Source organism: Cebidichthys violaceus, unplaced genomic scaffold (assembly GCF_023349555.1).
Source record: "Cebidichthys violaceus isolate CVI_PGR_0920_01 unplaced genomic scaffold, fCebVio1.0.p SCAF_55, whole genome shotgun sequence".
Lineage (NCBI taxonomy): Eukaryota > Metazoa > Chordata > Actinopteri > Perciformes > Stichaeidae > Cebidichthys > Cebidichthys violaceus.
The window spans coordinates 695,736-760,758 of record NW_027176761.1 but is presented as its reverse complement, the minus strand read 5'-3'; the positions used below and the strand labels follow the sequence as shown (position 1 = coordinate 760,758).

Below are 65,023 nucleotides of genomic sequence, written 5' to 3'. Positions count from 1 at the left end.
ATTCTATTTTGCCAGGTTATTATTCTAGTATTATCTAACCGTTCATGGAGTCCTGCTATGACATCACAAATGAAGTTTACAAAACGCTGCTGGTTATACTATATGTAATTGATCCAATTGACACCCATCAGAAGAAAGCAGATTCAAAACCTGCTGATATTTAGTTTCTGGATTTTAACTCATTAGGCACCCCCCTTGGTACCTCTATGGCATCTATGTAAACATGGTCGTCCAATGACCCTCTAGTCTGGACATCCTCTTGTATCTTTTATTGACTGTATGCATGGAGAAATGAGATTCTGATCTAGCATAAAAGGTCAAATGTTCTAAAACATGTATACTATACTAATAGTATTTGAATTCTGTTCTTCTATTTGGTGATACATCAATATTTTATTAACCTGTTGAAAAAATTAATTATAACCTGAATGGTACAGTTACCAAAATGAAAGTATGAGATTTAATCTTAAAAGTTATAGGACTAGGATTTTGAAAACTGTTGTGGTCTTTTATGACTTTCCTAAATACTAATACATAATGTGGATAACATATATACTAAAAGTGGATCTATCTCTACAACCAAATTACACATTACCTATCCCCCCTTTATCACACTCTCTCCTCTGTGAGCTAAGTTAACATAACTGGAAAAGATCATATGGCAATTATCTAAGTTCATTCATACTTAATTTCTTTAAACCGTACCAGATGTGGTACAACACTTTCTCTCTGCAGGGATAGTCACTGTCTGCAATAATCGAACACTTTATGTGAGGAATGTTTCTGTAGGCACACCTAATAATTTTAGTGAGCTGAAAAGAGTAATCTAAAAATCGCCTGCTTAGTTGCCGCCTCAGCTGCAGCGTTTCCTATAGAAACGGGATCAAAAGCGTCAGTATGAGCATCACATTTCATACCATATCACATACAGTTTCAGGGAGGAGTCTGGCTTCCAGCAAGTCAGCCACGAGACGGTGGTCAGAAATGGGTTTGTCGGATGATGTCAGAAAGGCTCTGTGTTTTCACAGGGCATCAAAGTCGTGCTATACGTCTAAGTATAGCAAGAAACTGTGTACATGTTAACTGTTTTATTGGCAGCGAGCTTACAAACTTAGGTAAGAGCCACAAATTCTGCAGCTTTGAGCAGAAAATGTGAATGGCTACTTATCGCTGCCCAAAACCCAACCAACCTTTCTCTCATGTCTGGCGAGCCGGATGCCCACCTCTCCACAAACAGTCGAAAATCAGCATTCAATAGGAGTGTCTGTGAGGTCCGATCTCAGTGTGACCTGTTCAAAAGAAACGACACATTACGCAGCTTCATCTGCAGGAGATGGAAAAAGAGAATGTTAGAGTTATAGTGATACATTGTTTCATTAGTAATGTTAGTACATATAGTAGAGGAAACAGGTCTCTGTTTCCCCCATGTTTCTGAGTCATAGCTTATGTCATTCAACCATCTCTTAGGTCATGGTGTTGTGGACGGTGTGTCAAGTTCAGGTAGTCAAAGTGTCAAAGTCGACAGTAGAGTAGTCAGTTCCAGTCAGTCCGGGTCAGATTGTCCTGAGCGTAAAGATATTTACCATGATCATGGAAGAGAGGAATACCTCTCTTTCTGAGTAATTTGGATCCATTGTCTATGATGTGACGTCATTGCTATAGAGCTCATAAATTGTTTCCTAATTGTGGTTTAGGCACATTTTAAATGTCTATATTATTTTGGGAGGGAGGGTTTTACCCTCTGCTGTGATCACATGTCCCAGATGTGAAACTTTATCGAGAGCACATTACAATTTGGACGGATAGTTTTATTACCGTTTTCAGCCAAAAACTAAACAGTATAACTATAGCTCTAAATTATTCTAATTTTCCTAATTGAAATTCTTCTGAATCTCTTCAGTACTGACTTTGTTGGCCAGCATCGTCCCATAGTCCTAGTGACAGAATGAGCATCTATTGATTTTGAGGGGAGATGCAGATGGTCCTAATGGACCTGCCTCTGGGTACTGCTGATATTTGGGTGGGGATGGAACGCAACACAATGGCGCACTGGACTGCATTCATTCACTGCTACGTGGGCAGTTTCTTGCCCAATGTCCTCTCTGCCTGCAATTGTAGCAGTCATCTTCACCTCTGGGTCTTCCATACCCCCCTTTCTGGCATCCTCTTTATGTGTTCTCTCATCCTTCACTTCCGAATGCTTTCTGTCTCCGTGTCTCTCTCGTCTTTCTTTGTCGTTCCTCTTGTCTTCATACTCATCTTTGTGTCTCTCTCTCTCTCTCTCTCTCTCTCTCTCTCTCTCTCTCTACCTACGTCTCTCTCTCTCTCTACATGCTTTTCCATCCGATCTCGTTCTCCACTTTCCTCGTTTCTCCTTCTCTCTCTCTCTTTCCTTGTCCTTCTCCCTTACATGCTTGTCCTCTCTATCTCGCCTCTTGTAATCGTCAACATACCTCTTCCCATCTACCAACTTGTCTCTTTCCCTTCTCTTCAAATCTTTCTTCATTCTTTTCCATTCCTTTCCACATGGACTGTTCCATGTCTATTCTTTCTCTTTAGCTTTCTACTTCTCTGTACTTTTTGCTCTGACTGTATAAAAAATCTAAATAATGAAAATTTATAAAACAATGGAAATTTCGAAATGTCTAATGAAAATCAATCTATAGTGAATATTAACAATTCTGTAACTAAAATTCCCCTCTTTTTTCTTTTTAATCAAAAATCAAAACCAAACGAAATCGAAATCCAAATGTAAAACCAAAAATCTAAATTAAAATCAAAACTAAATCCAAGATTAGAATCCGAAAATTTCAAACACTGAATCAAATCACAATAATCTATGTCAATCAAAATCTAAATTAAAATGCTGGATTCATTTTAATGTAACAATTAAAGAAGCTAAATCAAAACTATCTATGGAAGTTAAATATTGAATTACAATTAAACTTAACACCTGCTGAATTAAGATTGAATTACAATTAAATGTATCAATGGTAGTTAAGATGTCAAATCAGAACTCATTTTAGCAACTAAGCCAAAGTGTCAAATTTAAGTTTATAGGATTAAAATAATAAAGTTGCAAGATAATTGAAATTCAAAAATAAGAAATCACTCTAGAATCACTCTATTGTAATTTACTGGATGACGTACTTCCTTCCAACTATTTTGCAACTTCAATGCAATTACTATTCCGGGGCTATAGGGGGCAAACTTTTGTAGTTCTATATTCTATTTTTTTAGTTTTATTTCAATTCTGCTTCCGGGACAGCAGGGGGCGAACTTTTGTAGTTCTACCTGCATTTTTGTAGTTTTTTTTTTTTTTTTTTTTCAAAGACCCTGTGCTCACAGCACGTGTCTCGTGGCTAAAACAAAAGGCTAAGCTAATTACTAGCCTGAGCCAGTAGTTAACACACAACTAAAAGCCAAACTAGCCGGGAACATGTGCTGCAAGCTATCTCGATGCTAACACAAAGACCTTACCGGCCACAAACATGTGCCTGAAGCCCACTCACAGAACAAAGGGCTCAGCCACCTTTTTCTCAGTACTCCACACACACTCTTTATTTCACTAGACCGGGACTTGGCTTTTCACCAAGGTACCGGTTATTTCTCATAATCTCCTCTTTTATCTAAATATATAAGGTTAGACACCAGAGCCTACAGCCTCCAGTACAACCAATTCATCCACGCCTTACTCAATCACCATGTATTCTACTCTATATTATCTAAGCTACTCAGTAGCCTTATTTATAATACTATACTCTCTCTTACCACGTGATGTAAACAACACAGCGACACTCTCAGAGAATACAACACCAGCAAACCACACTTCAGCAATCAGTATTCTCTCCCATCACGGGTGGAGAATAGCCTGACTCGTTAGCGTGACTTCGCTCTGAAAAGAAAACACGATACTAAACTACAAATCCCCAATGTACTTTCCCCTGTTCCACCCCGGAATTCAGTCCCCTTAGACTCAAGTCAAAACCAGCGAACTACCACCCGAGAATCACCCCCCCTTTTTTGCGGGCAGAGTTACGGCGAATCCTCGTTGGCTTAGCTTCGCTAGTCTCAGCCAATATTTCGTCTGTTACTAATTCGTTCCCACCCAGTACATAAGCCCCCGCATTGTTAAACACAGAACGCCAGTATAGGACTACTCAGAGATCGTCACCTGTTGAGCGTAATCTATCCGCAATTCACTGTTAATCGTTTAATCAATCGGTGCTTTTAAGCCCCAGGCTTTTTCCTCGGCGATCGCTCCGTTCTCTTGACGGACGTCCCGGTATATTTTCTCTCGTCCAGCTCGGTGTCTGGACGGTATTTACAAACATGCATCACACTGAAATTTGTAATCAGTTTGTAAGTGTGTTTCCGCACTCAATACAGTCTCATCACTTTAGATTTCAAGTTATTATACTTCACCGGCCTCCTGCAGCTTCTCCTCTTATCCGGCCGTCAGAAGCGCCGACCCCCGATACCTTCGCTAAGTCTCTCTATCTAACTTAACAAATTCATTAAAAAAATTCTGCCTTCCTCTTTGTCCATTGGGCCCTGAAGGCATCGCCGGTCAACGCCTCGTCCAGCCCGTGTCCTGAGGTCCACTGAGAGATGCCCACCCAGGGACGCCAAATTGTAATGGAGTGAGACCTCTGCTCGCAGGAGGCCGCGGACCTCTTGCTCTTTCGTTGTTGTTTGAGCAACGAAGTCACGCTAAGAAAAATCAGCTGGATCCGGCTTACAATGAAAAAGTATTTATAATTCACAAATGCTAAAAAGACAATTACAAACTGAATTACACTGTCGACAGTAAGGAATCGCGAAACCGAGTTCAAAGACTCTCCCCCCCTACCGGCCTACAAACGCCAGTTTACAGTAAAGAGGATCGCCAAGAACTGAACAACATCTCTCCTAACAATGTTTTTATACCCAAAAGTCAGTAGTTTACTTTCAAAAGTCCATTATCAGCTTTATGATTGGCTGGAGTCTGATTGTCTCCTCCTGTCCTCGGACAATGCTCTCCATTGGTCTAAGTGATCCACATAATGTCTGAACAGTGTCCTCTGGTCCGACCTGTCCTCCTCATAAAACTGCGTTTACCCGACCCCCGTGTTTTCTTAGAACTGTCTTCATCTACATCTCTGTTTGATCAATACATCTCCTTCCCCCACTGTTAACACCCCACATTCCTGAAGTCAGCTCACCAAACTCATCACATTATCATACAGTTGTTTTCAGATCTGAAAAGCCTGTCTCAAAGGTCTCTCTCTTTCCCTCAAAACATTCAGTAACTGTATTTTATAGTTTGATACATAGAATGATTATACTTTTATGATTTAACACTTTTCCAAACAAACATGTTATAACATTATATCCACCACTAGGAGTGATTATTAAACACATTAACATTGCTTTTTAACTTTAAATTCTTCACAATTGTGAGGGTGTTTCTGGGATGCCAAAGGTTATTGAACTGTCTCATTCAAAAGTATTGCCCTCCAAAGATGATTTCTAAGGGAAAATGTATATTGAATTAAGCCAACTATTATTTCATGTTCATACAAAATGTTCATGTTGGGATTACAGTGACTTGGAGGATACAATTAGATCAAAACAACACAGACACAAGTCAAGATCAAAAACTATTTTATTGTGGTGTATTTCACATCATATTTTATGATTAGAAAAAGACCTTCAGCCGAAGCGCTTTACTCAGCTGCCTCTTTTCCCTGTGAAAACAGAAAACAATTATTATTTAAAGTGCATATGCGCCTACATACACATCATACTCTGTAATGGTTTTGTCTGTCGTTCATTTTCTGAAGTTTAAGGCTATATCGTAACTTTTTTTCAGTCATGACTTAAGTGTTACGTGATTTATATTAAAATATAGAATTTAATTCGATTTAATTTTCATCAAGCTGAATGTTAGTTACCTTGCCAGAGTCACGGCTCTTTGCTCTCAGCTTGTTGACCTGGGACTCTGCAATGTCAGCACGCTCCTCAGCCTCCTCCAGCTCATGCTGGACCTTCCTGCACTTGGACAGATGAGTATTGGCCTGCTCCTCCTGGAATATCACAGACATAGTTTAAAGGTATGGAACACTTTTTAAATTTTAATGTATGACGGAAACATTTTTCATGATTGTGTACAATATGAATATGACATAACTGTTTACATTGCCAAAATCAAAAAATTGTCTTTATAATTATATAGCTACGGTGCTTGATAGCTGATTGTTTTTTATTCTCTTCAACATAATTAAATATAATGTTACAGTGTATAATATGTTTTTGCTTAATTCAATGTCAGTTTTGCTTATTATTGCTTTTGAGTATCAGTTTGAGTTATTCTAAATTATATGTAATTGTAACAACAAATAATACAACCACATAAAATTGATTCTCCAACCTCTCCAGCACTTTTTTTAGTATCAGATGACTTACATTTGGTAGATGATATTATAGGAAAGAATGATAATGAATATGAAAATGAATGCTTTTCCTGTACTTTTACTTTCATGTGCTTTATTTTTTCTTTAAGAAATTGTCAGTATTGCAAAGTAATATGTTGGCCTTACCGCTTCCTCAGCCTGCCTCTTGTAGGCCTTCACCTTGAGTTGCAACTTGTCAACCAGATCCTGCAGCCTGGAGCCATTTTTCTTGTCCTCTTCAGTCTGTAATAAACAATGTAGATGTGCAAGTTAAAATGTTTTTAATGGTAAGTATATTGGATAATTTTGTCCTGTACATTTTAACTATCAAAGTGACTGTACCTGATAGGTGAGCTCCTTTACTCTCCTCTCATATTTGCGGACACCCTTAACAGCATCTGCTCCACGTCTCTGCTCACCCTCAACCTCTGACTCCAGCTCACGCACCTTCAAAACACAATAAGAAAATAAGTAAGTTTCCATATTGTTTTAATGTCTTGCTTCAGCTTTGCAAATTTTAACATGATTTTCTTACCCTAGACTCAAGTTTCTGGAGCTGCTTCTTGCCACCCTTCATGGCCAGGTTCTCAGCCTCATCCAGGCGGTGCTGCAGGTCCTTGACAGCGACCTCCAGGTTCTTCTTCATCCTCTCCAGGTGAGCACTAGTGTCCTGCTCCTTCTTCAGCTCTTCAGCCATCATAGCAGCCTAGAGGAGACAGCATAACATGTTATTTAGTAATATCTTTAAAAAACACATTGGAGTTAAAGTAAGAAGTTTAAACCTACATCAGTGATGGCCTTCTTGGCCTTCTCCTCTGCATTCCTTGCTTCCTGAACAGTGTCATCCACTTCACCCTGGACCTGGACCAGGTCAGATTCAAGCTTCTTCTTGGTGTTCGTGAGGCTTGTGTTCTAAAAGATAAAATTATTTTCTCACTTAATAAGTGCCTGATTTTAGGTTATTGTAAATCTCATTAGACATTTGATTTATTAAAGAAATTAAAAGAGTTTGTTCACCTGAGAGTGCAGAAGTCCAACACGCTCACTGGCGTCCACCAGCTCCTGCTCTGCGATTTTGCGGCTTCTCTCTGTCTGCTCCAGAGCAGCTCTAAGTTCCTCAATTTCAGCTACCATGAGACCATTCCTGCGATCCACCATGGCAGCTTGTTCCTTGAAGTCTTCCTGGGCTCTAACAGCATCATCAAGATGCAGTTGTGCATCCTAGCGAAAAAAATATCAGGAAAATATTCCCATGAATGCCAAAATGTCTCTGTTGTGGAACAACTCTGTGTCTTACAATACCTTAAGCTGTGCCTGCACATTCCTCAGCTGCTTCTGGGACTCAGCAGCCTGGCGATTGGCGTGGCTCAACTGAACCTCCATCTCATTCAGGTCTCCCTCCATCTTCTTTTTGATCCTCAGGGCATCGTTCCTGCTCCTGACCTCAGCGTCCAGAGTGCTCTGCATTGAGTCAATCACTCTCTGGCTGTTCCTCTTGATCTGCTCCATCTCCTCATCTTTCTCTGCCAACTTCCTGTCCACCTCACCCTTGATCTGATTGAGCTCCAGCTGGACACGCAGGATCTTAGACTCTTCGTGTTCCAGAGTTCCCTGACGATATCAAAGAATGAAATATTCATCTCTGCCTTCAATCCATTAATGCTATTTTTTACTATTTGCAATTTGTTTCAGAAGATCTCTCCAGGAAAAAAAATCTGTACCTCAGCTTCTTCAAGAGCTGTCTGGATCTCAGATTTCTCTGTCTCCACCTGCTTCTTGGACTTCTCCAGCTCATGGATGCTCTTGCCAGTCTCACCAATCTGTTCAGTCAGATCTGAGATCTCCTCTGCAGATTTATACATTTGTTTAATATTGTTAAACCTTGAAGTGTAAAATATAAATCCTGTATTCTAACACATGCACATGTGTTGAATACGAGTTAGAACTTAGTTGTGTTAGAACTCACGTTGCAGGTTCTTGTTTTCACGCTTCATGGTTTCCAGGTGATCCAGAGCTTCCTCATAAGAGTTCTTCATCTTGAACAGCTCAGTGCTGAGAGAACGAGCCTCCTTCTGTGCTCCCTCAAGCTCTGCCTGACCCTCCTCATACTTCTGTTTCCACTCTGCCAACACCTGAATAGCACAATTACTACACTTCAGTTGGTTATGTAGCACTATAGAGACAAAATATATATATATACATATATATATATATATATATATGTCAGTGTTTGTATGGCTTTGCCACACAAAGTAAACAATGCTACCTTGTCAAAGTTCCTCTGCTTTTTGTCAAGGTTGGCTGCCAGACTGTTGGCCCTCTCCACATCAATCATGAGGTCCTCCACCTCACTCTGGAGCCTCTGTTTGGTTTTCTCAAGAGAAGCACACTTGGAATTCACTGCCTCAATCTGCTCCTCAGCCTCCTGAAGGCGCTGGGCCAGCTTTTTCCTGTTTGAAAAAAAATGTTGAATGGACTTGGAGCCTTAGTATCAAGAATGTGCACCCTGAGTTCTTAGCTGAATAATTTTACATTAACAAACACTGTATCGCCCCAATCCTGAGACAACAATTTTTTCGGGAAATTGAATTTACAAAGTTGGAGCTCGTATTATATTTGAGGATTAGATGTTCATGTCTTCACAAAGGCGGATCTTCTTTTTCAATGGAGCCTATCGCTGTAACGCTGGTGTTATGCTCATACAGAGAGTGTTGCTTTTTGGTGAGCATTTTTCAAAGAACAGGTGTTAGATAAGGTGCGGGGGTCAAGTTATTAAGCAAGTTCTTACATTATGGGCCATTATGTTAACATGTTTTTATGATCTAGATGAACATATGAATGCGGAGCTGCATTTGACCATTTAATTGTTTGAATGTTACTCACTTGGATTCCTCAAGCTCCTCAGTGCGCTGAATAGCGTCAGTCTCATACTTGGATCTCCACTGAGCCACCTCACTGTTGGCCTTTGACATTCCTCGCTGCAGCTCAGCCTTGGCCTCCTGCTCCTCCTCAAACTGCTCCCTCAGCAGATCACAGTCATGGCGAGCTGATTGCAGTCCATGGGCAAGAGCATTCTTGGCCTGTTTATAAAAATGATTCATGAATTTACCAAATTTCTAAATTCCAAATCGAAGAATACCAATGAACACTTGTTTGATGGTTTCTTACCTTAACCTCCTCTTCAATCTGTCTCTTCAGCTCCTCAATTTGCTGTGTGAAGGCCTGTTTACCTCTGGTCAGCTGGGAGACAAGGGCTTCTTTCTCTTCAATTTGACGGCTGAACTCACCTTGTGTGAAAGATGTCATGATACATCAGTTCATCTTACGTTTCTCAATAACATGCACAACAGATCATTCAATGATAACTTGTAGATACCATTTTCTGTCAGGAGACGTGCTTTCTGTGCGCTTGTGTCATTGATCTGACGAACATTTTCATCATTCTTAGTCTTCAGTTCACTATATTGGTCCTCAAGAGTACGGCACATCTTTTCAAGATTTCCCTAATGAGTAAAAGAGAGATGAGATCATTGATCAGATTTCATTCATAATATTACATGCTATATTATCAACATTAATTTGGGTAGTAAAGTAGCATGTAATGCATCGTGTACCTTTGCTTTAGCAACATTCTCCATGTTGCTGGAGAGGTCATCGATCTCCATCTTGTATTCACTCTTTTCCTTCTCAAGCTTCTGCTTAACACGCTGGAGGTTGTCAATCTGCTCTCCCAGCTCAGCAACACTGTCAGCCTGCTTCTTACGAAGAGCAGCAGCAGTGGATTCATGCTGCAGAGTGGACTCCTCAAGGTCTCGGCGGAGCTTCTGGAACTCAGCCTCACGCTTCTTGTTCATCTCAATCTGAGCAGAGGTGGCACCACCAGCCTCCTCCAGCCTCTCACTGATCTCCTCAAGTTCCCTGGAGAGGTCAGCTCTCTGCTTCTCCACCTTGGCACGAGCAGCACGCTCAGCCTCAATCTCTTCCTCCAGTTCCTCAATGCGGGCCTGTTGAATATAGGTGTAATTTCTTTCAGTGAACTTTCACTTTTTATGCACACATTAGGAAATGGGTGCAGTAATGTTTTCTGTAACAAAATATGTCACCTGAAGCTCCTTGATCTTCTTCTGAAGCTGAGCACCCATTGACTGCTCATCTTCAATCTTGCTAAGGAGCTGACTGGTTTCAAAGTCCTTCCTATGAGAATTATCGATACAATACATATAGTTCATGCAGTTGACATTCATTTTCAAAAGAATGGCTGTTGTGCAAATTCAAAAAAATGTACTTTTTAATTTTCTCATCAGACTGCTGCTTGTCATTCTCAAGATCCATAATGGATTCCTGGGCCAGTTTCAGATCACCCTCGAGCTTCCTCTTGGCTCTCTCAAGGTCCATACGCAGCTTCTTCTCTTGCTCCAGAGAACCCTCAAGCTGAACAAATAATATTTGTTCACATTTTTAATCATAATTTTTAAGAACAATCTTGCATCTTCAATCCAAGAGTATTTGTAAACTTACATCATCCACTTGCTGCTCAAGCTTGGTCTTGGCCTTGGTCAGAGTGTTGACTTTGTCTTCCTCAGCCTGCAGGTCATCAAGAGTCTGCTGATGAGACTCCTGAAGGGCTTTCTTTTCCTTGGTCAACTTAGCAATGCTCTCATCCTGAGAGGCCATCTCCTCGGTCAGGTTCTTGACCTAAGTGCAAGAAAGATATTGTCAATAAGCGCTAATCATCATTTTACTTGATATGATGGCCAGATTATTATTTACAAACCTTGTTCTCAGTGGCATGTTTCTCCTTCTCCACTTTGGCCAAGGTAAGCTCCAGGTCATCAATATCCTTCTTGAGCTCAGAGCATTCATCCTCCAGCTTTCTCTTTTTGGCAGTGAGCTCAGCATTGATTTCCTCCTCATCCTCCAGTCTCTCAGTTGTCTCTTTGAGTTTGGCCTCCATCTGAATCTTGCTCTTGATAAGACCTTCACATCTCTCCTCAGCATCTGAGAGATTCTCTCCTTCCTAATCCATTTAATGCAAATATACGTCAACACACCAACAATGAACAACATTAAAAAGCACAACTGTCTGTTGATGTGTACTCACAGATGCTATTTGCAGCTGTAGATCATTTTTCTCCTGCAGAATGGAAACCATCTTCTCCTCCAGCTCCTTCTTCTTGGCCAGGGCAGTAGCCAAGTCAGTTTTCATCTTATCATAGTTCTCCTTCATGTTTGCCAGTTCCTTCTCAGTTTCCGCACTCTTCAGCATGGGCTTGATCTTGTAGTACACCTTCATCCATGGCCAGTGCTTCACATTCATGAATGAGCGGATATTGTACTGGATGGAATAGATGGCTTCCCTGCAGACAAGAAGTAGCTGTTATGGACAATGTTGTTTGTGATTTTTCATACCATCATTCAGAATGAGTTATTTTCAACATGCCTCCTCTCAGTCATCTTCACAAACTCCTTTCTCATGACGTAACCACGGCACAAAGCTTGAGTCATGGTGACCAGTGATGACAGTTTTTCATCTCTCATCTCCTCAAGCAGACCCAGCAGACCGGCCTTGAAGAACACCTGAACAAACAAAAAATATATTAAAGGTAGGATGAACTGAGGAAGTGAATACTTCACATCATCTAAAACTCAGCATGGTCTGTCTGCAACGATCACTTCTGTAATGGTTGATTGAATAAATACAACAAATGCTTCCTTTCTAGACCCAACCTGTATCGGAAGCATTTTTCACTCACACATTCATATGCTGTCATTTTATCGATGCAGCTGTCCCAGAATTGCGGCTAAAAATGTTTTAGCTGCTGTCATCTAACAGCGAACAACTAACGAAATGTCCTCCTGCTGACATGAGAAGACACGCTCTGCCTGATTCCATGCTCAATTAAGTTCTTCATTTGCGAAGATGAACTGCAGTGAACACATTATTGTTCCCAGGACAACAGGACGCCTTTAGTCTCTAGCTCTGTTTGTATATGATCGTTGCTGTAATGTTTGATTGAAGAGTCCAAACTGAAGCAATTGTTGATCACTTGTGGCCACTACCGGCAGGTTAACAGTAGTGAGGAGTAACCACTGAAATCATGACAGGTCCTTGAGCATACAGTCATAAATTAGCATTAAAACCCATTAGGCTGATGGGTCCAGCAGAATGCGAGATTAGCCGTTGACAGACAGTCAAAAAGATGCAAAAAACAATCATACTCCATACTGGACTAAACAACTTAACCTCCTTGGTAATTATTCTTCGGTTAAATAAGGAAAGGAAAGTGCTTACCTTAGTGTGTCCAAATTTGTACTCGTCTTGTGGGACTTCAATTGACCCAAGCAGCTTCTCTGAAGCCTTCTTGTTGTCAATGAACTGGCCCTCAGGGATGACACTGGCATTCAGCACCTTGTACCTTTTAGAAGAGAGTTAATGGTCATTTTGTGACCTTTTTATTTCAATAGTCCACATTAACATTCTTTGAAAATATCCATTGATACCTCTGCTTGAAGTCAGCATAGAGAATTCTGCTGGGGAAACCTTTCCTGCAGATTCTGATACCCTCCAGCACACCGTTACACCTGAGCTGGTGGATGACCAGGAAGTTCTCCATCAAACCTGTAAAAAAGACATTTAGTCTTTAGAATTATGTGAACCATACCAAAAAAAGCAAACCACTCCTCAAAGACCCTTGAGATTATGTTCTCTATGTACCTGGAGTCTTTGACTCATTGGGAATCAGGCAGCGCACAAAGTGAGGATGGGTACTCCTCAAGTTAGTCATCAGCTTGCCCAAGTTCTCCTGTAGATCCAAAGTGGTGACTTATCATGGCATGTTACAATTGTGATTTTGAATATAAGCTAAGATACATAAGATACGTTGGCAATGTCAAACCTTACCCTAAACTGTGAAGACACAGTCTGCATAGAACCACCCTTCTTCTTGCCTCCCTTCTTGCTGCCACCAACCTCTGTTGATCATTTTAAGTAGACATGCTTTTTTAGAACGACATTAAATGTACTTGAACACATGCTAAAGTTCAAAATATACAGTATCTATAACATTAAAATGTGTTTTAGTTTACTGTAGCTACTATCATACCCTCAACGGCAGGTGGATACAGAACAGGCAGCAGTTTCACAGAGGATTTCTGGTACAGCTGAATGACAGACTCATTCAGTGGATCCTTGTTCTTGTCCAGCCAGCCACCGATGTTGTAGTCCACGGTACCAGCATAGTGCACCAGGGAGAAGTGGGCCTCAGCCTTGCCTTTGGCGGGCTTTGGCTTCTCAAATGCTTTGTTTTTGCCAAGATGCTGGTCATACAGCTTGTTCTTGAAGGATGTGTCTGTTGCCTTGGGGAACATGCACTCCTCTTCAAGGATGGAGAATATGCCCATTGGCTTGAAAAATGTGGGAAGAAATATGTCATTAAGTGATGCATTAAGTCAAATTAAGGAAAATGAAGCATAGCGTTAGTTCATGCAGGACACGGAAGTCATACGCCCCCAGCTGTAACCAGCCAATTGAATCATAGCTTCCAATCGGCCACACACCAATCACAACCCACTCTCAATTCAAGGAGGTTTATTTATATATGACTCCCTCCTCACTTATTCATTCTACACCTACGCTGTTACAGACCGTACTGCTCGCAAAGCTTTGCCTCCTCCACCCCAGCCTCCACTCTTTTTTAATTCAGAGTTCATCTTTCATGGCAAATGGTTGAAATGTATTTAAAAAATGTAGTTCTGGCTCATTTCTGTAAACCCTTAGGGGTTGTTGCTCGTTGCTCCCTGTTTTGGCTTAGTAGCTGCTGGCTAATCCGGGGAGCATTCAAAGAGCGGAGCCATCATTGCCAAGTTTAACTGAATTTCCATTTGTTGCAATAAATGGTTAAAATCTTTGACGAGAGTGTTCCTGACTTGAATTATATAGAATCACAAAATGAAATGATTACCTTTTCAATCAGCTCGATGCAGGCAGCCAAGTCCATACCAAAGTCAATGAACTCCCAGATAATACCCTCCTTCTTGTACTCCTCTTGCTCCAGGACAAACATGGTGTGGTTGAAGAACTGTTGCAGTTTTTCATTGGTGAAGTTGATGCACAGCTGCTCCAATGTGTTGAACTGCAAGGACACATATAATCATCATGACCTCTTTCTGTTAATACGAATGATTATGTCATTAAAAGTATTGGCTACTGAATTATTGGAATATAAGCTTACGTCAAAGATTTCAAACCCAGCGATATCCAGGACACCAATGTAGAACTGCCTTGGCTGTTTAGTGTCCAACATCTGGTTGATACGGATGACCATCCACAAGAACATCCTCTCATAGATAGACTTGGCCAGGGCAGGCACTGAGTTACCCACCTGAATGAAAATAACGATGTGATTTGACAAGTAAACCGTTTTGTAAAATAATAGATTATTGGTGTTTTTAAAGTCATTCTAATGACACAAAAATGAAATATATTCATCTAAGATTCAATTCAATTCATTTTTTATAGCCTACAATCACAAATTTGCCTCAGAGGGCTTTACAATTTGTACACAAATGACATCCTCTGTAGGGACCCTCACATCGATACAAGACCCCCCCCCCACCCCGATTCAGCATTCAATAGATAGAACTTTAAGTCGTAACATTGAACACTTACATGGCTTTTATTGTATCAAGTGAACCCTGTAATACATTATTTTAGTAGAACTAATATAACTTATGTGTTTTCAAATAGTAGGATATTTGATATTGATAATTCAGTTTACCTGAGGTACAGTCTGACCCTTGGTGACATACTCATTTCCGACCTTCACTCTGGGATAGCACAGAGCTTTCAGCATGTCAGCGGAGTTCAGACCCAGCAAGTAAGCAACCTTGTCAGCCTCTGAAAATAATTCAGTAATTTCCATCATGATATGAACAGAAACCAGTGTGATTAAGAACTCTATTTTATCTTAATACAGTTTTTCCCAAGCTACTCACCCTCTGTGCCATCAGGCTCAGCCTGCTCCTCACGCTGTTTCTGCTTGAACTTCATGTTACCATGGTGGAGCACAGCACCAGTCATCTTGTAGATGCTCATCTTCTCTTCATTTGTGAAGCCCAGGATATCAATAGCATTCTGAATTCAAAACATGTGTCCACACAAAACACAATCACTTTAGAAAATGCACTTTAATGAGCAGTTTTGGATGTATTGCACAAAATATATTTCAATAGTTTGAAGTGAAAATCACTCACATCAGTGGCTTCCAGCTCAACTTTGTCATCAATGCTGGCCACAGTGATCTGACCCATGCTGCACATGGGGAAGTCGTAGGGGTTGGTTGTGATGAGTGCCAAATCTGGTGATCAAAAAAGGTTGAAAATGTCAATACTTTAGTTTCATATGAAAACAGTAGGTGAAATGTTGCAACATCTCAATCTGTTTACCAAGCAGCTCAGGTTTGTGGGCGGTCATCATCTGGTAGAAGATGTGGTAGCCTCTTTCATCAGGAAGCTGGAATGTCACTCTAGACTTCTCCAGCAGATCTACAAATATTGTTTATAAGTCACAGCTAGGCCAATTTTCAATTTGAGTCATTTGTATGTACAAGGAGTATTATTACTTACATGTCTCAATATCAGCACTAGCCAGTTTGCCAGTTGTGCCGAAATGGATTCTGATGAATTTACCCTGTTAGGAACAAAGGGATTCTTAATGTTCCTCTGTATGAACAATCAGTAACAAGGCCTCTCACATGTATAGAAATTGTTTCATACTTACAAAACGAGAAGAGTTGTCATTCCTCACAGTTTTGGCATTACCGTAGGCCTCCAGCAGGGGATTGGCTGCAATAATCTGATCCTCCAGTGACCCCTATAATCCAGTATTAGAAGCGATATCAGAAAATGACTTTGGAAAATGTTCCATTGGTAAAGAACCCTGAATTGTAATCATCAGGAACATACCTTTGATGTGTCCCTCTTCGCTCCACCAACTGAGATTGTTGCAAAGTACTGGATGACACGCTTGGTGTTCACAGTCTTTCCAGCACCAGATTCTCCACTAGGCATACACACAGATTCATAAGAATTTGATCAAGATATTTGACTATCTCAAAAAAGTCAACAAATGATTCAAACTTACGTGATCAAGACAGACTGGTTCTCCCTATCTGTTAAATAAGAAACAAAAGAATGAACTATGTTTTACTGCAACAGAAACCTCATATAATGATATATTCTACATTGTTATGATAATGACTCACCAGTTGACATGAACTGATAAGCGTTATCAGAGACAGAGAAGATGTGGGGTGGAGCCTCCATACGCTTCTTGCCTCTATAGGCAGCTACACATTCAGCATCGTACACTGGAAGCCACTTGTAGGGATTCACAGTGGCACAGAACAATCCAGAGTAGGTCTGAAAGTTATCATAGAGATTCAACAGTTAACATTATGTTTCCTAAAAATAAAGTAATTTTCAATAGTTCTTGTTCTCCTTAGATAGATTGTCTTACGTAGATCATCCATGCTGCATAACGCTCTTTGAGGTTATACAGCACAGCAGCTTCATTGAGATGGGTCATCATGGCCATGTCCTCAATCTTGTCATACTTGGGAGGATTCATTGGAGTGACGTCAGCTTCTTTAACTACCTTCTCCTGAAACATGACATTTGTCACAATGAGAACTGATCATATTGAATTCCCAGTTTGCTCTGACTTCATGATATCTACCTCCTGAGTGAGCAGGAGTTTGACGGTGACTTTGTCACCGTCTTTCTTGACGATTGTTCCCTTCAAGTACAGCTCCTTGGCATCGGCCACGTAGCAGGCACTCTTGGCATCAAATGGTGCGCTTTGAGCCTCAATTCTCTCCCTCTCTGGCTTACGTAGGTAAATGGCAGCTTTGCCATACGTGGCCATCTCCGCGTCTGTACTCATGGTGGCGGCTTATGTCTGTTAGATAATTACAAAGGAACTGCAATCTTAGACTAATATTTTAATTCCATGTAATTTACATCACTTGAACTTTAAATACATAAACAAATCCACGTTGAAACCATGTATGTTTATGGTTACAAGGTGGGCTTCAACTTTACAACTTTACTTCCAACTTAATTTCCAACTTAAGTCTTATTCAGACTTCTTTGTTACAGAGAATCGATTGAACATGTTGAGTTTTGTCAAAATGTTTGGATGAAAAACTGATTCTGAATCAGAAACATTTTGCATATGTATTAAATGCTTAAAGACAAATTAATCATTTAATAGTCATCCTTACCTGACCCCCTCTCTCTCAATAGTATTCACCAATCCTGTTCAAAACAGTTTTTGTTGTTAGAGTAGGTGTAAAAACAAAATTCATGCAACAATTGTTTCTATTCCTCCAACTTATTTCTTAAATGAAGAACACATTCAAATGTCTCAATCTTAAGAGAGCATACTGTTACCACAGGCAGGAACTCAGGTCTTCAGTGGCACAAATGGTCGTGTCCTTGAGTTGCCTTTATACTGAATCAGATTTTGATGACACAGTGAAAGTTAAATATATGTATGTATACATTCCAAATGTGGTAAGGCAGACAGCTCATCATATGTATATAGAACACATGTTTATCATCTGATGTTTCAGGTTTCAGTTTCTATGGCCAGGTCTTGATTTTTGCTTAATCATTACTTCAACAGAAGTTTATTTTAGGCTCTTGAACACCCTCTTCACTTTAAAGAAGGTAAACTAATTTTAAATTACATCAGTGCTTTGTTTTTCTAAACAGTTTTTTTAGTATAATTTTTGAAAACTTTATTTAGGGCCCGAGCACCGACGTAGTCGGAACGGAGGACCTATTGTTATTCTAATGTTTATTATTATTATTATTATTGCCCGTGTTTCGTCGCAAAAAGGAGGTGCTTGGGATACTGGGAATTTTTTTTAATTTGGCACGCAAGCCAGAATTTGCAAAAATTGTAGTCTGATTGGGGTGTCCAGCTGCAGTATGAAATATTGGCTCGATAGCGCCCCCTATTGAGTAGTCCCAACATTGGGTTTCACCTAGCTGTATGAAATTTGGTAGGTATGTGGAACGTGATGGGACGTACAAAAATCCTCTTGGAATTTTTCACTAAACCAAACAGGAAGTCGGCCATTTTTAATTTTATGACGTTTTTGGACCATTTCAAGGCGGCGTACTTTAACAAACTCTTCCCAGAGATTTGACCCGATTGACTCCAGATTCCTTCAGTATGCTCTTGAGACCTTGGCAGTGAAAAGTTACTCAACGATCAAAAAGTTAGAAGTAACCTCAAAATTGCTCCCGTAGCTGCGTCTACGGTGTGTAGATAGATACTGAATTGTAAGTCGCTTTGGATAAATGCGTCTGCTAAATGACCGTAATGTAATGTAATGTAATGTTATCGAACTATGTATCCGTGGCGTGGCGCCAAAAAAACACCATTCGCCATGAAAAAGGAAGTTGTTGTAACTCGGCCATACATTGTCTAATCTGCTCCAAATTTCTTATATGTCATAACATCCTGACCCTGACCCTTAATCAGATCAACTTAGAATTTGGTCAGAATAATCTAAAGACCTTTGTGATTAAAATTTACTCAAAGCTTTTTGTTTCGTGAAAGGCCGTTGCCGTGGCGCATTCTTCACCATGAAAAACAAAGGTGTTTTTGAGGGGCTAGAAATACTTAAAACATAATCAAACTTGTCACACACATTTAAAATCCTGAATGTAGTTCAGTGTGGCTTTGTGGCACAAGGCAGTAATACTGCCTGTGCCAAAGCACACTGACTGTAATCCTGCGGGCTTATTGTTGGAATGCTGATTCAGCATTCCAAGTATTGTTCTTCGAATCTTTATTCAACTATTTCTTCCGTACGTATTTTGGCACTTAATAACTTCCACATTTCTTAAGCTACAGAAACCATTCAACTATATAAATGTTCAGCTTTTTCAGGAGAGGGGTGCTATTTCTCATAATTTTTCTAATCTTTCAACTTTTTGAATTATTAAGCTTTTTGCAACTTATTTTTTGAATGGGATGTCTATGGAGAATATTTTTAAATCCTCTTAAACTTGTTCAACTTCCAGATCCTTCTACTTCCTCATACTTTCGGCTACAGACACCATTTAAACTTTCAAATGTTGAGAAAACCCTGACCAATGATTGTATGTTATAATCATTTTGATATCTTTTACACTTTTTGAATAGTAGCATTTTTGCTTTCATTTGTTTTTCAGTCCTTTTCTGCTTTTATAATTGGTGTGTATTGCGCAGCTTAGAGTGCGTGATGTCATCGCTAGAGTGAAGAGAAGCCTGAGATTCCTGTGAAAAAAATATTTGTCTTTTGCGACTGACTCCTCAATTTTCACTCTACATGCATAATTTTTGGATGGAAACGTAGCTAATCTTGTCCTTGTCGTAGACATATGACTTTGGAATCCCACAGGTTTACACATTTGCCTCAAAAGCCTTTACTTGAGAGGAAAACCAACTTTCTCCTCCATAGACCCCAATGTTAAAACGTACTTCAAAAAAGTCTTGCACAGACAAACGTACCCCATTTCTAAATCGCCATTGAAGCCACTTTTGTTTACACTACAGATCCAATATTCGCATGATCTGTTCTTCAAGTCATTCTTGCACTTCAGTCTTAATATCGGAGCAATAGGGGCTATGGTTATGGGAGTTTTGTGGTTTTGTTTGACAGGTGTTTTCCAGTTTTTTTCTCATGAAAAGGCGGCAGGCTCACAGGTGTTCGTGCTTGAGCTAATTACTAATGTTTTAAACACACAGACTCACAGACTCTCCAACTGCTGCGTCGTCACCATGGGAACCAATGACACACACACACACACACACACACACACACACACACACACACACACACACACACACACACACACACACACACACTCTCTTTCTCTGTCTGTCTGTCTCTCTCTACACACTCAGTACATATAACTGTCTGTCTGCCTGTCTCACTCACTCACTCCATATAACTGTCTGTCTGCCTGTCTCTCTCTCCAAATCACTCAGTCAATGTAATTGTATGTCTGCCTGTCTCTCTCTCCCACTCACTCAGTACATATAACTGTCTGTCTGCTCTTCTCACTCAATCCAGATGACTGTCTGTCCACCTGTCTCACTCACTCACTCAGTACATATAACTGTCTGTCTGCCTGTCTCACTCACTCACTCAGTTCATAAAACTGTCTGTTTACCTGTCTCACTCACTCACTAAGTTCATATAACTGTTTGTCTGCCTGTCTCTCTCTCCCACTCACTCAGTACATATAACTGTCTGTCTGCTCTTCTCACTCAATCCAGAAGACTGTCTGTCCACCTGTCTCACTCACTCACTCAGTACATATAACTGTCTGCCTGTCTCACTCACTCAGTTCATATAACTGTCTGTCTGCCTGTCTCACTCACTCACTCAGTTCATATAACTGTCTGTCTGCCTGTCTCTCTCTCCCACACACTCAGTCCATCTGACTGTCTGTCTGCCTGTCTCTCTCTCCCACTCACTCAGTACATATAACTGTCAGTCTACTCTTCTCACTCAATCCAGATGACTGTCTGTCCACCTGTCTCACTCACTCACTCACTCACTCACTCAGTTCATATAACTGTCTGTTTGCCGGTCTCACTCACTCACTCAGTTCATATAACTGTCTGTCTGCCTGTCTCTCTCTCCCACACACTCAGTCCATCTAACTGTCTGTCTGCCTGTCTCTCTCTTCCAAACACTCAGTCCATCTAACTGTCTGTCTGTCTCTCCCACACACTCAGTCCATCTAACTGTTGGTCTGCCTGTCTCTCTCTCCCACTCACTCAGTACATATAACTATCTGTCTGCTCTTCTCACTCAATCCAGATGACTGTCTGTCCTCCTGTCTCCCTCACTCACTCAGTACATATAACTGTCTGTCTGCCTGTCTCACTCACTCACTCACTCACTCACTCAGTACAAATAACTGTCTGTCTGCCTTTCTCACTCGCTCACACTCATTCATTCAGTCTCTATCTCTGTCTTCCTGTCATTCTGTGTTTCTCTCTCTGTCTTTCTTTGTGTCTCTCCCTCTCTCTCTCTGGCTCTCTCTCTGCTACCACTACTGCTGCTATTCATGTTACTACCAGTACCAATACTACTACAGCTATTAGTTTGATTGCTACTAGTACTAATACTACTGCTATCACTTCAACTACTGCCATTACTATTACTACTTCTTCTACTACTACTACTATTATATTAAATACTACGACCACTACTACAGCTATTACTACGACTACTTCTACTACTTCTTCTAATTACTAATACTTCTACAACTAATAATACTTCTACTACAACTACAACTTCTACTACTACAAATATCACTACTGCTGACATTTTTTAAGCCACAGAAGCTGTTCGAATATCAAAATATTCAGCTTTTTCAGGAGAGGGGTGATATTTTTCATATTTGTAATCTTTAAACTTTTTGAATTATTAAGCTTTTTGCAATTTGTTTTGAATGGGATATTTATGGAGAAAATCTTCAAATCCTGTTCAACTTCTTCAACTTTCAAAGCCTTCTTCTTTCTCATACTTTCAGCTACAGACACCATAGTTAGACATTTCAACTAGAAGGGTTTTCAGCAGTGCAGTTTAAATGCTTTCGAGCTTCAACATTTTTCAGACAGGTAGTCTCTCATTTCTGTATTTTCAGCAATTTTTTTGCAATTCATTTCAGCTTTCAGCTTTCAGCATTCCAACGCATTTTCAGCAGGAATTTTTCTAGTTTTTTCTAGTCATTTTCTAGTTATTATTATTCAGTGTGGCTTTGTGGCACAAGGTAGTAATACTGCCTGTGCCAAAGCACACTGACTGTAATCCTGCGGGCTTATTATTCAGTGTGGCTTTGTGGCACAAGGCAGTAATACTGCCTGTGCCAAAGCACACTGTCTGTAATCCTGCGGGCTTATTATTATTATTATTCTTATTCTCCATCTTCCACATCAGAGTTTGCCGCGAAACTAGTCCCACAGCGTTGCCAACACCTGCTCAAAAAGTAATTCAACACATGCGGCTTGATCGGGAATCGTGAGCTATGACTTTTATAAGAAATTCGTCCAGCGGTTTCCCCGAAAATCGCGATCTACGATGAAAAATCGGCCCATTGACTTGAATGGGATTTCGGCGTGAAGAAAGAAAAAAAAACACTGAACTTTGGACCCATATTGACCAGCCATACTTTAACGTAGAAACATGATTCAAAGTTTAAAACGTAGACAAATTGATGGACGTTATTGAGCCAAATGGACATTTTGCTAGCTAGCATAGTTTTCATGAAGTCACCGATTTAGTTTCAGCAAAACTTTGGGTCTGTTTCAGATTTTATAATGGGTGTGTATTGTGCAGCTCGTTAAGTGCTAGAGTGATGACATCACGGTCAGAGTGAAGCAGAGCAGGAAAATGTTCTGTGATTTTTCCAAACAAATTGCTCCCATTCCCACAATTTTTACTCTTTATACACCATTTTTGGCCAAAAAGCTTGGAAATGTTGTGCTGGTCGCAACAAAGTGTCTATGGAATCCAACGGACTTACACATTTGGCTCAAACAGCCGTGGAGCGACATGAATTCCAACCGACTGCTCCATTAGATCCCATGTTAAATCAGAAAAGAAATTTGTCAAAGAAAGCAGACGGTACCAGTTTTGTAACTTGCGCTGGCGCTCACATTTATAACACTATGAACATAAAAAACATACCAGAGCGTTCGGCAGAGTCTTATCTCTCTCACGGTGCACTTATTTTATTGATTGGACTCATGGTTTTGGTATAAAGTGCATTTGTTTGACAGGTGTTTTTTTTAACATGGACCTATCTGTAGCCAATCAGATGTCAGCCTCATTTTCAAGCAATCACATGAGCGCAGCTCCCCCCTCCCCTCCCCACGAGGCTGCCAGCTGTGTTCACACCGAACGCAGGGCGAATTATTCGCGTGATGAGATTACATACAAAGTCTTTGCACAGACGTGATGAGACTGCAGTGACGCAAATTTTGCGCGGCGCGTTTGAGGCGGCGCGTTTGAGGCGACGCGTTTGGGGCGTTTGAAGCGACACGTTTGGAGCGGCGCGTTTGGGGCGACGCGTTTGGGGCGTTTGGAGCGACGCGTTTGGGGCGACGCGTTTGGGGCGTTTGGAGCGACGCGTTTAGGGCGTTTGGAGCGACGCGTTTGGGGCGTTTGGAGCGACGCGTTTGGAGCGACGCGTTTGGGGCGACGCGTTTGAAGCGACGCGTTTGGGGCGACGCGTTTGGGGCGTTTGGGGCGTTTGGAGCGACGCGTTTGGGGCGGCGCGTTTGAAGCGACACGGTTGGCGCGATGTTCCTCCTGTCATCACTGACGTCCTGTTGTTGTTGAATCAGGAAGTACAAACTGTAGCCGTCTGTGTTCACCCAGAGCTCTACGCAGGGGCGTGCGGTCAGGGTGTGATGATGAAATGTAAAAAACAAATAATGCTAAAATAAAATAAATATTAATATTTCTCTACTGATCTGCGCTATAAAGTGCAAACACTACTCTGCCTCAATGAAGGGTGCGCGAGAGCCCAAGGCTCGGGTTTATCGCGTCAATTAACACAGAGCAGATCGACCCAGGCAGGAAGTCAGACACCGATAAGGGATAGAGCATCTGGTAAGTTTTCAAAATAAAAGCGTCAGCTTTAACTTGGTTTAACTTTTTCAAGAGTATGAATCTAAAATGCAGAAAAGAGAGAAGCATTATCTCAATCGAACCTCAACGATACTACCGGTAACATCAGCGTGTGTGTATATATTGCGACGTCTTCGGGCAGTAGAAGCCACACTGTCAAAATTTCTTGCGAAATTTTCTAGTTATCTAATGTGATTTTAATGCTTCAGAGTGGCAAATCGGCTCGATAGCGCCCCCTAAAATATTTCAATGATGCAGCCCTCGCAGTACGTTTGACCTAGATGTATAAAATTTGGTAAGCAGATGTATCACATGTAGACTTAAAAAAAAGTCTAAGGGTCCATGCTCTCAACCCAACCGGAAGTCAGCCATTTTGAATTTTGTATGAATTTCTCCTGGTTTTTTTCCATTTCCAGGTGCTGTACTACCAACTCCTCCTAGGGAAATAATCAGATCAGCTTAGAATTTGGTCAGAACAATCTAAAGACCATAGTGATTAAAAGTTAATAAAAGCTTGAGGTTTCATCGAACAACATGGACTTGGTGTATCGGGAATTGTACATGGTTCGCCATCAGCTGTTGTAACTCAACTGTACTTTGTCAAAACTTTTCCCAAACTTGACATGCTTGATTACTGTCGTGATTTTAGGACTTATGCTTGCCAATATTAACTCATAGTCAAAGCGCCACCTACTGGCAACCACGGACGTAAGCATGATTCTATAATTACAGCAACCCAAACACTGAACTTATTAAAAGGGTTTGTGGGCACAAAATGAAAAAAAGACTTCTCTGATCTAAATTTGAGCAAACTAAGATGCTTGGAGAGCAAAAGTTAGATAACAGTGGTTCTCAAACCATGTCAGTGGGCATTAGTATAAATTATATGTCCAGAGCTTCTACATGAGAATCAGGTTAAATGTTACAATGAATGCTTCACACTACAATCTAAAGTTACAGAAGAGTTTAAAATGAAAACAGTGTCAAATTAAAGTGTTCAAATAAAAGCAAATGACATTACTGTTCTGTTAACTTTCATGTAAGTCCAAATACAATCAGCAGGACACTGCAGGGAGTTGAACCCCATCCCAGTAAACTGACAGTCTGTTATGTTACAAACACTGAAGCGCATTCACGCACATTCATTTTCTTAATGATCTTACAGGCTTACATTTTTGATTGTATCGGAGTTACACTCAAAACATTTGTGGCTTAAGACCTGGCAACATGATCTTGCTACGCTGGTCGACGCAGGAAATATCTAACTTGTGCATGCAGTGTATGATGGTCACAAAAATGCATGGCCGCGTCAACCTGCCAGTCCTGCCAGTACCCTCGACGTGCGTGAACTTGCGAGGGCCTGATCAATGCTGCTTGCAGCTTTAATTCAAACTTTGAATTTAACTTTTAACTTTATATATATATTTTCAATTTACAGAATCTTATTGCGATCAACAATTCAAACTAAATAATATAAGTAAGTCATGGATGACTTAAGTAATATATACATACATGTATATATTTACTTTTTTATTGATTTATTTTTATTTAATTTTGAGTTTTTCAGTTTCATTTCAGTATGAGGCACCATAGCACGAAACAAGCACATACAGAATCTAAAATGTAAAGACACTATCAATGCAGAAAAAGAGATAAATCAATTAAAAACAACGATTCTTGAAGCACTATCAGTTTGTCCATTTATTAGGATACTCATTTTTCTTATCAAACAGAAGAACACTGAGTGTGGAGGTTGATTATTCTCTGAAAAGTTGGAATGCGCTCTCTGTTAAACATTCCTATGACACTCATTAAACTCCTCTCTTACACTTTACATTTTGTGGCTAGATGCGTTTTGATCAGGACCGAAAGTGAGGGTGTTTTTGGGATGCCAAAGGTTATTGAACTGTCTCACTCAAAAGTATTGGCCTGACAATTAGATCAAAACAACACAGACACAAGTCAAGATCAAAAACTATTTTATTGTGGTGTATTTCACATCATATTTTATGATTACAAAAAGACCTTCAGCCGAAGCGCTTTACTCAGCTGCCTCTTTTCCCTGTGAAAACAGAAAACAATTATTATATAAAGTGCATATGCGCCTATATACACATCATACTCTGTAATAGTTTTGTCTGTTGTTAATTTTCTGAAGTTTAAGGCTATATCGTAACTTTTTTTCAGTCATGACTTAAGTGTTACGTGATTTATATTAAAATATAGAATTTAATTTGATTTAATTTTCATCAAGCTGAATGTTAGTTACCTTGCCAGAGTCACGGCTCTTTGCTCTCAGCTTGTTGACCTGGGACTCTGCAATGTCAGCACGCTCCTCAGCCTCCTCCAGCTCATGCTGGACCTTCCTGCACTTGGACAGATGAGTATTGGCCTGCTCCTCCTGGAATATCACAGACATAGTTTAAAGGTATGGAACACTTTTTAAATTTTAATGTACAACGGAAACATTTTTCATGATTGTGTACAGTATGCATATGACATAACTGTTTACATTGCCAAAATCAAAAAATGTCTTTATAATTGTATAGCTACGGTGCTTGATAGCTGATTGTTTTTTTCCGATCATTCTCTTCAACATAATTAAATATAATGTTACAGTATATAATATGTATTTGCTTAATACGATGTCAATTTTGCTTAATATTGCTTTTGAGTATCAGTTTGAGTTATTCTAAATTATATGTAATTGTAACAACAAATAATGCGACGACACAAAATTGATTCTCCAACCTCTCCAGCACTTATTTTAGTATCAGATGACTTACATTTGGTAGATGATATTATAGGAAAGAATGATAATGAATATGAAAATGAATGCTTTTCATTTTACTTACTTTTGCTTTTATGTACTTTATTTTTTCTTTAAGAAATTGTCAGTATTGCAAAGTAATATGTTGGCCTTACCGCTTCCTCAGCCTGCCTCTTGTAGGCCTTCACCTTGAGTTGCAACTTGTCAACCAGATCCTGCAGCCTGGAGCCATTTTTCTTGTCCTCTTCAGTCTGTAATAGTCAATGTAGATGTGCAAGTTAACAAGATTTTAATGGTAAGTATATTGGATCATTTTGTCTTGTACATTTTAACTGTCAAAGTGACTGTACCTGATAGGTGAGCTCCTTTACTCTCCTCTCATATTTGCGGACACCCTTAACAGCATCTGCTCCACGTCTCTGCTCAGCCTCAACCTCTGACTCCAGCTCACGCACCTTCAAAACACAATAAGAAAATAAGTAAGTGTCCATATTGTTTCAATGTCTTGCTTCAGCTTTGCAAATCTTAACATGATTTTCTTACCCTAGACTCAAGCTTCTGGAGCTGCTTCTTGCCACCCTTCATGGCCAGGTTCTCAGCCTCATCCAGGCGGTGCTGCAGGTCCTTGACAGTGACCTCCAGGTTCTTCTTCATCCTCTCCAGGTGAGCACTAGTGTCCTGCTCCTTCTTCAGCTCTTCAGCCATCATAGCAGCCTAGAGGAGACAGCATAACATGTTATTTAGCAATATCTTTAAAAAACACATTGGCGTTAAAGTAAGAAGTTTAAACCTACATCAGTGATGGCCTTCTTGGCCTTCTCCTCTGCATTCCTTGCTTCCTGAACAGTGTCATCCACTTCACCCTGGACCTGCACCAGGTCAGACTCAAGCTTCTTCTTGGTGTTCGTGAGGCTTGTGTTCTAAAAGATAAAATTATTTTCTCACTTAATAAGTGCCTGATTTTAGGTTATTGTAAATCTCATGAGACATTTGATTTATTGAAGAAATGAAAGGAGTTTGTTCACCTGAGAGTGCAGAAGTCCAACACGCTCACTGGCGTCCACCAGCTCCTGCTCTGCGATTTTGCGGCTTCTCTCTGTCTGCTCCAGAGCAGCTCTAAGTTCCTCAATTTCAGCTACCATGAGACCATTCCTGCGATCCACCATGGCAGCTTGTTCCTTGAAGTCTTCCTGGGCTCTAACAGCATCATCAAGGTGCAGTTGTGCATCCTAGTGAAAAAAATATCAGGAAAATATTCCCATGAATGCCAAAATGTCTCTGTACTGACCATAGACTGTGGAACAACTCTGTGTCTTACAATACCTTAAGCTGTGCCTGCACATTCCTCAGCTGCTTCTGGGACTCAGCAGCCTGGCGATTGGCGTGGCTCAACTGAACCTCCATCTCATTCAGGTCTCCCTCCATCTTCTTTTTGATCCTCAGGGCATCGTTCCTGCTCCTGACCTCAGAGTCCAGAGTGCTCTGCATGGAGTCAATCACTCTCTGGCTGTTCCTCTTGATCTGCTCCATCTCCTCATCTTTCTCTGCCAGCTTCCTGTCCACCTCACCCTTGATCTGGTTGAGCTCCAGCTGGACACGCAGGATCTTAGACTCTTCGTGTTCCAGAGTTCCCTGACGATATCAATGAATGGAATATTCATCTCTGCCTTCAATCCATTAATGCTATTTTTTACTATTTGCAATTTGTTTCAGAAGATCTCTCCAGGAAAAAAAATCTGTACCTCAGCCTCTTCGAGAGCTGTCTGGATCTCAGACTTCTCTGTCTCCACCTGCTTCTTGGACTTCTCCAGCTCATGGATGCTCTTGCCAGTCTCACCAATCTGTTCAGTCAGATCTGAGATCTCCTCTGCAGATAGATTTGTTTAATATTGTTAAACCTTGAAGTGTAAAATATAAATCCTGTATTCTAACACATGCACATGTGTTGAATACGATGTAACTTTTAAATTATTTAAAACTCACGTTGCAGGTTCTTGTTTTCACGCTTCATGGTTTCCAGGTGATCCAGAGCTTCCTCATAAGAGTTCTTCATCTTGAACAGCTCAGTGCTGAGAGAACGAGCCTCCTTCTGTGCTCCCTCAAGCTCTGCCTGACCCTCCTCATACTTCTGTTTCCACTCTGCCAACACCTGAATAGCACAATTACTACACTTCAGTTGGTTATGTAGCACTATAGAGACAAATATAAATATATATATATAGATATACATATATATATAACTATGTCATTGTTTGTATGGCTTTGCCACACAAAGTAAACAATGCTACCTTGTCAAAGTTCCTTTGCTTTTTGTCAAGGTTGGCTGCCAGACTGTTGGCCCTCTCCACATCAATCATGAGGTCCTCCACCTCACTCTGGAGCCTCTGTTTGGTTTTCTCAAGAGAAGCACACTTGGAATTCACTGCCTCAATCTGCTCCTCAGCCTCCTGAAGGCGCTGGGCCAGCTTTTTCCTGTTTGAAAAAAAATGTTGAATGGACTTGGAGCCTTAGTATAAAGAATGTGCACCGTGAGTTCTTAGCTGAATAATTTTACATTAACAAACACTGTATCGCCCCAATCCTGAGACAACTATTTTTTCGGGAAACTTAATTTACAAAGTTGGAGCTCGTATTATATTCGAGGATTAGATGTTCATGTCTTCACAAAGGCGGATCTTCTTTTTCAATGGAGCCTATCGCTATAACACTGGTGTTATGCTCATACAGAGAGTGTTGCTTTTTGGTGAGCATTTTTCAAAGAACAGGTGTTAGATAAGGTGCGGGGGTCAAGTTATTAAGCAAGTTCTTACATTATGGGCCATTATGTTAACATGTTTTTATGATCTAGATGAACATATGAATGCGGAGCTGCATTTGACCATTTAATTGTTTGAATGTTACTCACTTGGATTCTTCAAGCTCCTCAGTGCGCTGAATAGCGTCAGTCTCATACTTGGATCTCCACTGAGCCACCTCACTGTTGGCCTTGGACATTCCACGCTGCAGCTCAGCCTTGGCCTCCTGCTCCTCCTCAAACTGCTCCCTCAGCAGATCACAGTCATGGCGAGCTGATTGCAGTCCATGGGCAAGAGCATTCTTGGCCTGTTTATAAAAATGATTCATGAATTTACCAAATTTCTAAATTCCAAATCGAATAATACCAATGTACACTTACTTAATGGTTTCTTACCTTAACCTCCTCTTCAATCTGTCTCTTCAGCTCCTCAATTTGCTGTGTGAAGGCCTGTTTACCTCTGGTCAGCTGGGAGACAAGGGCTTCTTTCTCTTCAATTTGACGGCTGAACTCACCTTGTGTGAAAGATGTCATGATACATCAGTTCATCTTACGTTTCTCAATAACATGCACAACAGATCATTCAATGATAACTTGTAGATACCATTTTCTGTCAGGAGACGTGCTTTCTGTGCGCTTGTGTCATTGATCTGACGAACATTTTCATCATTCTTAGTCTTCAGTTCACTATATTGGTCCTCAAGAGTACGGCACATCTTTTCAAGATTTCCCTAATGAGTTAAAGAGAGATGAGATCATTGATCAGATTTCATTCATAATATTACCTGCTATATTATCGACATTAATTTGGGTAGTAAAGTAGCATGTAATGCATCGTGTACCTTTGCTTTAGCAACATTCTCCATGTTGCTGGAGAGGTCATCGATCTCCATCTTGTATTCACTCTTTTCCTTCTCAAGCTTCTGCTTAACACGCTGGAGGTTGTCAATCTGCTCTCCCAGCTCAGCAACGCTGTCAGCCTGCTTCTTACGAAGAGCAGCAGCAGTGGATTCATGCTGCAGAGTGGACTCCTCAAGGTCTCGGCGGAGCTTCTGGAACTCAGCCTCACGCTTCTTGTTCATCTCAATCTGAGCAGAGGTGGCACCACCAGCCTCCTCCAGCCTCTCACTGATCTCCTCAAGTTCCCTGGAGAGGTCAGCTCTCTGCTTCTCCACCTTGGCACGAGCAGCACGCTCAGCCTCAATCTCTTCCTCCAGTTCCTCAATGCGGGCCTGTTGAATGTAGGTGTAATTTCTTTCAGTGAACTTTCACTTTTTATGCACACATTAGGAAATGGGTGCAGTAATGTTTTCTGTAACAAAATATGTCACCTGAAGCTCCTTGATCTTCTTCTGAAGCTGAGCACCCATTGACTGCTCATCTTCAATCTTGCTAAGGAGCTGACTGGTTTCAAAGTCCTTCCTATGAGAATTATCGATACAATACATATAGTTCATGCAGTTGACATTCATTTTCAAAAGAATGGCTGTTGTGCAAATTCAAAAAAATGTACTTTTTAATTTTCTCATCAGACTGCTGCTTGTCATTCTCAAGATCCATTATGGATTCCTGGGCCAGTTTCAGATCACCCTCGAGCTTCCTCTTGGTTCTCTCAAGGTCCATACGCAGCTTTTTCTCTTGCTCCAGAGAACCCTCAAGCTGAACAAATAATATTTGTTCACATTTTGAATCATCATTTTTAAGAACAATCTTACTTCTTCAATCCAAGAGTATTTGTAAACTTACATCATCCACTTGCTGCTCAAGCTTGGTCTTGGCCTTGGTCAGGGTGTTGACTTTGTCTTCCTCAGCCTGCAGGTCATCAAGAGTCTGCTGATGAGACTCCTGAAGGGCTTTCTTTTCCTTGGTCAACTTAGCAATGCTCTCATCCTGAGAGGCCATCTCCTCGGTCAGGTTCTTGACCTAAGTGTGCAAGAAACATCTCCTCAATAAGCGCTAATCATCATTTTACTTGATATGATGGTCAGATTATTATTTACAAACCTTGTTCTCAGTGGCATGTTTCTCCTTCTCCACTTTGGCCAAGGTAAGCTCCAGGTCATCAATATCCTTCTTGAGCTCAGAGCATTCATCCTCCAGCTTTCTCTTCTTGGCAGTGAGCTCAGCATTGATTTCCTCTTCATCCTCCAGTCTCTCACCTATCTCTTTGAGTTTGGCCTCCATCTGAATCTTGCTCTTGATAAGACCTTCACATCTCTCCTCAGCATCTGACAGATTCTCTCCTTCCTAATCCATTTAATGCAAATAGATGTCAGCACACCAGCAATGAACAACATGAAAAAGCACAACTATCTGTTGATGTGTACTCACAGATGCTATTTGCAGCTGCAGATCATTTTTCTCCTGCAGAATGGTAACCATCTTCTCCTCCAGCTCCTTTTTCTTGGCCAGGGCAGTAGCCAAGTCAGTTTTCATCTTATCATAGTTCTCTTTCATGCTTGCCAGCTCCTTCTCAGTTTCCGCACTCTTCAGCATGGGCTTGATCTTGTAGTACACCTTCATCCATGGCCAGTGTTTCACATTCATGAATGAGCGGATATTGTACTGGATGGAATAGATGGCTTCCCTGCAGACAAGAAGTAGCTGTTATGGACAATGTTGTTTGTGATTTTTCATAACATCATTCAGAATGAGTTATTTTCAACATGCCTCCTCTCAGTCATCTTCACAAACTCCTTTCTCATGACGTAACCACGGCACAAAGCTTGAGTCATGGTGACCAGTGATGACAGTTTTTCATCTCTCATCTCCTCAAGCAGACCCAGCAGACCGGCCTTGAAGAACACCTGAACAAACAAAAAATAAATTAAAGGTAGGATGAACTGAGGAAGTGAATACTTCACATCATCTAAAACTCAGCATGGTCTGTCTGCAATGATCACTTCTGTAATGGTTGATTGAATAAATACAACAATTGCTTCCTTTCTAGACCCAACCTGTGTCGGAAGCATTTTTCACTCACACGTTCATATGCTGTCATTTTTATCGATGCAGCTGTCCCAGAATCGCGGCTAAAAATGTTTTAGCTGCTGTCATCTGCTAACAGCGAACAATTAACGAAATGTCCTCATGCTGACATGAGAAGACACGCTCTGCCTGAGTCCACACTCAATTGAGTTTTTCATTTGCGAAGATGACTGCGGTTTACTGCAGTGAACACATTATTGTTCCCAGGACAACAGGACGCCTTTAGTCTCTAGCCCTGTTCATATTGATTGTTGCTGTAATGTTTGATTGAAGAGTCCAAACTGAAGCAATTGTTGATCACTTGTGGCCACTACCGGCAGGTTAACAGTAGTGAGGAGTAACCACTGAAACCATGACAGGTCCTTGAGCATACAGTAAATTAGCATGAAAACCCATTAGGCTGATGGGTCCAGCAGAATGCGAGATTAGCCGTAGACAGACAGTCAAAAAGATGCAAACAACAATCATACTACATACTGGACTAAACAACTTAACCTCCTTGGTAATTATTCTTCGGTTAAATAAGGAAAGGAAAGTGCTTACCTTAGTGTGTCCAAATTTGTACTCGTCTTGTGGGACATCAATTGACCCAAGCAGCTTCTCTGAAGCCTTCTTGTTGTCAATGAACTGGCCATCAGGGATGACACTGGCATTCAGCACCTTGTACCTTTTAGAAGAGAGTTAATGGTCATTTTGTGACCTTTTTATTTCAATAGTCCACATTTAACATTCTTTGAAAATATCCATTGATACCTCTGCTTGAAGTCAGCATAGAGAATTCTGCTGGGGAAACCTTTCCTGCAGATTCTGATACCCTCCAGCACACCGTTACACCTGAGCTGGTGGATGACCAGGAAGTTCTCCATCAAACCTGTAAAAAAGACATTTAGTCTTTAAAATTATGTGAACCATACCAAAAAAAGCAAACCACTCCTCAAAGACTCTTGAGATTATGTTCTCTATGTACCTGGAGTCTTTGACTCATTGGGAATCAGGCAGCGCACAAAGTGAGGATGGGTACTCCTCAAGTTAGTCATCAGCTTGCCCAAGTTCTCCTGTAGATCCAAAGTGATGATTTATCATGGCATGTTACAATTGTGATTTTGAATATAAGCTAAGATACATAAGATACGTTGGCGATGTCAAACCTTACCCTAAACTGTGAAGACACAGTCTGCATAGAACCACCCTTCTTCTTGCCTCCCTTCTTGCTGCCACCAACCTCTGTTGATCATTTTAAGTAGACATGCTTTTTTAGAACGACATAAAATGTACTTGAACACATGCTAAGGTTCAAAATATACAGTATCTATAACATTAAAATGTGTTTTAGTTTACTGTAGCTACTATCATACCCTCAACGACAGGTGGATACAGAACAGGCAGCAGTTTCACAGAGGATTTCTGGTACAGCTGAATGACAGACTCATTCAGTGGATCCTTGTTCTTGTCCAGCCAGCCACCGATGTTGTAGTCCACGGTACCAGCATAGTGCACCAGGGAGAAGTGGGCCTCAGCCTTGCCTTTGGTCGGCCTTGGTTTCTCAAATGCTTTGTTTTTGCCAAGATGCTGGTCATACAGCTTGTTCTTGAAGGATGTGTCTGTTGCCTTGGGGAACATGCACTCCTCTTCAAGGATGGAGAATATGCCCATTGGCTTTAAAAATAGTGGGAAGAAATATGTCATTAAGTGATGCATTAAGTCAAATTAAGGAAAATGAAGCATAGCGTTAGTTCATGCAGGACACGGAAGTCATACGCCATCAGCTGTAACCAGCCAATTGAATCATAGCTTCCAATCGGCCACACACCAATCACAACCCACTCTCAATTCAAGGAGGTTTATTTATATATGACTCCCTCCTCACTGATTCATTCTACACCTACGCTGTTACAGACCGTACTGCTGGCAAAGCTTTGCCTCCTCCACCCCAGCCTCCACTCTTTTTTGATTCAGAGTTCATCTTTCATGGCAAATGGTTGAAATGTATTTAAAAAATGTACTTCTGGCTCATTCCTGTAAACCCTTAGGGGTTGTTGCTCGTTGCTCCCCGTTTTGGCTTAGTAGCTGCTGGCTAATCCGGGGAGCATTCAAAGAGCGGAGCCATTAATGCCAAGTTTAACTGTATTTCCATTTGTTGCAATAAATGGTTAAAATCTATGACGAGAATGTTCCTTACTGAAATTATATAGAATCACAAAATGAAATGATTACCTTTTCAATCAGCTCGATGCAGGCAGCCAAGTCCATACCAAAGTCAATGAACTCCCAGATAATACCCTCCTTCTTGTACTCCTCTTGCTCCAGGACAAACATGGTGTGGTTGAAGAACTGTTGCAGTTTTTCATTGGTGAAGTTGATGCACAGCTGCTCCAATGTATTGAACTGCAAGGACACATATAATCATCATGACCTCTTTCTGTTAATAAGAATGATTATGTCATTAAAAGTATTGGCTACTGAATTATTGGAATATAAGCTTACGTCAAAGATTTCAAACCCAGCGATATCCAGGACACCAATGTAGAACTGCCTTGGCTGTTTAGTGTCCAACATCTGGTTAATACGGATGACCATCCACAAGAACATCCTCTCATAGATAGACTTGGCCAGGGCAGGCACTGAGTTACCCACCTGAATGAAAATAACGATGTGATTTGACAAGTTAACCGTTTTGTAAAATAATAGATTATTGGTGTTTTTATAGGCATTTTAATGACACAAAAATGAAATAAATTCATCTGAGATTCAATTCAATTCAATTCATTCTTTATAGCCTACAATCACAAATTTGCCTCAGAGGGCTTTAGAATTTGTACACAAATGACATCCTCTGTAGGGACCCTCACATCGATACAGGACCACCCCCCCCCCCCTATATTCAGCATTCAATAGAATGCTGAATCAATAGATACAACTTTAAGTGGTAACATTGAACACTTACATGGCCTTTATTGTATCAAGTGAACCCTGTGATACATTATTTTAGTAGAACTAATATAACTTATGTGTTTTCAAATAGTAGGATATTTGATATTGATAATTCAGTTTACCTGAGGTACAGTCTGACCCTTGGTGACATACTCATTTCCGACCTTCACTCTGGGATAGCACAGAGCTTTCAGCATGTCAGCGGAGTTCAGACCCAGCAAGTAAGCAACCTTGTCAGCCTCTGAAAATAATTCAGTAATTTCCATCATGATATGAACAGAAACCAGTGTGATTAAGAACTCTATTTTATCTTAATACAGTTTTTCCCAAGCTACTCACCCTCTGTGCCATCAGGCTCAGCCTGCTCCTCACGCTGTTTCTGCTTGAACTTCATGTTACCATGGTGGAGCACAGCACCAGTCATCTTGTAGATGCTCATCTTCTCTTCATTTGTGAAGCCCAGGATATCAATAGCATTCTGAATTCAAAAGATGTGTCCACACAAAACATAATCACTTTAGAAAATGCACTTAAAAGAGCAGTTTTGGATGTATTGCACAAAATATATTTCAATAGTTTGAAGTGAAGTTCACTCACATCAGTGGCTTCCAGCTCAACTTTGTCATCAATGCTGGCCACAGTGATCTGACCCATGCTGCACATGGGGAAGTCGTAGGGGTTGGTTGTGATGAGTGCCAAATCTGGTGATCAAAAAAGGTTGAAAATGTCAATACTTTAGTTTCATATGAAAACAGTAGGTGAAATGTTGCAACATCTCAATCTGTTTACCAAGCAGCTCAGGTTTGTGGGCGGTCATCATCTGGTAGAAGATGTGGTAGCCTCTTTCATCAGGAAGCTGGAATGTCACTCTAGACTTCTCCAGCAGATCTACAAATATTGTTTATAAGTCACAGCTAGGCCAATTTTCAATTTCAGTCATTTGTATGTACAAGGAGTATTATTACTTACATGTCTCAATATCAGCACTAGCCAGTTTGCCAGTTGTGCCGAAATGGATTCTGATGAATTTACCCTGTTAGGAACAAAGGGATTCTTAATGTTCCTCTGTATGAACAATCAATAACAAAGCCTCTCACATGTATAGAAATTGTTTCATACTTACAAAACGAGAAGAGTTGTCATTCCTCACAGTTTTGGCATTACCGTAGGCCTCCAGCAGGGGATTGGCTGCAATAATCTGATCCTCCAGTGACCCCTATAATCCAGTAATAGAAGCGATATCAGAAAATGACTTTGGAAAATGTTCCATTGGTAAAGAACCCTGAATTGTAATCATCAGGAACATACCTTTGATGCATCCCTCTTCGCTCCACCAACTGAGATTGTTGCAAAGTACTGGATGACACGCTTGGTGTTCACAGTCTTTCCAGCACCAGATTCTCCACTAGGCATACACACAGATTCATAAGAATTTGATCAAGATATTTGACAAACAAAGTCAACAATTATAAATGATTCAAACTTACGTGATCAAGACAGACTGGTTCTCCCTATCTGTTAAATAAGAAACAAAAGAATGAACTATGTTTTACTGCAACAGAAACCTCATATAATGATATATTCTACATTGTTATGATAATGACTCACCAGTTGACATGAACTGATAAGCGTTGTCAGAGACAGAGAAGATATGGGGTGGAGCCTCCATGCGCTTCTTGCCTCTATAGGCAGCTACACATTCAGCATCGTACACTGGAAGCCACTTGTAGGGGTTCACGGTGGCACAGAACAATCCAGAGTAGGTCTGAAAGTTATCATAGAGATTCAACAGTTAACATTATGTTTCCTAAAAATAAAGTATTTTTCAATAGTTCTCGTTCTCCTTAGATTGTCTTACGTAGATCATCCATGCTGCATAACGCTCTTTGAGGTTATACAGCACAGCAGCTTCATTGAGATGGGTCATCATGGCCATGTCCTCAATCTTGTCATACTTGGGAGGATTCATTGGAGTGACGTCAGCTTCTTTGACTACCTTCTCCTGAAACATGAAATTTGTCACAATGAGAACTGATCATATTGAATTCCCAGTTGGCTCTGACTTTATGATACCTACCTCCTGAGTGTCCAGGATTTTGACGGTGACTTTGTCACCATCTTTCTTGATGATTGTTCCCTTCAAGTACAGCTCCTTGGCATCGGCCACGTAGCAGGCACTCTTGGCATCAAATGGTGCGCTTTGAGCCTCAATTCTCTCCCTCTCTGGCTTACGTAGGTAAATGGCAGCTTTGCCATACGTGGCCATCTCCGCGTCTGTACTCATGGTGGCGGCTTATGTCTGTTAGATAATTACAAAGGAACTGCAATCTTAGACTAATATTTTAATTCCATGTAATTTACATCACTTGAACTTTAAATACATAAACAAATCCACGTTGAAACCATGTATGTTTATGGTTACAAGGTGGGCTTCAACTTTACAACTTTACTTCCAACTTAAGTTCCAACTTAAGTCTTATTCAGACTTCTTTGTTACAGAGAATCGATTGAACATGTTGAGTTTTGTCAAAATGTTTGGATAAAAAACTGATTCTGAATCAGAAACATTTTGCATATGTATTAAATGCTTAAAGACAAATTAATCATTTAATAGTCATCCTTACCTGACCCCCTCTCTCTCAATAGTATTCACCAATCCTGTTCAGAACAGTTTTTGTTGTTAGAGTAGGTGTAAAAACAAAATTCATGCAACAATTGTTTCTATTCCTCCAACTTATTTCTTAAATGAAGAACACATTCAAATGTCTCAATCTTAAGAGAGCATACTGTTACCACAGGCAGGAACTCAGGTCTTCAGTGGCACAGATGGCCGTGTCCTTAAGTTGCCTTTATACTGATCAGATTTTGATGACACAATGAAAGTTAAATATATGTATGTATACATACCAAATATGGTAAGGCAGACAGCTCATCATATGTATATAGAACATCTGTTGTTTATCATCTGATGTTTCAGGTTTCAGTTTCTATGGCCAGGTCTTGATTTTTGCTTAATCATTACTTCAACAGACGTTTATTTTAGGCTCTTGAACACCCTCTTCACTTTAAAGAAGGTAAACTATTTTTAAAATACATCAGTGCTTTGTTTTTCTAAACAGTTTTTTTAAGTATAATTTTTGAAAACTTTATTTCAAACTTTGAATTTAACTTTTAATATATTTTCAATTTACAGAATCTTTTTGCGATCAACAATTAAAAAAAAATAATATAAGTAAGTCATGGATGACTTAAGTAATATATACATATATATATATTTACTTTTATATTGGTTTATTTTTATTTCATTTTGAGTTTTTCAGTTTCATTTCAGTATGAGGCACCATAGCACGGAACAAGCACATACAGAATCTAAAATGTAAAGACACTGTTAATGCAGAAAAGAGATAAATCAAATAAAAATAGAGATTCTTGAAGCACTATCAGTTTGTCCACTTATTAGGACACTCGTTTTTCTTATCTGACAGAAGAACACTGTTAGGACGTTGATTATTCTCTGAAAGGTTGGAATGTGCTCTCTGTTAAACATTCATATGACACTCATTAAACTCCTCTCTTACAGTTTACATTTTGTGGCTTGATGCGTTTTGATCAGAGCCAAAAGTGAGGGTGTTTCTGGGATGCCAAAGGTTATTGAACTGTCTCATTCAAAAGTATTGGCCTCCAAAGATGGTTTCTAAGGGAAAATGTATTTTGAATTAAGCCAACTATTATTTCATGTTCATACAAAATGTTCATGTTGGGATTACAGTGACTTGGAGGATACAATTAGATCAAAACAACACAGACACAAGTCAAGATCAAAAACTATTTTATTGTGGTGTATTTCACATCTTATTTTATGATTAGAAAAAGACCTTCAGCCGAAGCGCTTTACTCAGCTGCCTCTTTTCTCTGTGAAAACAGAAAACAATTATTATATAAAGTGCATATGCGCCGACATACACATCATACTCTGTAATGGTTTTGTCTGTCGTTCATTTTCTGAAGTTTAAGGCTATATCGTAACTTTTTTTCAGTCATGACTTAAGTGTTACGTGATTTATATTAAAATATAGAATATAATTAGGGCCCGAGCACCGACGAAGTCGGGCGAAGGCCCTATTGTAATTCAAAGAATTATTATTATTAGGGCCCGAGCACCGACGAAGTCGGGCGAAGGCCCTATTGTAATTCAAAGAATTATTATTAGGGCCCGAGCACCGACGAAGTCGGAGCGGAGGACCTATTGTTATTCTAATGTTTTTTTTTATTAGGGCCCGAGCACCGACGTAGTCGGAGCGGAGGACCTATTGTTATTCTAATGTTTTTTATTATTATTATTATTATTATTATTATTATCGTACCAGTTTCATCGCAAAAAGGAGGTGCTTGGGATACTGGGAATCTTTTGAAATTTGGCACAAAATTCAATCGTGGTGAAAATTCCAGTATTATTGGGGTGTCCAGCTGCGGCATGACATTTTGGCTCGATAGCGCCCCCTACAGAGTAGCCCCAACTTTGGGTTTCACCTAGCTGTATGAAATTTGGTAGGTATGTGGAACGTGATGGGACGTACAAAAAAGTCAAAAGGAGGTATATCCTAAACCAAACAGGAAGTCGGCCATTTTGAATTTTATGACGTTTTTGGACCGTTTCAAGGCGCCGTACTTTAACGAACTCCTCCTAGAGATTAAACCCGATTGCCTTCAGATTTGGTCAGTATGCTCTTGAGACCTTGGCAGTGAAACGATACTCAAAGATCAAAAAGTTATCGAACTATGTGTCCGTGGCGTGGCGGCAAAAAAACACCATTCGCCATGAAACAGGAAGTTGTTGTAACTCGGCTGTACATTGCCTAATCTGCTCCAAATTTCTCATATGTCATACCATATGGTATACCATGAGAAAAAGACTTCTCTGATCTAAATATGTGCAAACTAAGATGCATGGAGAGCAAAAGTTAGACAACAGTGGTTCTCAAACCATGTCAGTGGGCATATGTATAAATGATCTGTCCAGAGCTTCTACATGAAAATCACGTTAAATGTTACAATGAATGCTTCACACTACAATCTAAAGTTATAGAAGAGCTTATAACTTATTGGCTTGTTTCGTCGAACGCCGTTGCCGTGGTAACGCAGTCTTCGCCGTGAAAAACGATGGTCATTTGGAGAGGTTAAAGAAGCTCGAAACACAAGCAAACTTGACACACAGATCACAAGGCCAAAATGTAGTTCTATAATATGATTTTATTCAATCAGAGTGTTAAATCGGCTCAATAGCGCCCCCTACAAAATTTCGACAAAGCAGCTCTCGCAGTACGTTTCACATAGATTAACAAAATTTGGTAGGCACATGTATCACATGTGGACTTAAATAAAAGTCTCTTGGGGCCATGCCCTAAACCCAACCGGAAGTCAGCCATTTTGAATTTAGTCTGAATTTCTAGTGTTGTTTTTTTCAATTTCCAGGCGCTCTACTTTAACGAACTCCTCCAAGAGATTAAACCCGATTGCCTTCAGATTTGGTCAGTATGCTCTTGAGACCTTGGCAGTGAAACGATACTCAAAGATCAAAAAGTTATCGAACTATGTGTCCGTGGCGTGGCGGCAAAAAAACACCATTCGCCATGAAACAGGAAGTTGTTGTAACTCGGCTGTACATTGCCTAATCTGATCCAAATTTCTCAGATGTCATAACATCCTGACCCTGAACACATGTATATGACAATTTTGAATCATAGTCATAGCGCCACCTACTGGCAATAGTAAGTTAAAGTCTTTATACTTTGGCTTGTTTCTCTTAGTTGGAAAATCAGATCAACATCAAATTTGTTCCACACAAATGTAAGAAGTTCATAATGCCAGTTCTCCAAGCTTTTGATGTTTTCTCGAACGCCGTTGCCGTGGTAACGCAGTCTTCGCCGTGAAAAACGATGGTCATTTGGAGAGGTTAAAAAAGCTCGAAACACAAGCAAACTTGACACACAGATCACAACGCCAAAATGTAGTTCTATAATATGATTTTATTCAATCAGAGTGTTAAATCGGCTCAATAGCGCCCCCTACAAAATTTCGACGAAGCAGCCCTCGCAGTACGTTTCACATAGAATAACAAAATTTGGTAGGCACATGTATCACATGTGGACTCAAATAAAAGTCTCTTGGGGCCATGCCCTAAACCCAACCGGAAGTCAGCCATTTTGAATTTAGTCTGAATTTCTAGTGTCGTTTTTGCAATTTCCAGGCGCTCTACTTTAACAAACTCCTCCCAGGGAATTAATCAGATCAACTTAGAATTTGGTCAGAACAATCTAAAGACCTTTGTGATTAAAAGTTACTCAAAGCTTGTTGTTTCGTGAAATGCCGTTGCCGTGGCGATGCATTCCTCGCCATGAAAAACAAAGGTGTTTTTGAGGGGCTAAAAATACTCAAAACAAAATCAAACTTGTCACACATATTTAAAATCCTGAATGTAGTTATCTGATGTGATTTTAATGCTTCAGAGTTGCAACTCGGCTCGATAGCGCCCCCTACAATATTTCGACGATGCAGCCCTCGCTGTACGTTTCACCGAGATGTATGAAATTAAGTAAGCAGGTGTATCACATGTAGACTTAAAAAAAAGTCTTAGGGGTCCATGCTCTAATCCCAACCGGAAGTCAGCCAATTTGAATTTTGTATGAATTTCTTGTGGTTTTATTTCCTTTTCCAGGTGCTGCACTACAAACTTCTCCTAGGGAAATAATCCGATCATCTTAGAATTTGGTCAGAACAACCTAAAGACCTTAACGATTAAAAGTTACTAAAAGCTTGATGTTTCATCGGATAACATGGACTTGGTATAGCGTCAATTTTACATGATTCGCCATCATCCATCAAGCTTTTGTAACTCAACCTTACTTTGTCAAAACTGCCCCAAACTTGACATGCTTGATTGCTGTCGTGATTTTAGGACTTCTGCATGCCAATATTAACTCATAGTCATAGCGCCACCTACTGGCAACCACGGACGTAAACAGAATTCTATAATAACAGCGGCCCAAACAGGGTTTGTGGGCACACCATGAGAAAAAGACTTCTCTGATCTAAATATGTGCAAACTAAGATGCTTGGAGAACAAAAGTTAATCAACAGTGTTTTTCAAACCATGTCAGTGGGCATTAGTATAAATGATCTGTCTAGAGCTTCTACATGAGAATCAGGTTAAATGTTACAATGAATGCTTCACACTACAATCTAAAGTTACAGAAGAGCTTAAAATGAAAACAGTGTCAAATTAAAGTGTTCAAGTAAAAACAAATGACACTGCTGTTCTGTTAACTTTCATGTAAGTCCAAATACAATCAGTAGGACACTGCAGGGAGTTGAACTCCATCCCAGTAACCTGACAGTCTGTTATGTTACAAATACTGAAGCACATTCACACGTTCATTTTCTTAATGATCTTAACAGGCTTACATTTATGATTGTATCGGAGGTACACTCAAAACATTTGAGGCTTAAGACCTGGCAACATGGTCTTGCTATGCTGCTGGTCGACGCAGGAAATATCATCTAACTTGTGCATGCAGTGTATGATGGTCACAGAAATTTATTGCCGCATCAACCAGAGTCCTGCCAGAACCCTCGACGTGTGTGACGTTGCGAGGGCCCGATCAATGCTGCTTGCAGCTTTAATTATTATTATTACTGTACCAGTTTCATCGCAAAAAGGAGGTGCTTGGGATACTGGGAATTTTTTTAAATTTGGCACAAAATTCAGTCGTGGTGAAAATTCCAGTATTATTGGGGTGTCCAGCTACGGCATGACATATTGGCTCGATAGCGCCCCCTATAGAGTAGCCCCAACTTTGGGTTTCACCGAGCTGTATGAAATTTGGTAGGTATGTGGAACGTGATGGGACGTACAAAAAAGTCAAAAGGAGGTATATCCTAAACCAAACAGGAAGTCGGCCATTTTGAATTTTATGACGTTTTTGGACCGTTTCAAGGCGCCGTATTTTAACGAAGTCCTCCAAGAGATTTAACCCGATTGCCTTCAGATTTGGTCAGTATGCTCTTGAGACCTTGGCAGTGAAAAGTTACTCAAAGATCAAAAAGTTATCAAACTATGTATCCGTGGCGTGACGGCAAAAAAACGCACCATTCGCCATGAAAAAGGAAGTTGTTGTAACTCGGCCATACATTGTCTAATCTGCTCCAAATTTCTCATATGTCATAACATCCTGACCCTGAACACGTCTATATGACAATTTAGAATCATAGTAATAGCGCCTCCTAGTGGCAACTGGAAATTGTAAGTTTTGTACTTTGACATCCTGCTCCTCACAGATTATTCCGATCCCTCTATAGTTTTGTCAAAAAAGCCTTAAGACGTTGATAATGCTTCATTGTGAAGATTTTAAGAAGTTGTTGAAGGGCGGCGACGTGGCGGCTCGGCAAATTTTGATCCTTCGCCATGAACGAATAAACTGATGTAACTCGACTCCACATCATCAGATCTTTACCAGATTTCACATGTTTGATTAGTCTCCAGGCCTGAAGACATCTGCAGGCCAATTTTGAATCATAGTCATAGCGCCACCTACTGGCAACAGTAAGTTAAAGTCTTTATACTTTGGCTTGTTTCTCTTAGTTGGAAAATCAGATCAACATCAAATTAGTTCCACACAAATGTAAGAAGGTCATAATGCCAGTTCTCTAAGCTTTTGATGTTTTGTTGAACACTGTTGCCGTGGCGATGCAGTCTTCGCCGTGAAAAACGAAGGTCATTTTGAGAGGCTAAAAATGCTTGAAACGTAAGCAAACTTGGCACACAGATTTAAAGCCAGAAATGTAGTTATATAATATGATTTTATTCCTTCAGATTGGCAAATCGGCTCAATAGCGCCCCCTACAAAATTTCAACAAAGCAGCCCTCGCAGTATGTTTCACATAGATTAACAAAATTTAGTAGGCACATGTGTCACATGTGGACTTAAATAAAAGTATCTTGGGGCCATGCCCTAAACCTAAATGGAAGTCAGCCATTTTGAATTTTGTATGAATTTCTAGTGTCGTTTTTGCAATTTCCAGGCGCTCTACTTTAACGAACTCCTCCTAGGGAATTAATCAGATCAACTTAGAATTTGGTCTGAAGAATCTAAAGACCTTTGTGATTAAAAGTTACTCAAAGCTTGTTGTTTCGTGAAATGCGGTTGCCGTGGCGACACATTCCTCGCCATAAAAAACAAAGGTGTTTTTGAGGGGCTACAAATACTCAAAACATAATGAAACTTGTCACACACATTTAAAATTCTGAATGTAGTTATCTAATGTGATTTTAATGCTTCAGAGTGGCAAATAGGCTCGATAGCGCCCCCTACAATATTTCAATGATGCAGCCCTTGCAGTACGTTTGACCTAGATGTATAAAATTTGGTAAGCAGATGTATCACATGTAGACTTAAAAAAAAGTCCAAGGGTCCATGCTCTCAACCCAACCGGAAGTCAGCGATTTTGAATTTTGTATGAATTTCTCCTGTTTTTTTTTCCATTTCCAGGTGCTGTACTACCAACTCCTCCTAGGGAAATAATCAGATCAGCTTAGAATTTGGTCAGAACAATCTAAAGACCATAGTGATTAAAAGTTAATAAAAGCTTGAGGTTTCATCGAACAACATGGACTTGGTGTATCGGGAATTGTACATGGTTCGCCATCATCCATCAAGCTGTTGTAACTCAACTGTACTTTGTCAAAACTTTTCCCAAACTTGACATGCTTGATTGCTGTCGTGATTTTAGGACTTATGCATGCCAATATTAACTCATAGTCAAAGCGTCACCTACTGGCAACCACGGACGTAAGCAGGATTCTATAATTACAGCAACCCAAACACTGAACTTATTAAAAGGGTTTGTGGGCACAAAATGAAAAAAAGACTTCTCTGATCTAAATTTGTGCAAACTAAGATGCTTGGAGAGCAAAAGTTAGATAACAGTGGTTCTCAAACCATGTCAGTGGGCATTAGTATAAATTATATGTCCAGAGCTTCTACATGAGAATCAGGTTAAATGTTACAATGAATGCTTCACATTACAATCTAAAGTTACAGAAGAGTTTAAAATGAAAACAGTGTCAAATTAAAGTGTTCAAATAAAAGCAAATGACATTACTGTTCTGTTAACTTTCATGTAAGTCCAAATACAATCAGCAGGACACTGCAGGGAGTTGAACCCCATCCCAGTAAACTGACAGTCTGTTATGTTACAAACACTGAAGCGCATTCACGCACATTCATTTTCTTAATGATCTTACAGGCTTACATTTTTGATTGTATCGGAGTTACACTCAAAACATTTGTGGCTTAAGACCTGGCAACATGATCTTGCTACGCTGCTGGTCGACGCAGGAAATATCATCTAACTTGTGCACGCAGTGTATGATGGTCACAAAAATGCATGGCCGCGTCAACCTGCCAGTCCTGCCAGTACCCTCGACGTGCGTGAACTTGCGAGGGCCTGATCAATGCTGCTTGTCAATTTAACTTTTAACTTTATATATATATTTTCAATTTACAGAATTTTATTGCGATCAACAATTCAAACTAAATAATATAAGTAAGTCATGGATGACTTAAGTAATATATACATACATGTATATATTTACTTTTTTATTGATTTATTTTTATTTAATTTTGAGTTTTTCAGTTTCATTTTAGTATGAGGCACCATAGCACGAAACAAGCACATACAGAATCTAAAATGTAAAGACACTATCAATGCAGAAAAAGAGATAAATCAATTAAAAACAACGATTCTTGAAGCACTATCAGTTTGTCCACTTATTAGGATACTCATTTTTCTTATCAAACAGAAGAACACTGAGTGTGGAGGTTGATTATTATCTGAAAAGTTGGAATGCGCTCTCTGTTAAACATTCCTATGACAGTCATTAAACTCCTCTCTTACACTTTACATTTTGTGGCTAGATGCGTTTTGATCAGGGCCGAAAGTGAGGGTGTTTTTGGGATGCCAAAGGTTATTGAACTGTCTCATTCAAAAGTATTGCCCTCCAAAGATGATTTCTAAGGAAAAATGTATATTGAATTAAGCTACTTCAGCTACTATTCATTCATGCTCATACAAAATGTTCATGTTGGGATTACAGTGACGTGGAGGATACAATTAGATCAAAACAACACAGACACAAGTCAAGATCAAAAACTATTTTATTGTGGTGTATTTCACATCATATTTTATGATTAGAAAAAGACCTTCAGCCGAAGCGCTTTACTCAGCTGCCTCTTTTCCCTGTGAAAACAGAAAACAATTATTATATAAAGTGCATATGCGCTTACATACACATCATACTCTGTAATGGTTTTGTCTGTTGTTAATTTTCTGAAGTTTAAGGCTATATCGTAACTTTTTTTCAGTCATGACTTAAGTGTTACGTGATTTATATTAAAATATAGAATTTAATTTGATTTAATTTTCATCAAGCTGAATGTTAGTTACCTTGCCAGAGTCACGGCTCTTTGCTCTCAGCTTGTTGACCTGGGACTCTGCAATGTCAGCACGCTCCTCAGCCTCCTCCAGCTCATGCTGGACCTTCCTGCACTTGGACAGATGAGTATTGGCCTGCTCCTCCTGGAATATCACAGACATAGTTTAAAGTTATGGAACACTTTTTAAATTTTAATGTACAACGGAAACATTTTTCATGATTGTGTACAATATGCATATGACATAACTGTTTACATTGCCAAAATAAAAAAATTGGTTCATAATCATCTAGCTACGGTGCTTGATAGCCGATTGTTTTTTTCCGATCATTCTCTTCAACATAATTAAATATAATGTTACAGTGTATAATATGTATTTGCTTAATACAATGTCAGTTTTGCTTAATATTGCTTTTGAGTATCAGTTTGAGTTATTCTAAATTATATGTAATTGTAACAAGTAACAAATAATGCGACCACACAAAATTGATTCTCCAACCTCTCCAGCACTTATTTTAGTATCAGATGACTTACATTTGGTAGATGATATTATAGGAAAGACTGATAATGAATATGAAAATGAATGCTTTTCCTGTACTTTTACTTTTATGTACTTTATTTTTTCTTTCAGAAATTGTCAGTATTGCAAAGTAATATGTTATCCTTACCGCTTCCTCAGCCTGCCTCTTGTAGGACTTCACCTTGAGTTGCAACTTGTCAACCAGATCCTGCAGCCTGGAGCCATTTTTCTTGTCCTCTTCAGTCTGTAATAAACAATGTAGATGTGTAAGTTAAAATGTTTTTAATGGTAAGTATATTGGATAATTTTGTCCTGTACATTTTAACTGTCAAAGTGACTGTACCTGATAGGTGAGCTCCTTTACTCTCCTCTCATATTTGCGGACACCCTTAACAGCATCTGCTCCACGTCTCTGCTCAGCCTCAATCTCTGACTCCAGCTCACGCACCTTCAAAACACAATAAGAAAATAAGTAAGTTTCCATATTGTTTCAATGTCTTGCTTCAGCTTTGTACATCTTAACATGATGTTCTTACCCTAGACTCAAGTTTCTGGAGCTGCTTCTTGCCACCCTTCATGGCCAGGTTCTCAGCCTCATCCAGGCGGTGTTGCAGGTCTTTGACAGCGACCTCCAGGTTCTTCTTCATCCTCTCCAGGTGAGCACTAGTATCCTGCTCCTTCTTCAGCTCTTCAGCCATCATAGCAGCCTAGAGGAGACAGCATAACATGTTATTTAGTAATATATTTATAAAACACATTGGAGTAAAAAGTAAGAACAAATTAAGTTTAAGCCTACATCAGTGATGGCCTTCTTGGCCTTCTCCTCTGCATTCCTTGCTTCCTGAACAGTGTCATCCACTTCACCCTGGACCTGCACCAGGTCAGACTCAAGCTTCTTCTTGGTGTTCATGAGGCTTGTGTTCTAAAAGATACAATTATTTTCTCACTTAAGTGCCTGATTTTAGGTTATTGTAAATCTCATGAGACATTTGATTTATTGAAGAAATGAAAGGAGTTTGTTCACCTGAGAGTGCAGAAGTCCAACACGCTCACTGGCGTCCACCAGCTCCTGCTCTGCGATTTTGCGGCTTCTCTCTGTCTGCTCCAGAGCAGCTCTAAGTTCCTCAATTTCAGCAGTCATTAGACCATTCCTGCGTTCCACCATGGCAGCTTGTTCTTTGTAGTCTTCCTGGGCTCTAACAGCATCATCAAGGTGCAGATGTGCATCCTAGTGAAAAAAATATCAGGAAAATATTCCCATGAATGCCAAAATGTCCCTGTACTGACCGTAGACTATGGAACAACTCTGTGTCTTACAATACCTTAAGCTGTGCCTGCACATTCCTCAGCTGCTTCTGGGACTCAGCAGCCTGGCGATTGGCGTGGCTCAACTGAACCTCCATCTCATTCAGGTCCCCCTCCATCTTCTTTTTGATCCTCAGGGCATCGTTCCTGCTCCTGATCTCAGAGTCCAGAGTGCTCTGCATTGAGTCAATCACTCTCTGGCTGTTCCTCTTGATCTGCTCCATCTCCTCATCTTTCTCTGCCAGCTTCCTGTCCACCTCACCCTTAATCTGGTTGAGCTCCAGCTGGACACGCAGGATCTTAGACTCTTCGTGTTCCAGAGTTCCCTGACGATATCAAAGAATGAAATATTCATCTCTGCCTTCAATCCATTAATACTATTTTTTACTATTTGCAATTTTTTTCAGAAGATCTCTCCAGGTAAAAAAATCTGTACCTCAGCCTCTTCGAGAGCTGTCTGGATCTCAGACTTCTCTGTCTCCACCTGCTTCTTGGACTTCTCCAGCTCATGGATGCTCTTGCCAGTCTCACCAATCTGTTCAGTCAGATCTGAGATCTCCTCTGCAGATAGATACATTTGTTTAATATTGTTAAACCTTGAAGTGTAAAATATAAATACTGTATTCTAACACATGCACATGTGTTGAATACAATGTAACTTTTAAATGATTTAGAACTCACGTTGCAGGTTCTTGTTTTCACGCTTCATGGTTTCCAGGTGATCCAGAGCTTCCTCATAAGAGTTCTTCATCTTGAACAGCTCAGTGCTGAGAGAACGAGCCTCCTTCTGTGCTCCCTCAAGCTCTGCCTGACCCTCCTCATACTTCTGTTTCCACTCTGCCAACACCTGAATAGCACAATTACTACACTTCAGTTGGTTATGTAGCACTATAGAGACAAATGTATATATATATGTATCTATGTCATTGTTTGTATGGCTTTGCCACACAAAGTAAACAATGCTACCTTGTCAAAGTTCCTCTGCTTTTTGTCAAGGTTGGCTGCCAGACTGTTGGCTCTCTCCACATCAATCATGAGGTCCTCCACCTCACTCTGGAGCCTCTGTTTGGTTTTCTCAAGAGAAGCACACTTGGAATTCACTGCCTCAATCTGCTCTTCAGCCTCCTGAAGGCGCTGGGCCAGCTTTTTCCTGTTTGAAAAATGTAAAATGGACTTGGGGCCTTTGTATAAAGAATGTGCACCGTGAGTTGTTAGCTGAATAATTTTACATTAACAAATACTGTATCGCCCCAATCATGAGACAACTATTTTTTCGGGAAATTGAATTTACAAAGTTGGAGCTCGTATTATATTCGAGGATTAGATGTTCATGTCTTCACAAAGGCGGATCTTCTTTTTCAATGGAGCCTATTGCTGTAACGCTGGTGTTATGCTCATACAGAGAGTGTTGCTTTTTGGTGAGCATTTTTCAAAGAACAGGTGTTAGATAAGGTGCGGGGGTCAAGTTATGAAGCAAGTTCTTACATTCGGGCCATTATCTAGATGAACATATGAATGCGAAGCTGCATTTGACCATTTAATTGTTTGAATGTTACTCACTTGGATTCTTCAAGCTCCTCAGTGCGCTGAATAGCGTCAGTCTCATACTTGGATCTCCACTGAGCCACCTCACTGTTGGCCTTGGACATTCCACGCTGCAGCTCAGCCTTGGCCTCCTGCTCCTCCTCAAACTGCTCCCTCAGCAGATCACAGTCATGGCGAGCTGATTGCAGTCCATGGGCAAGAGCATTCTTGGCCTGTTTGTAAAAATGATTCATGAATTTACCAATTTACTAAATTCCAAATCGAATAATACCAATGTACACTTGTTTGATGGTTTCTTACCTTAACCTCCTCTTCAATCTGTCTCTTCAGCTCCTCAATCTGCTGTGTGAAGGCCTGTTTACCTCTGGTCAGCTGGGAGACAAGGGCTTCTTTCTCTTCAATTTGACGGCTGAACTCACCTTGTGTGAAAGATGTCATGATACATCAGTTCATCTTATGTTTCTCAATAACATGCACAACAGATCATTCAATGATAACTTGTAGATACCATTTTCTGTCAGGAGACGTGCTTTCTGTGCGCTTGTGTCATTGATCTGACGAACATTTTCATCATTCTTGGTCTTCAGTTCACTATATTGGTCCTCAAGAGTACGGCACATCTTTTCAAGATTTCCCTAATGAGTAAAAGAGAGATGAGATCATTGATCAGATTTCATTCATCATATTACATGCTATATTATCGACATTAATTTGGGTAGTAAAATAGCATGTAATGCATTGTGTACCTTTGCTTTAGCAACATTCTCCATGTTGCTGGAGAGGTCATCGATCTCCATCTTGTATTCACTCTTTTCCTTCTCAAGCTTCTGCTTAACACGCTGGAGGTTGTCAATCTGCTCTCCCAGCTCAGCAACGCTGTCAGCCTGCTTCTTGCGAAGAGCAGCAGCAGTGGATTCATGCTGCAGAGTGGACTCCTCAAGGTCTCGGCGGAGCTTCTGGAACTCAGCCTCACGCTTCTTGTTCATCTCAATCTGAGCAGAGGTGGCACCACCAGCCTCCTCCAGCCTCTCACTGATCTCCTCAAGTTCCCTGGAGAGGTCAGCTCTCTGCTTCTCCACCTTGGCACGAGCAGCACGCTCAGCCTCAATCTCTTCCTCCAGTTCCTCAATGCGGGCCTGTTGAATGTAGGTGTAATTTCTTTCAGTGAACTTTCACTTTTTATGCACACATTAGGAAATGGGTGCAGTAATGCAAAATATGTCACCTGTAGCTCCTTGATCTTCTTCTGAAGCTGAGCACCCATTGACTGCTCATCTTCAATCTTGCTAAGGAGCTGACTGGTTTCAAAGTCCTTCCTATGAGAATTATCGATAAAATACATATAGTTCATGCAGTTGACATTCATTTTCAAAAGCATGGTTGTTATGCAAATTCAAAAAACTTGTACTTTTTAATTTTCTCATCAGACTGCTGCTTGTCATTCTCAAGATCCATAATGGATTCCTGGGCCAGTTTCAGATCACCCTCGAGCTTCCTCTTGGCTCTCTCAAGGTCCATACGCAGCTTCTTCTCTTGCTCCAGAGAACCCTCAAGCTGAACAAATAATATTTGTTCACATTTTTAATCATCATTTTTAAGAACAATCTTGCTTCTTCAATCCAAGAGTATTTGTAAACTTACATCATCCACTTGCTGCTCAAGCTTGGTCTTGGCCTTGGTCAGAGTGTTGACTTTGTCTTCCTCAGCCTGCAGGTCATCAAGAGTCTGCTGATGAGACTCCTGAAGGGCTTTCTTTTCCTTGGTCAACTTAGCAATGCTCTCATCCTGAGAGGCCATCTCCTCGGTCAGGTTCTTGACCTAAGTGTGCAAGAAAGATCTCCTCAATAAGCACTAATCATTATCATTTTATTTGATTTGATGGTCAGATTATTATTTACAAACCTTGTTCTCAGTGGCATGTTTCTCCTTCTCCACTTTGGCCAAGGTAAGCTCCAGGTCATCAATATCCTTCTTGAGCTCAGAGCATTCATCCTCCAGTTTTCTCTTTTTGGCAGTGAGCTCAGCATTGATTTCCTCTTCATCCTCCAGTCTCTCACCTATCTCTTTGAGTTTGGCCTCCATCTGAATCTTGCTCTTGATAAGACCCTCACATCTCTCCTCAGCATCTGACAGATTCTCTCCTTCCTAATCCATTTAATGCAAATAGATGTCAGCACACCAACAATGAACAACATGAAAAAGCACAACTATCTGTTGATGTGTACTCACAGATGCTATTTGCAGCTGCAGATCATTTTTCTCCTGCAGAATGGAAACCATCTTCTCCTCCAGCTCCTTTTTCTTGGCCAGGGCAGTAGCCAAGTCAGTTTTCATCTTATCATAGTTCTCCTTCATGTTTGCCAGTTCCTTCTCAGTTTCAGCACTCTTCAGCATGGGCTTGATCTTGTAGTACACCTTCATCCATGGCCAGTGCTTCACATTCATGAATGAGCGGATATTGTACTGGATGGAATAGATGGCTTCCCTGCAGACAAGAAGTAGCTGTTATGGACAATGTTGTTTGTGATTTTTCATACCATCATTCAGAATGAGTTATTTTCAACATGCCTCCTCTCAGTCATCTTCACAAACTCCTTTCTCATGACGTAACCACGGCACAAAGCTTGAGTCATGGTGACCAGTGATGACAGTTTTTCATCTCTCATCTCCTCAAGCAGACCCAGCAGACCGGCCTTGAAGAACACCTGAACAAACAAAAAATAAATTAAAGGTAGGATGAACTGAGGAAGTAAATATTTCACATCATCTAAAACTCAGCATGGTCTGTCTGCAACGACCACTTCTGTAATGGTTGATTGAATAAATACAACAATTGCTTCCTTTCTAGACCCAACCTGTGTCGGAAGCATTTTTCACTCACACGTTCATATGCTGTCATTTTTATCGATGCAGCTGTCCCAGAATCGCGGCTAAAATGTGTTAGCTGCTGTCATCATCTAACAGCTAACAACTAACGAAATATCCCCCTGCTAACATGAGAAGACACGCTCTGCCTGAGTCCACGCTCAATTGAGTTTTTCATTTGCGAAGATGACTGCGGTTTACTGCAGTGAACACATTATTGTTCCCAGGACAACAGGACGCCTTTAGTCTCTAGCCCTGTTTGTATATGATCGTTGCTGTAATGTTTGATTGAAGAGTCCAAACTGAAGCAATTGTTGATCACTTGTGGCCACTACCGGCAGGTTAACAGTAGTGAGGAGTAACCACTGAAACCATGACAGGTCCTTGAGCATACAGTAAATTAGCATTAAAACCCATTAGGCTGATGCGTCCAGCTGAATGCGAGATTAGCCGTAGACAGACAGTCAAAAAGATGCAAACAACAATCATACTACATACTGGACTAAAGAACTTAACCTCCTTGGTAATTATTCTTCGGTTAAATAAGGAAAGGAAAGTGCTTACCTTAGTGTGTCCAAATTTGTACTCGTCTTGTGGGACATCAATTGACCCAAGCAGCTTCTCTGAAGCCTTCTTGTTGTCAATGAACTGGCCATCAGGGATGACACTGGCATTCAGCACCTTGTACCTTTTAGAAGAGAGTTAATGGTCATTTTGTGACCTTTTTATTTCAATAGTCCACATTTAACATTCTTTGAAAATATCCATTGATACCTCTGCTTGAAGTCAGCATAGAGAATTCTGCTGGGGAAACCTTTCCTGCAGATTCTGATACCCTCCAGCACACCGTTACACCTGAGCTGGTGGATGACCAGGAAGTTCTCCATCAAACCTGTAAAAAAGACATTTAGTCTTTAAAATTATGTGAACCATACCAAAAAAAGCAAACCACTCCTCAAAGACTCTTGAGATTATGTTCTCTATGTACCTGGAGTCTTTGACTCATTGGGAATCAGGCAGCGCACAAAGTGAGGATGGGTGCTCCTCAAGTTAGTCATCAGCTTGCCCAAGTTCTCCTGTAGATCCAAAGTGGTGACTTATCATGGCATGTTACAATTGTGATTTTGAATATAAGCTAAGATACATAAGATACGTTGGCATTGTCAAACCTTACCCTAAACTGTGAAGACACAGTCTGCATAGAACCACCCTTCTTCTTGCCTCCCTTCTTGCTGCCACCAACCTCTGTTGATCATTTTAAGTAGACATGCTTTTTTAGAACGACATTAAATGTACTTGAACACATGCTAAAGTTCAAAATATACAGTATCTATAACATTAAAATGTGTTTTAGTTTACTGTAGCTACTATCATACCCTCAACGACAGGTGGATACAGAATAGGCAGCAGTTTCACAGAGGATTTCTGGTACAGCTGAACGACAGACTCATTCAGTGGATCCTTGTTCTTGTCCAGCCAGCCATTGATATTGTAGTCCACGGTACCAGCATAGTGCACCAGGGAGAAGTGGGCCTCAGCCTTGCCTTTGGTGGGCCTTGGCTTCTCAAATGCTTTGTTTTTGCCAAGATGCTGGTCATACAGCTTGTTCTTGAAGGATGTGTCTGTTGCCTTGGGGAACATGCACTCCTCTTCAAGGATGGAGAATATGCCCATTGGCTTGAAAAATGTGGGAAGAAATATGTCATTAAGTAATGCATTAAGTCAAATTAAGGAAAATGAAGGATAGCGTTAGTTCATGCAGGACACGGAAGTCATACGCTCCCAGCTGTAACCAGCCAATTGAATCATAGCTTCCAATCGGCCACACACCAATCACAACCCACTCTCACTTCAAGGAGGTTTTTGTAAATATGACTCCCTCCTCACTGATTCATTCTACACCTACGCTTTTACAGACCGTACTGCTGGCAAAGCTTTGCCTCCTCCACCCCAGCCTCCACTCTTTTTTATTCAGAGTTCATGTTTTATGGCAAATGGTTGAAATGTATTTAAAAAATGTACTTCTGGCTCATTCCTGTAAACCCTTAGGGGTTGTTGCTCGTTGCTCCCCGTTTTGGCTTAGTAGCTGCTGGCTAATCCGGGGAGCATTCAAAGAGCGGAGCCATCATTGCCAAGTTTAACTGTATTTCCATTTGTTGCAATAAATGGTTAAAATCTATGACGAGAGTGTTCTTGACTGAAATTATATAGAATCACAAAATGAAATGATTACCCTTTCAATCAGCTCGATGCAGGCAGCCAAGTCCATACCAAAGTCAATGAACTCCCAGATAATACCCTCCTTCTTGTACTCCTCTTGCTCCAGGACAAACATGGTGTGGTTGAAGAACTGTTGCAGTTTTTCATTGGTGAAGTTGATGCACAGCTGCTCCAATGTGTTGAACTGCAAGGACACATATAATCATCATAACCTCTTTCTGTTAATAAGAATGATTATGTCATTAAAAGTATTGGCTACTGAATTATTGGAATATAAGCTTACGTCAAAGATTTCAAACCCAGCGATATCCAGGACACCAATGTAGAACTGCCTTGGCTGTTTAGTATCCAACATCTGGTTGATACGGATGACCATCCACAAGAACATTTTCTCATAGATAGACTTGGCCAGGGCAGGCACTGAGTTACCCACCTGAATGAAAATAACGATGTGATTTGACAAGTTAACCGTTTTGTAAAATAATAGATTATTGGTGTTTTTATAGTCATTCTAATGACACAAAAATGAAATATATTCATCTAAGATTCAATTCAATTAATTTTTTGTAGCCTACAATCACAAATTTGCCTCAGAGGGCTTTACAATTTGTACACAAATGACATCCTCTGTAGGGACCCTCACATCGATACAAGACCCCCCCCCCCTAGATTCAGCATTCAATAGATACAACTTTAAGTGGTAACATTGAACACTTACATGGCTTTTATTGTATTGAGTGAACCCTGTAATACATTATTTTAGTAGAACTAATATAACTTATGTGTTTTCAAATAGTAGGATATTTGATATTGATAATTCATGTTTACCTGAGGTACAGTCTGACCCTTGGTGACATACTCATTTCCGACCTTCACTCTGGGATAGCACAGAGCTTTCAGCATGTCAGCGGAGTTCAGACCCAGCAAGTAAGCAACCTTGTCAGCCTCTGAAAATAATTCAGTAATTTCCATCATGATATGAACAGAAACCAGTGTGATTAAGAACTCTATTTTATCTTAATACAGTTTTTCCCAAGCTACTCACCCTCTGTGCCATCAGGCTCAGCCTGCTCCTCACGCTGTTTCTGCTTGAACTTCATGTTACCATGGTGGAGCACAGCACCAGTCATCTTGTAGATGCTCATCTTCTCTTCATTTGTGAAGCCCAGGATATCAATAGCATTCTGAATTCAAAACATGTGTCCACACAAAACATAATCACTTAAGAAAATGCACTTTAAAGAGCAGTTTTGGATGTATTGCACAAAATATATTTCAATAGTTTGAAGTGAAAATCACTCACATCAGTGGCTTCCAGCTCAACTTTGTCATCAATACTGGCCACAGTGATCTGACCCATGCTGCACATGGGGAAGTCGTAGGGGTTGGTTGTGATGAGTGCCAAATCTGGTGATCAAAAAAGGTTGAAAATGTCAATACTTTAGTTTCATATGAAAACAGTAGGTGAAATGTTGCAACATCTCAATCTGTTTACCAAGCAGCTCAGGTTTGTGGGCGGTCATCATCTGGTAGAAGATGTGGTAGCCTCTTTCATCAGGAAGCTGGAATGTCACTCTAGACTTCTCCAGCAGATCTACAAATATTGTTTATAAGTCACAGCTAGGCCAATTTTCAATTTGAGTCATTTGTGTGTACATGGAGTATCATTACTTACATGTCTCAATATCAGCACTAGCCAGTTTGCCAGTTGTACCGAAATGGATTCTGATGAATTTACCCTGTTGGGAACAAAGGGATTCTTAATGTTCCTCTGTATGAACAATCAGTAACAAGGCCTCTCACATGTATGGAAATTGTTTCATACTTACAAAACGAGAAGAGTTGTCATTCCTCACAGTTTTGGCATTACCGTAGGCCTCCAGCAGGGGATTGGCTGCAATAATCTGATCCTCCAGTGACCCCTATAATCCAGTATTAGAAGCGATATCAGAAAATTACTTTGGAAAATGTTCCATTGGTAAAGAACCCTTAATTGTAATCATCAGGAAAATACCTTTGATGTGTCCCTCTTCGCTCCACCAACTGAGATTGTTGCAAAGTACTGGATGACACGCTTGGTGTTCACAGTCTTTCCAGCACCAGATTCTCCACTAGGTATAAACACAGACTTATAAGAATTTGATCAAGATATTTGACTATCTCAACAAAGTCAACAATTGTAAATGATCCAAACTTACGTGATCAAGACAGACTGGTTCTCTCTATCTGTTAAATAAGAAACAAAATTATGAACTATGTTTCACTGCAACAGAAACCTCATATAATGATATATTCTATATTGTTATGATAATGACTCACCAGTTGACATGAACTGATAAGCGTTGTCAGAGACAGAGAAGATATGGGGTGGAGCCTCCATGCGCTTCTTGCCTCTATAGGCAGCTACACATTCAGCATCGTACACTGGGAGCCACTTGTAGGGGTTCACGGTGGCACAGAACAGTCCAGAGTAGGTCTGAAAGTTATCATAGAGATTCAACAGTTAACATTATGTTTCCTAAAAATAAAGTAATTTTCAATAGTTCTCGTTCTCCTTAGATAGATTGTCTTACGTAGATCATCCATGCTGCATAACGCTCTTTGAGGTTATACAGCACAGCAGCTTCATTGAGATGGGTCATCATGGCCATGTCTTCAATCTTGTCATACTTGGGAGGATTCATTGGAGTGACGTCAGCTTCTTTAACTACCTTCTCCTGAAACATGACATTTGTCACAATGAGAACTGATCATATTGAATTCCCAGTTGGCTCTGACTTCATGATACCTACCTCCTGAGTGAGCAGGAGTTTGACGGTGACTTTGTCACCATCTTTCTTGACGATTGTTCCCTTCAAGTACAGCTCCTTGACATCGGCCACGTAGCAGGCACTCTTGGCATCAAATGGTGCGCTTTGAGCCTCAATTCTCTCCCTCTCTGACTTACGTAGGAAAATGGCAGCTTTGCCATACGCGGCCATCTCTGCGTCTGTACTCATGGTGGCGGCTTATGTCTGTTAGATAATTACAAAGGAACTGCAATCTTAGGCTAATATTTTAATTCCATGTAATTTACATCACTTGAACTTTAAATACATAAACAAATCCACGTTGAAACCATGTATGTTTATGGTTACAAGGTGGGCTTTAACTTTACAACTTTTCTTCCAACTTAAGTCTTATTCAGACTTCTTTGTTACAGAGAATCGATTGAACATATTGAATTTTGTCAAAATGTTTGAATGAAAAACTGAATCTGAATCAGAAACATTTTGCATATGTATTAAACGCTTAAAGACAAATTAATCATTTAATAGTCATCCTTACCTGACCCCCTCTCTCTCAATAGTATTCACCAATCCTGTTCAAAACATTACATTACATTACATTACAGTCATTTAGCAGACGCTTTTATCCAAAGCGACTTACAGTAAGTGCATTCAACTTAGGTATTCAAGAGAACTACTACCAAAACAGTTTTTGTTGTTAGAGTAGGTGTAAAAACAAAATTCATGCAACAATTATTTCTATTCCTCCAACTTATTTCTTAAATGAAGAACACATTCAAATTGTCTCAATCTTAAGAGATTATAATATTACCACAGGCAGGAACTAAGATCTTCAGTCGCACAAATGGTCGTGTCCTTGAGTTGCCTTTATACTGAATCAGATTTTGATGACACAGTGAAAGTTAAATATGGTATACACACCAAATGTGGTAAGGCAGACAGCCCATCATAAAAGATATGTTGTAATTATATCATCTGATGTTTCAGGTTTCAGTTTATATGGCCAGGTCTTGATTTTTGCTTAATCATTACTTCAACAGAAGTTTATTTTAAGCTCTTGAACACCCTCTTCACTTTAAAGAAGGTAAACTAATTTTAAAATACATCAGTGCTTTGTTTTTCTAAACAGTTTTTTTCAGTATATTTTTTGAAAACTTTATTTCAAACTCTGAATTTAATTTTTAACTTTTTATATATAAGATTTACAGAATCTTATTGCGATCAACAATTTAAACAAAATAATATAAGTAAGTAATGGATGACTTAAGTAATATATACATACATATATATATTTACCTTTTCATTGGTTTATTTCTATTTCATTTTGAGTTTTTCAGTTTAATTTCAGTATGAGGCACCATAGCATGGAACAAGCGCATACAGAATCTATAATGTAAAGACACTATCAATGCAGAAAAAGAGATAAATTAATTAAAAACAAAGATTCTTGAAGCACTATCAGTTTGTCTACTTATTAGGATAGTCATTTTTGTTATCAAACAGAAGAACACTGAATGTGGAGGTTGATTATTCTCTGAAAGGTTGGAATGCGCTCTCTGTTAAACATTCCTATGACACTCATTAAACTCCTCTCTTACACTTTACATTTTGTGGCTTGATGCGTTTTGATCAGGGCCGAAAGTGAGGGTGTTTCTGGGATGCCAAAGGTTATTGAACTGTCTCATTCAAAAGTATTGCCCTCAAAAGATGGTTTCTAAGGGAAAATGTATATTGAATTAAGCCAACTATTCATTCATGCTCATGCAAAATGTTCATGTTGGGATTACAGTGACTTGGAGGACACAATTAGATCAAAACAACACAGACACAAGTCAAGATCAAAAACTATTTTATTGTGGTGTATTTCACATCATATTTTATGATTAGAAAAAGACCTTCAGCCAAAGCACTTTACTCAGCTGCCTCTTTTCCCTGTGAAAACAGAAAATAATTATTATATAAAGTGCATATGCGCCTACATACACATCATACTCTGTAATGGTTTTGTCTGTCGTTAATTTTCTGAAGTTTAAGGCTATATTGTAACTTTTTTTCAGTCATGACTTAAGTGTTACGTGATTTTTATTAAAATATAGAATTTAATTTGATTTAATTTTCATCAAGCTGAATGTTAGTTACCTTGCCAGAGTCACGGCTCTTTGCTCTCAGCTTGTTGACCTGGGACTCTGCAATGTCAGCACGCTCCTCAGCCTCCTCCAGCTCATGCTGGACCTTCCTGCACTTGGACAGATGAATGTTGGCTTGCTCTTCCTAAAAAGACACAGAGATTGACATGAAGGTCAAACAAATCTGCCATAATATCAAGTTTGCATTGTTTAAAAAAGAAATATTTTGTCCTTACCGCTTCCTCAGACTGCCTCTTGTAGGCCTTCACCTTGAGTTGCAACTTGTCAACCAGATCCTGCAACCTAGAGACATTTTTCTTGTCCTCTTCAGTCTGTAATAAACAATATAGATGTGAAAGTTAAAATGTTTTTAATGATAAGTATATTGGATAATTTTGTCCTGTACATTTTAACTGTCAAAGTGACTGTACCTGATAGGTGAGCTCCTTTACTCTCCTCTCATATTTGCGGACACCCTTAACAGCATCTGCTCCACGTCTCTGCTCACCCTCAACCTCTGACTCCAGCTCACGCACCTTCAAAACACCATAAGAAAATAAGTAAGTTTCCATATTGTTTCAATGTCTTGCTTCAGCTTTGCAAATCTTAACATGATTTTCTTACCCTAGACTCAAGTTTCTGGAGCTGCTTCTTGCCACCCTTCATGGCCAGGTTCTCAGCCTCATCCAGGCGGTGCTGCAGGTCCTTGACAGCGACCTCCAGGTTCTTCTTCATCCTCTCCAGGTGAGCACTAGTGTCCTGCTCCTTCTTCAGCTCTTCAGCCATCATAGCAGCCTAGAGGAGACAGCATAGCATGTTATTTAGCAATATCTTTAAAAAACACATTGGAGTTAAGGTAAGAACAAATGAAGATTAAACCTACATCAGTGATGGCCTTCTTGGCCTTCTCCTCTGCATTCCTTGCTTCCTGAACAGTGTCATCCACTTCACCCTGGACCTGGACCAGATCAGTCTCAAGCTTCTTCTTGGTGTTCAGAAGGCTTGTGTTCTAAAAGATAAAATTATTTTCTCAGTTAAATCATCACATGCCTGATTTTTACATTACAGTAAATCTCATTATTGAATTTTTGAAGAAATGAAAGGAGTTTGTTCACCTGAGAGTGCAGAAGTCCAACACGCTCACTGGCGTCCACCAGCTCCTGTTCTGCGATTTTGCGGCTTCTCTCTGTCTGCTCCAGAGCAGCTCTAAGTTCCTCAATTTCAGCTACCATGAGACCGTTCCTGCGATCCACCATGGCAGCTTGTTCCTTGAGGTCTTCCTGGGCTCTAAGAGCATCATCAAGGTGCAGTTGTGCATCCTAGTGAAAAAATATCATGAAAATATTATGAATGCCAAAATGTCCCTGTACTGACCGTAGACTGTGGAACAACTCTGTGTCTTACAATACCTTAAGCTGTGCCTGCACATTCCTCAGCTGCTTCTGGGACTCAGCAGCCTGGCGATTGGCGTGGCTCAACTGAACCTCCATCTCATTCAGGTCTCCCTCCATCTTCTTCTTGATCCTCAGGGCATCGTTCCTGCTCCTGACCTCAGCGTCCAGAGTGCTCTGCATGGAGTCAGTCACTCTCTGGCTGTTCCTCTTGATCTGCTCCATCTCCTCATCTTTCTCTGCCAGCTTCCTGTCCACCTCACCCTTGATCTGGTTGAGCTCCAGCTGGACACGCAGGATCTTAGACTCTTCGTGTTCCAGAGTTCCCTGATGATATCAAAGAATTAAATATTCATCTCTGCCTTCAACCCTTTTATAGCTTTTTTCTACGATTTAGAAATTAATTTCAGAAGATCTCTTTTAAAAATCTGTACCTCAGCCTCTTCGAGAGCTGTCTGGATCTCAGACTTCTCTGTCTCCACCTGCTTCTTGGACTTCTCCAGCTCATGGATGCTCTTGCCAGTCTCACCAATCTGTTCAGTCAGATCTGAGATCTCCTCTGCAGATAGATACATTTGTTTAATAATGTTAAACCTTGAAGTGTAAAATATAAATAATGTATCCTAACATATACACGTGTTGAATACGATGTCACTTTTTAATGATTTAGAACTCACGTTGCAGGTTCTTGTTTTCACGCTTCATGGTTTCCAGGTGATCCAGAGCTTCCTCATAAGAGTTCTTCATCTTGAACAGCTCAGTGCTGAGAGAACGAGCCTCCTTCTGTGCTCCCTCAAGCTCTGCCTGACCCTCCTCATACTTCTGTTTCCACTCTGCCAACACCTGAATAGCACAATTACTACAGTTCAGTTGGTTATGTAGCACTATAAAGACACATATATATATATATATATATATATATATATATATATATATATATATATATATATATATATATATATATATATATATATATATATGTCATTGTTTGTATGGCTTGGCCACACAAAGTAAACAATGCTACCTTGTCAAAGTTCCTCTGCTTCTTGTCAAGGTTGGCTGCGAGACCGTTGGCCCTCTCCACATCAATCATGAGGTCCTCCACCTCACTCTGGAGCCTTTGTTTAGTTTTCTCAAGAGAAGCACACTTGGAATTCACTGCCTCAATCTGCTCCTCAGCCTCCTGAAGGCGCTGGGCCAGCTTTTTCCTGTTTGAAAAATATAGAATTTGTCGCTCAGTGAAATACAAATCGTTACAAAAACAAAGTTCTGATATTTTTGCATGTATGAAATGTTACTCACTTGGATTCCTCAAGCTCCTCAGTGCGCTGAATAGCATCAGTCTCATACTTCGTTCTCCACTGAGCCACCTCACTGTTGGCCTTGGACATTCCACGCTGCAGCTCAGCCTTGGCCTCCTGCTCCTCCTCAAACTGCTCCCTCAGCAGATCACAGTCATGGCGAGCTGATTGCAGTCCATGGGCAAGAGCATTCTTGGCCTGTTTATAAAAATGATTCATGAATTTACAACATTTCTAAATTCCATCTCAGATAATTCAAAAGTAGACTTACTTAATGGTTTCTTACCTTAACCTCCTCTTCAATCTGTCTCTTCAGCTCCTCAATCTGCTGTGTGAAGGCCTGTTTCCCTCTGGTCAGCTGGGAGACAAGGGCTTCTTTCTCTTCAATTTGACGGCTGAACTCACCTTGTGTGAAAGATGTCATAATACATTAGTTCATCTTACGTTTCTCAATAACATGCACAACAGATCATTCAATGATAACTTGTAGATACCATTTTCTGTCAGGAGACGTGCTTTCTGTGCACTTGTGTCATTGATCTGACGAACATTTTCATCATTTTTGGTCTTCAGTTCGCTAAATTGGTCCTCTAGAGTACGACACATCTTTTCAAGATTTCCCTAATGAGTAAAAGAGAGATGAGATCATTGATCGGATTTCATTCATAATATTAAATGCTATATTATCAACATTAATTTGGGTTATAAAATAGTATGTGTACCTTTGCTTTAGCCACAGCCTCCATATTGCTGGAGAGGTCATCGATCTCCATCTTGTATTCACTCTTTTCCTTCTCAAGCTTCTGCTTAACACGCTGGAGGTTGTCAATCTGCTCTCCCAGCTCAGCAACGCTGTCAGCCTGCTTCTTGCGAAGAGCAGCAGCAGTGGCTTCATGCTGCAGAGTGGACTCCTCAAGGTCTCGACGGAGCTTCTGGAACTCAGCCTCACGCTTCTTGTTCATCTCAATTTGAGCAGAGGTGGCACCACCAGCCTCCTCCAGCCTCTCACTGATCTCCTCAAGTTCCCTGGAGAGGTCAGCTCTCTGCTTCTCTACCTTGGCACGAGCAGCACGCTCAGCCTCAATCTCTTCCTCCAGTTCCTCAATGCGGGCCTGTTGAATGTAGGTGTAATTTCTTTCATTGAACTTTCACTTTTGATACACACATTACAAAATAGGTGCAGTAATGTTTTCTGTAACAAAATATGTCACCTGAAGCTCCTTGATCTTTTTCTGAAGCTGAGCACCCATTGACTGCTCATCTTCAATCTTGCTAAGGAGCTGACTGACTTCAAAGTCCTTCCTGTGAGAATTATCGATAAAATAGTTCATGCAGTTGACATTTTCAAAAGAATGGTTGTTGTGCAAATTCAAAAAAGTACATTACTTTTTAATTTTCTCATCAGACTGCTGCTTGTCATTCTCAAGATCCATAATGGATTCCTGGGCCAGTTTCAGATCACCCTCGAGCTTCCTCTTGGCTCTCTCAAGGTCCATACGCAGCTTCTTCTCTTGCTCCAGAGAACCCTCAAGCTGAACAAATAATGTTTGTTCAAATTTGAATCATCACGTCCATGAACAATTTTGCTTCTTCAATCAGAGTGTATTTGTAAACTTACATCATCCACTTGCTGCTCAAGCTTGGTCTTGGCCTTGGTCAGAGTGTTGACTTTGTCTTCCTCAGCCTGCAGGTCATCAAGAGTCTGCTGATGAGCCTCCTGAAGGGCTTTCTTTTCCTTGGTCAACTTAGCAATGCTCTCATCCTGAGAGGCCATCTCCTCGGTCAGGTTCTTGACCTAAGTGTGCAAGAAAAATCTCTTCAAAAAGCGCTGATCATTAAAATTTTTC

The 65,023-nt window shown here is 40.2% G+C and overlaps 1 protein-coding gene and 3 pseudogenes across 1 annotated transcript; all 4 read right to left on the bottom strand.

The window, feature by feature from the left end:
• Positions 1-5,629: 5,629 nt before the first annotated feature.
• On the bottom strand, positions 5,630-17,376 carry LOC137888528 (myosin heavy chain, fast skeletal muscle-like; annotated as a pseudogene).
• An 8,759-nt stretch (positions 17,377-26,135) lies between these two features.
• On the bottom strand, positions 26,136-37,909 carry LOC137888521 (myosin heavy chain, fast skeletal muscle-like; annotated as a pseudogene).
• An 8,911-nt stretch (positions 37,910-46,820) lies between these two features.
• On the bottom strand, positions 46,821-59,193 carry LOC137888524 (myosin heavy chain, fast skeletal muscle-like). Its single transcript, XM_068731929.1, has 41 exons — positions 59,170-59,193; positions 58,897-58,930; positions 58,362-58,583; positions 58,143-58,286; positions 57,889-58,045; positions 57,768-57,795; positions 57,584-57,680; positions 57,399-57,491; positions 57,245-57,308; positions 57,065-57,163; positions 56,873-56,976; positions 56,615-56,753; positions 56,398-56,516; positions 55,853-56,002; positions 55,583-55,753; positions 54,726-55,026; positions 54,524-54,594; positions 54,338-54,425; positions 54,124-54,241; positions 53,914-54,037; positions 53,053-53,189; positions 52,714-52,969; positions 52,387-52,629; positions 52,126-52,302; positions 51,893-52,038; positions 51,710-51,800; positions 51,231-51,620; positions 50,993-51,119; positions 50,785-50,903; positions 50,500-50,696; positions 49,906-50,089; positions 49,621-49,786; positions 49,376-49,500; positions 48,957-49,265; positions 48,659-48,862; positions 48,431-48,556; positions 48,171-48,341; positions 47,978-48,082; positions 47,783-47,878; positions 47,128-47,259; positions 46,821-46,920 (listed from the first exon to the last, which is right to left on the bottom strand). Exons 3-41 carry the CDS (start codon positions 58,566-58,568, stop codon positions 46,900-46,902), a joined length of 5,796 nt encoding a protein of 1,931 aa, XP_068588030.1. The 5' UTR covers positions 58,569-58,583; positions 58,897-58,930; positions 59,170-59,193; the 3' UTR covers positions 46,821-46,899.
• Positions 59,194-60,239: 1,046 nt separating this feature from the next.
• Positions 60,240-65,023, bottom strand: part of LOC137888525 (myosin heavy chain, fast skeletal muscle-like) — a 10,997-nt pseudogene continuing 6,213 nt past the window's right edge.

Excerpts from the sequence above, each read along its gene's own strand:
- LOC137888524 (XM_068731929.1), bottom strand. The coding sequence starts at position 58,568 with ATGAGTACAGACGCAGAGATGGCCGCGTATGGCAAAGCTGCCATTTTC. Across the intron at positions 51,621-51,709 it reads AGAAGATCAAGGAGCTACAG|GCCCGCATTGAGGAACTGGA; the intron begins GTGACATATTTT and ends TACATTCAACAG. Across the intron at positions 49,266-49,375 it reads CAGCTCTCGAAGAGGCTGAG|GGAACTCTGGAACACGAAGA; the intron begins GTACAGATTTTT and ends TGATATCGTCAG.